Here is a 72089-nt window from a genome sequence, read left to right on the forward strand (position 1 = left end):
TTTCACTATTTCTCAAACTTCCTCAAAACTTGGAACACTTTTACTGGATCTTTCCTTAACCATCGCTGCTCCATTGAATATGGTTAGCATCCTTCCATCTATGAAAGATGATCAACATGCAGCAAACAATCTATTTCGGTGGGGTGTCTTCTCTTGGCGCACGTTTGCTGATGACTGTGAAGACCAATCTTTGAGAGGCAAGTTCTGTCACAAGTTCTGCACATGAAACTGCCAAGTGACACTGTGAGTTGTTGTTTTTGACTTTGCCGCTTGTTGCCAAGCTGCTGTAGCCACTGGTCATCATGGTAGTGCACACCAGTCCACAGGATGTGTTGCCATTTCCCTCTTTCATCAGCTAGTGACTGCCAGGTGTGATAGTCGACATTTAGGATCTTCATGTCAGGCGTGCAAGCATCCTTGAAACAGAGCTTTGGGTGCCCCATTGGTCATCTGGTCCCGGCTACCTCACTATACAAAAGGTCATGGGTATGCGGCCCTCTTACATTCTGTGGATGTGTTCGATCCACCCAAGCCGCCTCTGTTTGATTTGTGCCAATACACTTGGGAGCTCTGCCTTTGAGCTGACTGCCACATTTGTGATTTTGTCCTGTGAGGATATGCCCATAATACCCCACAGACAGTGAAGATGGAAATTGTTGAGCTTCTTTTCCTGGTAGCTATATGTTGCCCATATTTCACAGCTGTATAGCAAGGTGTTGAGAACACAGCCCTTATAAACCATCAGCTTGGTCCTCAGGGTCAGCTTGGTGTTATCCCATGCACGTTCGTAAGTCGGCCAAAGGTGGAAGCTGCTTTCCCTATGTATGCATCGAGCTCTGAATGAAGGGACAGATTGTCTGTCACCCAAGGAGCAAAATTTGCTAGCCACTTCCAGTGAGGTGTTATTTAACATTATCAGGGGCAGAGATACAACACCTTGTCCCATGACCACGGTTTTCTTGATGCTTGTGGTCAAGGAGAACAAGTTATTGGCACAGGAGAGGCAGTAACTTTGATCAGTTTCCATTGAATATAGCCCTCGCTTTTTATTTAGGAACATAGGAACATAGGAACAGGCGTAAGCCATTCAGCCCATCAAACCTGCCTTGCCATTCAATACAATCGTGGCTGATCATCCATGTTAGTGCCTTTTTCCCCCACACTATCTTCATTATGTTATTTGCATTTAGAAATCTGTTAATCTCTGCTTTAAACATATTCAATGACTGAGCTTCCACAGCCCTCTGGGGTAGAGAATTCCAAAGATTCACAATGCTCTGAGTAAAGACATTTCTCCTCATCTCTGTCCGAAGTGGCTTCCCCCTTATTTTGATATTGTATCCCCTGGTTCTAGACTCCCCAACCAGGGAAATATTTTAGCTGCATCTACCTTGTCTATCCACTATCCAAGGCCCCAAACACTCCTTTCAGGTGAAGCAGCAATTTACTTGTACTTATTTCAATTTAGTATACTGTATTCACTGCTCACAATGTGGTCTCCTCTGCATTGGAGAGACCAAACGCAGATTGGATGACCGCTTTGCGGAACACCTCTGCTCGGTCTGAGAGCATGAACCCGAGCTTCCGGTTGCTTGCCATTTCAACACACACCCCTGCTCTCATGCCCACATATCTGTCCTGGCCTTGCTGCAGTGTTCCAGTGAACATCAACGCAAGCTCGAGGAACAGCATCTCATTTACTGATTAGGCACTCTACAGCCTGCTAGACTGAACATTGAATTCAATAATTTCAGAGAGCATGACAGGCCTCCCTTTTTATTTTCAGTTATTTTTTCTTCTTATTTTATTTTAGTTTGTTTTATCATTCATTTTTCTTACCATGTGCCTGCCCACTGTTTTTTTCATGTTTGTGCTTTGGGCCAGGGCTGTTCATTTTTCTGTCCATTAACACCCTGTGTGCACTACAGCTTTGTCTTTCAACACACTATTAACATACCATTTGCCTTTGATTCATGACCTTCTGGTCAGCTATTCTCTGTGACCCTGTCCTATCAACAACTTGCCCCACCCCCCCCTGTATTTGCTTAAAACCTATTACATTTCTAACCTTTGTCAGTACCTTACCCCCAATCCCATGTGCTTTAATTTGCACGCTAATCTCTTATGTGGGACCTTATTGAAAGCCTTCTGAAAGTCCAAATAGACCACATCCACTAGTTCGCCCTTATCTATTCTACTGATTACATCCTCAAAAAATTCCAGTAGATTTGTCAAGGTCCCGCGTGGGAGGTTGGTTAAGAAGGTAAGAGCCCATGGGATCCAGGGCAATCTGGCAAATTGGATCCAAAATTGGCTTTATGGCAGGAGGCAGAGGGCGATGGTCAAGAGTTGTTTTTGCGATTGGAAGCCTGTGACCAGTGGTGTATCACAGGGATCGGTGCTGGGACCCTTACTGTTTGTTTAGTACATTAATGATTTAGACGTGAATATAGGAGGTATGATCAGTAAGTTCACAGATGACACGAAAATTGGTGGTGTCATAAATAGTGAGGTGGAAAGCCTTAAATTACAGCACGATACAGATGGGCTGGTAAGATGGGCAGAGCTGTAGCAAATGGAATTTAATCCTGAGAAGTGTGAGGTGATGCATTTTGGGAGGACTAACAAGGCAAGGGAATATACAATGGGTGGTAGGACCCTAGGAAGTACAGAGGGGCACAGGGACCTTGGTGTACTTGTCCATAGATCATTGAAGGCAACAGCACAGGTCGATAAGGTGATTAGGAAGGCATATGGGATACTTGCCTTTATTAGCCGACGCACAGAATATAAGAGCAGGGAGGTTATGATGGAGCTGTATAAAATGCTTGTTAGGCCACAGCTGGAGTATTGTGTACAGTTCTGGTCGCCACACAATAGGAAGGATGTGATTGCACTGGATGTTGCCTGGGCTGGAGCATTTCAGCTGTGAAGAGAGAATGGATAAGGTCAGGTTGTTTTCCTTAGAGCAGAGAAGGCTGAGGGGAGACCTGATAGAGGTATACAAAATTATGAAGGGCATTGATAGGGTAGATAGGAAGAAACTTTTCCCCAGTGGAGGGATCAATAACCAAGGGGCATAGATTTAAGGTAAGGGGCAGAAGATTTAGAGGGGATTTGAGGAAGCATTTTTTCACCCAGAGGGTGGTTGGAATCTGGAACACACTGCCTGAAGTGGTAGTAGAGGCAGGAACCCTCACAACATTTAAGAAGTATTTAGATGAGCACTTGAAATGCCATAGCATACAAAATTACGGGCCGTGTGCTGGAAAATGGGATTAGAATAGATAGGCTTCATAGCCAGTGCGGACACGGTGGGCCAAAGGGCCTGTTTCTGTCCCATATAACTCTATGACTCTAATATAGATTCATTATCATCTCAACACAAAAGCAAAATACTGCAGATGCTGGAAATCTGAAATAAAAACAGAACATGCTGGAAATACTGAGCAGGCCTGGCAGCATCTGGAGAGAGAAACAGAGTTGATCATCGGGCTGAATTTTTCCGGCCTATTGGGGTCAGGCTGGGAGGTGGGAGAAGTCGGATGATTCGGAAAGAGGTGTCAGGACGGAAGTCCAATATCTTCACGTCATAACTGGATATCCCGAAGGGCAGCCAGCATGGCAGGAGGACCTCACACTTAAGCAAAGCGAGCAAGTAATGAAGCCTATTAAACAGGCAATTAACTTCAATTTTACTGGGTTTCTCTGATTTTTTCAGAAGTGTACGGGTACCATGGGGCTTCAGAGCCTCACCATGTATGAGGAGGCAGTAAACTAGTGGGAGGTCAGTTCTGGCTGCAGATGGCAGCCATCTTGAAACCAAGCATGGCTCAGCAGGGAGGGTGGAACAGCCTGGACATTGGCACTGTCAGTTGAGAGAACAGGAAAAGTTTCCTGAACTGTGGGAGCATACCGCCAGCGTGCCATCTTACAGCTGGTACATGTACGGGTAAAGCAAAGGTAGTAGGAGGCCCTAGAAACTGATTAATCTCCATGGGACTCATTCACTCAGGTTTCAGTTCCTTCAGAGATGAGGAGCATCAGAGAGGGAGAGATCTGCAGCTACAGGCATCGGGGCAGCAGAAACCAGATGGGCAGCAGGAGCACAAGCCTCGGGGCGGGGGGCACTGAATGGAGGAGCAGGGTGCAGAGGGGCATGTACCCAGCCTCCTGTGTGAAGAAGAGCTTACCCACCACACAGGGTCTCCCATCCGAGGCTCAGCTACCTTCAACAGAGTAACAGTGTCGCTGAAGACTCTGCATCTCCAGGAAGGCTATTGCAGAGCTGTGTGTCATAATAGATGATGAGCTGAGCCCAATGGGAAGTGGTGGCCATCCAGTGCCAGTGGCATTGATAGTCACCATGGTGCTAAATTTCTACACCTCATGTTCATTCCAGGGATCCACAAGAGATCTGTGTGGGATCTCCCAATCTGTGGCTCATTGCTGCACCAAGATGGTCACCAATGCCACTTTCAAGAGGACCAACCAATACATGTGCTTTCGTACTGATGCGGACAGTTAGGCTGAGAAGGCTGTACGATTCAGGGCCATCGCTGGGCTCCCCCAGGTACAAGGTGTAATTAACTGCAAGCATGTGACCATCAAGGCTCCCACAGACCAGGCTGCAGTCTTCATCAACAGGAAGGTCTCCCACTCAATGGATAACTGGTCTGCACAAGCATTTCCTGACTGTGTGTGCAGAGTTCCCGGAAGCAGCCATGACACCTACATACATTGTCAGACTCAGGTGCCAGACATTTTCAGATCCCCCTCACAATTTCAAGGATGGATACTGGGTGATAATGGCTACCCACTGAAGACGTGGCTACTGATGCCTGTGAGGAACCCTAACACTGCTGCAGAGGGGAGGTACAACACCTGCCATGGCACAACTCGAGCGACCATCCAGCAGGTCATAGGGCATCTGAAGATACGGTTCAGATGGCTAGACTGATCCGGTGGCACCCTTCAGTATGCCCCAGGAAGGCTCTCGTGTATCGTCATAGTGTGCTGTACTCTGCACAACCTGGTGCTACAGAGGGAAGAGGAATTGAACATTTAGGATATCATGGAGCATGATGCCTCCTCCAACTATGAAACCTGCTCATTGAAACCTACAAAATACTTATAAGGATAGACAGGGTGGATGCAGGTAAGAGGTTTCCCCTGGTTGGAGAGTCTAGAACCAGGGGACACAATTTCAAAATAAGGGGTAGCCACTTTGGACAGAGGTGAGAGACATTTCTTTACTCAGAGCGTTGTGAATCTTTGGAATTCTCTACCCCAGAGGGCTGTGGAACCTCAGTCATTGAGTATGTTTGAAGCAGAGATTGACAGATTTCTAAATGCAAATGACATAAAGGGATAAGGGATAGTGTGGGAAAAAGGCATTGAAGTGGAAGATCAGCCATGATCATATTGAATGACGGTGCAGTCTCCATGGGCTGAACGGCCTACTCCTGCTCCTATGTTCCTATGTTCCTATGAAGAGATGGAGGAAGATGATGGCCAGGCACAGGATGTTGAAGAACCCCAGGGACCACAGGCAAAGCGCCATGAGATATGCACAAGGGAGGCTCGGGACATGTTCATACAGTCACTGTTTGCATAGTCCTTAGTGAGAAATCTACACAATTCAATAAAGCTTCAGCACTCTGCAGCCCTGTTGCCACCTCCTTCATTGACCTTGGCATTTCCCTGCACCCAGTAAGACATGACACTGCGGCATGGGGAATGCCTTGACCTCACGTGATGTGATCACACCCTTGGACAGAGTTAGGATGCTCTGAAGTCCCAGCGGCCCACAAGAAATGCAAGGAAACCTCTTGCCTTGCCACAACACACATTTATTGGTGAACAAAAAAAAAATTGCAACGCTGCATGCTTCAAAAAAACGATTAACCGGTGAGGACGAGTGCAGCGAGGTGCTCTTCTTAAATCTCTTATGTGAGCTCCTACATGGTGCAGCCTCTGCGCTGTCAACTGAGGTGGAGACAGGTTGCTGTCCTTGCTGCCCCATGGCTTGGAATGATCTTGGCCATCGTCTTCTGGCTGCCTGAGGCCTAGAGGCATATTGAAGTATTCTTGCACCGGTGCAGGAGGCTGCACTGTTGAAATGGCTAAATGAGGCACTGGTATCACTGAGAGAGGAGTCGAGGGGCCGCTGTTCATGACAGGAGTGCCAAGAGAGGAGGCCCCAGATGTATCAGGCAGCTGCTTCACTGCCCTTTCTAGGCACACCTGTATCTCCCTGCTCACCAGAGGAGTCCAAGGACCTGGCGGTAAGTCCAGGCGCCTCAGCCCATTCATGCCCAGCTGTTGCTGCACAGAGCTCATGGAGTTGGCGATGGCATGGAGGTCCGCACCAATCTCCTGCATCCACTAGGTGCTTTGCTGGATATGGCTCCCCGTGAGGGTTGCCAATCTCTCGATGGAGGAAGCCAAGAGCACATCCAACAGAGTCATGGCAGCACTGATGGCCTGGACAGACCCCTCCATCGGCTGTGCCAGGGTGCAGATTGCCTCTGGAAGCTGCACCAGATGATTCCGCACCACACGCTATAGCTCCAGCATCTACTGCCTTGCTGATGATTTTACAGGATTGCCATCAGCCTGAGGCTCTGCATTGCTGGGCACTCCCACAGTCCTCGAAGGGTCAGTGGCTTTGGCTGTCACAGCCTCCATCAGCTGCTCGAGTCTGTCCGTGCTGTGCTCGCCAGATTGTGATCCCAGATCTACTCGCAAACCAATACCCACTGACCTGAAAGTATCTGTGCTGGTGGAGGGTGCGGGGAAATGATGTAATGGTGCATCCTCTGAAACTCCCTCCTCCTCCCCAGAGGTGGTCCTCGGGTCTCTGGAGCTGTCTGCGAGAAGATTAATTTGAGGGTGACGCACATTCTATCACTCCCTTCAGACTACTCCTGGTGTGGAGCTCCATGTGACCAATGGTCGACACATGAGCACTGTGCCTCATGTTCACTAGAGGCTCATTTGTGCCCTCCCATGAGGCCACACACTCTTTTGTGTCTCCGCTCCTGTCTCACCATCAGCGATGCAGCGGCCCCATGCTGTCCTCCAAGCTCTAGTGCCTCCTCCTTTATGGGCATCAGGATTGCGAGGAATGGGATGCTACCTCTGGTCTTCACCCTTTCCTTCCCATTGTGGGCTGTCTCCTCCTGCAAGCACATAAATGTTCATTGATAGTTGCCTTACAAAGCCACATACAATGAAAATGTTAGTGACCACCTGACTGCCCATGATGGTGCTACTGGAATGCCTCCTGCATGTGACCGGAGCCATTCACCAAGAGCCTGCCATACCTATGACAGGCAATGCTACTGCCTGGCTCCATTGCCAGTGACTGGTATGACCATCCATTTCTAGCAAGAACACTCTCATGCATAGTCACTTGTCAGCCACTAAGGAAAGCAATGTATGGTGCACAACTTGGCAGATCACATGAGGTCAGTCACCTGCTTGTGACACTGCAGCCAGGTTATAGGGACGACCCCACGGCTGCCGAGCTCCTCTGCGATCTTGGTCCAGACTTGCTTGGTCTGGCAGGCAGGTGTCCTCCTCCCGTCCTGGGGAAAGAGAACCTCCCACCTTTGCCTGAACAGCCTGGCAGAGAACATGCAGGGAAGTATTGCTAAACCATGGGGTCACCCGGGATCTTGCCTCTGCCATTCTTTGACAGGCCTTCATTCACAGGTCTTCCATTCAGACTTCTTTATGGCTGGATCAATTTAAAAGGGTGCTGGCAGCCCTTAAAATACAGCGCCAGCACTTGCAGTGGAATGACCTCCTCCATCAGCTGTCAGTTAATTGGCCGGCTGGCACAGAATACCAGTCCACAGTCCACTCCCCCTGCCCAAGCGGTAGTGGCTCTTGCTTCCGGTCCCAGCAGCAGGACCTCAGGCTCTGCCAAAAAATTCAGCCTGATGTTTCAGGTCTGTAACCTTTCATCGGAACACAATTAGATAAGAAAAACCAACAAATATTTTTAGCATTGACACTGACCTTCCTAATGAAAGGTCACAGACCTGAAACATCAACTTGGTTTCTGTCTTCACAGATGCTGCCAGATCTGCTGAGTATTTCCAGCATTTTCTATTTTTTATTTGATCATCATCTCCTTGCTTGCATATTCAGTATTCCTAAATATAAAACTCAAAGTACCATTTGCCTTTTTCAAAGCCTTTTTTCACCCACAATGCTACTTTTAAAGAATTGGAGTTTTATATTCATTCTCAGGATATGGACATCACTGGCAAGGCCAGCATTTATTACCCATCTGCAGCTGCTCTGTGGATGCATTGTTGAGCCTTGTTTTCTTTGATGCCATGGAGCATGTTGCTAGACCACTTCAGAAGGCAGTTAAAACTCAATTACATAGGTGTGGGACCAGGGATACATACAGGCCAGAATGGCAGGTTTCATTCCCTTGAAGAATGTCAGTGAACTAGAAGTGTGTTTATGACAATCCGATAGCTTCATGAAAATTTCTTTATTTCCAGATTTTTAAAAAAACTGAGTTCAACTTAAAGACTCTCTACCTCTAATTCTCTCTTTCCCTTGTTCCATTGATAATTTTGCTAGTTTATATTTCCATTCTCTCATTTTTCCAAAATGTCTCTTCATCTTATTTTCATTGTCAGGATATGGATGTTGCTGACGAGGCAAGCATTAATTGCCCATCCCTATTTGCCCTTGAGAAGGTGGTGAGAATTCTTGAAGCACTGCGGTCCACATGGTCAAGGTACTCATACAATACTGTAAGGTAGGAAATTCCAGGATTTTGGCCCAGCTATGATGAATGAATGGAAATATACGTCAAGTCAAGATGATAAGTGACTTGGAGAGCAATTTGGAGGTGATGGTGTTCTCATGCATCTGCTGCCCTGTCCTTATAGTTGGTGAAGGCCACTGACCTAGGAGGGTGAATTTCATTTGTCGTATATATACCCACTCTCCTGACTTGTTTATTTCCACTTCCTTTTATCCAGGTCTCAGCCTGACATAATCATCAACATTTAAACGCCTCCGTATGCCCTGTTCCACCAGTAGGTTAGACAGTGGTATACAAGCAGATAATCATAAATCCTTAATATTGACTTTGGACCTTATGATGCTGCATGGCTTCAGGTCAAACAAGGTCAAGAAAACTTCCTGCTGACTATCATCTACCCCATATCTGGTGAATCAGTACTCTTCCATGTGGGACACCACTTTGAGAAAGCACTAAGAGAAGCATAAACAAAATGGGTGAGAGATTTCAATGTCCACCACCAAGAGTAGCTCAGTAATATCACCATTGACCAAGCTGATCACACTGAGGCATAAAGGTACTAGATTGGGTCTGCATCAGATGATAAAGGAAACAACATGAAGGAATAAACTACTCTATCTCATTGTCACCAACCTGCCTGTTGTAGGCATATCTGTCCATGATAGCATTAATATATGCTCCGTCGTGTAGTATGGTATCGTCCTGATATTAAATTAATGGATCTAGTCACCAACAGTTGGCATCAGGAAATACTGTAAGCCATCAGCAGCATAAGTGCATAACACAACAATTTGTCACCTCAGCATCCAGTGCATCCTTTACTGTTCTATCTCCATTAAGCCAGGAGACTAACGTTGGATGGAGAATGTAAAAGGGTGAACCTTCATTTTTTATGCTTCTGGTATTTCTCATGTATTTTCTCATATCCCTTATTATCTAGTCTTTCTTTTATGCATCCTTACTATGCACAGGTTGTCTGTTGTGTTTGCCTATATTACAACAGTGACTGCACTTCAACAATGATCTGTTGGTTATAAAATGTTTTTGGACAACCTGAAAGGATGAAAGGAGTTATAAATGCAAATTTTCTTTTTTGGACTTTGTATTCAATCTAATCTCCTTACTCATACATTGGATTGCAGCCTTTGCTACAACTTTCTCATTCCTGGTTTGAATGTTTTCAGTCTATGTACTATCCAACTCATAAGTAAATGTATGTCACTGCTGTCGTGCTATTTTATGTACCAACTTTGCTGTTCAGTTCTCCTGGGCTAGACCTCTTTGATTCTGCTATAATTCATTGTTTTTCATTTCTACACCCTATTTTATTTCAGACAGTGATAATGACCTTAGCAATCTGACCTGAATAATGGGAAACAAACAATTAAAGGGGAGCTTTTCATTCCTAGCCATTAGACCATTATGCATAGAAAATTATTTCTCAGTATGTGCTCCCAGTATATTCCAGGGACACCAAAGTATAAAATCTCACCTGAATATATATAAAATAAAATATTAAGAATATGTACAACATATTACATACCTATTTCACCTTAAATTGCATCCTCAAATCCCAGTTCTGTGAACTGATGGAAGATCACTTATTTTGCACACAATGAAAGATTGACTTTAACTCCCTCTGTCCGGTGTAATTGGGATGGTTGCATCCTGTAAATGCCATCAGGTCAATTACTGCCCCAATGGTGTTGCATCTGCCACCATCTCAGGAGGTTTCTAAGATGGGTGGCTGGAGTCCCCGCCTGTTTCACGTGACCGACAAAAAAAGCTTTGGGCCATTACTTGACACCTGCAACCGGGGCCTCTAAATAGCTCAGGCATCTCTGCATTAAGAATTGGTGAGCAGTGGGCATTTTCTTGTTCTCTGCCTGTGTTTGTAATTGGCCATAATACCTTTCATTAATCCATTCCTTTGCCTATCTTCAGAAGGCCTTCTATTCTCATAATATCAAACATTTTTGCACTGGCAAAGCTAGAAAATTTGTATGTTTACATGTTTATATTTTCTGTATTGACAAATTACTGTGTCTGTGAGTGACCTCTTCCAGTCTTAAGATTTGAACCTCAATAGACCATGGAAATGCATTAACATATCCCATTGCGCAATTTTCTATTTACATATTGAACAGGATCACACAAATATGCCGACTGGGTACTTAAGGTTTGTTAGCCAAATGATAGCTGATTGTAATCTTGAAATTCTTTGATTTGAATTCTTCCCTTTCTGCAACATCTTTTTCTTGCAATACAATTTCAAATACAGTTCGCACTTCATACAGCAGGCGTGTTTGTGCTAATGTGGTTTGCCTGCTATATGTGGTGGATGGTAAAATTGACTCGTCATTTGACAGCCTCAACCAGTTGTTGACACTGAAAAACTACGGGAGGCAGTCAGCAAGCGATGTCTTTGGGCAACTTCAAACAGCCAATTGAAGCTGTCTTCAGTCTCCACTTTCTGACTGCTTCCTGCAACTGATTACAGTGCAAATAGCTGATTGAAGGTGCCTGAATAACTGACTTTGCCTGAAGTCAGTGGAGTAAGTTCTGAACAACACAAAATTATTGGCTTGATATAGGTGGCTATCTATGGTAAGCATAGATGGTGCAAACAAAGACATGCTGGATATTACATCAGAGCTCCTCTCACTCAGGCCACTGTCACTGTGCTAGAATTGCAGTGGAAATCCTGTTTGCACGGGTAAATATGGTTCCTGACCCACCAAAGTTACATCTGTGGAGCAGGTGCACTGCTGAGGAAATTCCTGGGATTGTCTGTGCAGAAATGAACAGCAGGAATAAGACTGGTTCCATATTTAAGCGAGGCAGAATAGAAAGACGTGGTGAAAGGAGAGATTCTTTTATCCTGACTTTATTTCAACTAAATTTCAGTGCGCATATTTTATTATTTTTTACAAGAAAGGCACCCCTGATTTATTTGCAAAACTGTACAGAATAAATAGCTTACAGGAATCTTACATTTTTGTAACTGAAAAAATAGCTTGCAGACTTCTATATTGTATTTGAAACAAATCGTACTCTTCAACATTTTGGTCTTTGTGTGCTTTTTTCCCCTACATGTGTCAGCTTTTAAACATAGAGTGATTTGAAGATTTACAAATAAAAAGCACAACTTTTTTGTTTCAATTTTTCTTAAAATAAAAAGCAGTGAATGTAGTCCCAGGCTTAGAGGAACTGGGAATGCCTACCGATATAACTGACACAAGAGAAACGTCACAAAGAGAACATGAAACAGTCTAAATACAGTGTGCAGACACCTCTGTGTCTGCTTCTTATACAGTAGTTACTTCAGACTTGCAGATTTGCAAGTACAAACTATAGTCTATAATTTAAAACAAAATCCAGCAGCATCAGAAGATTGGATTGTCAGAAGTCATGTAACACACCCCCATATCAGACAATGAAATCACAACATAAGACTGTAAGAGAACGTATGTTAACTAAAATAAAAATGAACAAGGTCACTGGTTTACATTGACCGAATCAGTCAGATGTCTTTTTGTTACATGCAATTATTACTGTTGTTTTGGGGATCACGTTCCACGATTTCATGCATTTTTCCATGAAAACTGCAAACCAGTGGCCTTGAAAATAAGGCTCCCAGTAAATGTGCATACAAGCAGTAATCACACCTTCAGGTACCCCCTTTTAACCGCCATTGATTCACATGACAACATTTTTAGGTTATATTAATAGGATTGTCTTTATAACTACAAAATGATCGTCCTGACGCTTTATAAAGCTTTGTGCTTGACTACCGTACAGTCTGCATACATGAAACAAATGCTGTTGGGCAGATATTGTACTTGTATCTGCATTCTCAATGGCTGTTCCCAATGCTTTGTCAATTGATCCCTGAGTTTAATAAGGATTACTGCTGTATTGTATGTAGAAAAAGGGAATCATCTGTAAAGGCACTAATGTCTTAGTATAGCAAATGAGCTCATTTATCATAATGTAACTGCCAAGGTTAATACCCTTCAAAAAGTCATGGTTGGTTCAATGCTGTCTGTTGTTCGAGTACCTCTAGGTAGTCAGGTTCAGTTTGTAGCTTTGCTTTCAGCTCAAAATATTCATTTTTTGTCTCTTCCACCACAACTCTTTTAGGTCTTGAATACATGATCGCTTCCATCAGTTTCAGCTCTTCATGCCTTGATGGGTAGCGACCATCGAGTTCTGATTGTAGCGGCGGGATATTTTTCTTCAGGTATTCAGTGATCCCAATTTGCTGAAGCTCCCTTTCTTTTTCAAGAATATTTCTGTACATTGAACCAGGATCACGGAGGGGCATAAATTCTGGTGTCTGCTCTATTACGCTGAATTTGGAACCTGTGAGTAGGGCATCATTTTCTCTCATCAAGTGACTCCTGTAAATCATTTTTGGTTCATTTCCATCTTTGAGTTCATTGTCCAGCTCCACATCTCTAATGTTATAAGGACGGCTTCTGCACACTGGACCTAATGCGTTAATTGTGTGCTGCTCATATATATTTCCATCTGGTCGTTCTTCAGTATGGTGGGTCCTCTTATGTCCATATACGCTATACTGAACGTGCAATGGACTGCAGTCCTGTACTGGAGTTGTTTTATGCTTTTTCTTTGACCTCCTCCGACGATGCAGCACAAGGACCACTATCCCGGCTGCGCTAAATACAATCAATATGAATACCACCAACATGCTAAGGATCAAAACAGAAAGTGGCACTGTGTCCATGATAGAACTTAAGAGGGTGGAGGCTGTACCAGTGGCTACGGTGGCCAGGTTGCTTTCATTGGGTAATGTTGGTGGGGCCAGGATATTTATTAATCCAGGACATATCAATTCATTGTTTAACATTTTCAAATCTTTCTTGGCAAACTTTTCAGGAGATTCACACATAATCTCGCTCACAGTTACATTTTTATTGAGTTTTTCCATCCATTGCTTCAAGCTTACCAAGTCACAAGAGCAATCCCATGGATTGTCTTCTAGATCAATTTGAACTAGAAATTCAAGTCGATCTATTACATTGCTCACAGGGAGATGCATAAAATGGTTATGTTTAAGATTTAATCGTAAGAGTGGAACACCAGCAAATATATGTGGAGGCAAACTATGAAGGAGGTTATTGTTCAAATATAAGACCTTGAGCTGTGGTAGGACACTGAATGTCTCTGGTAATATCTCTTTGATTATATTGTGTTCCAGATACAAGTATTCGAGGCAACGGAGCCCGATGAACATTTCTTTTGTTAATCTTACAATACTATTCCCATTCAAATATATCTTGTGTAGATTGGTGAGGTTCGCAAAAGCACCATCCTCAATTACTGTTATCCGGTTGTTTCCTAAATGGAGTAAATCTAGGCTGCCATAATCCAGTAGATCAGATTTTGTCACAGACTGGATAATGTTGTCAGTCAAATAAAGTTTTATTGGATTTGGTGGACTGGGTACAAGATCTGATAAACTTTTAATGTTTCTTTCTTGACATTTCATTATTTGTCCTACATTTGGTTGTGTGCTGCAATGACATGTTGTTGTACAGGGCGACTGCGGATGACTCGCAGGCCTTGTCATAGGAACTTTACCGTCATCCTGTCCATCAGGTTGTGGAATATATGGATCCCTTTTAGGTTCTTTAAGAACTGATTTATTTGCACTATGAATGTTGATGTGAGTATTATCAGCAACTGGAGTTACCACCAAATGAATTGAATTTATAGGTTCTTCAAAGCCTGTACCAGATCCAGTAGGGCAAATCTCTGTAATTGGCGTTTTGGTTAAAACTTTACCTTTCAGTCTAAATGGGTGAACACAAACCACATTGCCGATATCAGATTGGGGAGGCATGTTCTCCAGCCAGGATCTGAGTGGTAATGAATCACAATCACATTTCCACAGGTTATCCTCCAGTTGAAGCTCCATTATTCTGCCAATATGCTCCAACAGACCAACATAAGGAAGCGAATCTAAATGATTTCCTCGAAGGTCCAGGTGTGTCAGGGGCACAAAGCGGAAGATGTTAGTGGGGAGAAAGGGGATTGCATTGTCGTTCAGGATGAGCACTTTTAGCCGATGAAGCTTGCTGAATGCGCCAGGTTCAATAACGTGGATTAAATTATTGTCTGCCTGGAGAAATTCCAAATTGTCCAGTCCCCGAAATGTGCCCTCTCGCAAAACTTCCAAATAGTTGCCATTTATATGTAAGCGTTTCAGAGAACTAAGGCCAGTGAAAATTCCAGCTTCCAAGTCTTGCAAATTATTTTTGCCCAGGTGTAGTGACAAAGCATTCTTGAAGTTGATAAAGCCATTGCGATATAATATGGTCACAAAGTTTTCTTGTAAGTTAAGGTTGTATGTACATTTCTGAGGTGGTTTTATTTGGGATATTTCAGTAATGTCCCTGTTTTGACAGTTTATGTGCAGCAAACCGTCTCTTTCCTCACAGGAGCAAAGACTCTCACACACTTCCTTATCTGAAGCATTTGAAGGATCTGCTTTCTGGGAATTGATTAGAACTAAGACTGCACTTAGAAGAAGGATCCAGGTCAACATTTTCTCAGAAGTAAAGTCCATCAAAATTTCACGGTGGTCAGATATCTGAAAAAAATCCACACAATTTTTGTTATATTATGAACACTGTATGTTTAGAGGAACAGAAAGTATGTTTCTGATTTAATTCTAAAAAAATAACTTAAATAGAGACATACTCTATTATAAATAGGATCATGTTTTAGGGTGCGTTTGCATTGCAAATTGAGTGGTTGTGCCAAGCAGTTCTGCTTCACACTGACACTCATATGCAGTGAAATTCTAGAGCCATTGGTCACCTGACGCAACACAGAGAAACTCTTGAGTTGCAGACTCACACCGGATATGCTTATCACCACACGGAGTGTAACTCTAGTACATTACTACTTATATGGACTTCCAGAAAGCATTCGATAAAGTCATCCATAAGACTAAAAACGAGTCGATCGGAGTACTTTCTATACAGTGAAAAGCTAGAAGCAGTGGTGGGGCAAAGAGACGTGGGAGTCCATGAACATAGTTCTTTAAAATGTCCTGCACAGGTACAGAAATTAATCAAAAAGACTAATGGAATGCTGAGCTTTATATCTAGAGGATTAGCATACAAACAGAAGCAGTTATGCTAGAGCTATACAATGCCCTAGCTAGACCACACCTGGGGTACTGTGTTCAGTTCTAGGCACCATACCATAAGAAGAATATATTAGCTTTGGAGATTGTGCAGCGTAAATTTACCAGAATGACACCTGGACTGCAAGGAGGAGATTACACATATGAAGGTTGTATTGTCTGGAATCTAGAAGGTTAAGAGATAATTTGATCAAGCTATCAAGATATTAAGGGGAACTGATAGGGTAGCTAGAGAGAAACTACTTCTACTGGTAGGAGTCGAGACTAGGGGACATAGCCTAAATTTAGAGCTAGCTCTTTCAGCGATGAAGTTAGGTAACACTTTCACACACAAAGAATTGTAGAAGTTTGAAACTCTCATCCACAAATGGCAGTTAATGCTCAGTCAATTATTATTTTAAATCTGAGATTGATAGTTTTTATTAACTCGAGGTACTAAGGGATATGAGGTAAAGGCGAGTATATGGAGTTAATTCACAGATCAGTCATCATCTCATTGAATGGTGGAAGGGGGTTGAGGGACAAAATGGTCTACTCTCATTCCTATGGTTCCTATATTTCTATGCTCCTATGCATTGTCAAGCTGGGTGTAAAATGTGCATGAATCTTCGGGTCTTTTTAAGCAGTTAACTTTAAAGGTTAGACAATTTGAATGCTGCAAATGCACCGCCTAAACATTCAAAATGTCACTGCCTGGAAAGCGGCTACATGCTTGCAAACACACAGACACAGGAACCTCTCCTTAACAGCAGAATTAATTTCAGTGAGCCAGTATAAATAGGGCACTGCCAGTCTCAGACATCAAGCAGCAATCTAAATGCACCCTTAACATCAAAACATGCACTAAGACAAACCTGTAAGCTCCAATATCCTTCATTTGAATTAAAATGTCTAAGGGCGAATTTTCATTTTGGACATTCCCAGTACAGAGCTTTGCACACTGGAAGCATATCTTGGGCATTCAAGTGTGATCCTAGGGCTTTCCAACCATTAACTTTTAATAGACTGAAAATCATGGCAGGGGCAAGTGGTTTAATTGCCTTATAGGGCTGAAACTGTTTAATGGATTGAAATTGCTTGCATTTGTAATATCCCTAGGTGAGCTCTATGAGAACGTGAAGCTCTGCACTGAGAAGCACTAATGATGAAAATTTACCCTTTTCTGCTTATCTTCAAGCTGCTTATTGTGGTGCCACCTTTTTGGTCAGATTACACACTTATATAGTAAAAAACCAGCAATTTATTTGCTGTGGTTTATCTTAGATATTTGTAGAACATCAAGTATAACAGTTCATAATGGCAAGGGGAGTACACACAAGCAATGCATTTTCATCATTTAATAAACTTAAACACAACAGATAAACACCAATATTGCATCAATACATCAGCACTTTACAACATCATACTTGCCATCCTAATTTTCTGTCTAACCTTCTCCACACAGTCTGTCTCACATTCTCCTCTTATTTGTTTCCAACTACTCCAGAAATTAATGCTATATCTAAATAGTATGAACAATTTAAGTTGTCTAAATATCACATCTTGCAAGATGTAGTGAGGCATAACCATTCCTGTTCTTCAATTAGAACATTTTAAAAGTGCATTGACTTTATATTAAAAATTCCTCTTTCCAAATTATCATGTGGAATTATCTTATATACATGACAGAACTCATTCTTAATATATATAATTATGAAGAAACATCAAGTGGGGACATCACACATAACTCAAAGGCTCTGACTACGTCATCATGTCTGTATTACTGCCAACAGATGCATGATCACAGCATGGTAAGTGGGGGTTACCAATCATATCAAAGTTAAGTGGTATAGTTCCAGTTTTTGCACAGTTGCCCACAGGTTGTGAACTCAAATCCAGCATGGCAATTGATGAAAGTGAATTTTAAAAGTTTAGTAATTTTTGGTGGTATAATAGGAAAAAAAACTGATCAGGCTCCCAGAAATCAGGCTATTTCACTAATTCTAAGAAGGGAACCTGATCTAGCCTACATGTGACTCTAGTCCACACTATGATTGACTTTTATGGCTTTCTGCAGTGGAATAGAAAGCCACTCAATTGCTTTGATATTCAGGGATAGAAACTAAATATTATCTTACCTAGAAACTAAATGCAGACTGACCAACATTGCCCACATTCCAAGAGCAGAAGTATGAAAACATATCTCTGCAGGAGACCAGCACAGTCCAATTTGACTGTATATAATTCCAATGCTGGTTTTTATAGGAGTCCAAGACTTTACAAGAAGAGAATTGTCCCACCTGCACACACGTGGACTGAATTTTATTCTCCCGCTGCCGGGAGCGGCGGCAGGTGAAAAAAATGATGGCATGCACACGCGGGCTACGCGCCGCCTTGCCGCTGCGACCTAGCCCGTGGCGGCTCATTTCCATGCTAAGGGCAGTTTTTCCCCCCCCCCACAAATCACGTGGTGGTGACGGGCTCTGCAACACCAGCAACGGTGTCAGCTGCCTCTGTGCAGGCGCTGGCACCATTTTTGAAGGGCTGCCAGACCTGCACAGTGAGTACAAAGTTTAACCCTGGAACCTCCCCCCACCACCCACTCCCCACTACACTGTAAGTGTGACCTCATCCCAATAATACACAGAAAATAAATGGTAGGCCCGTTTCAACAACCCCCTCCCCACTCCGCCCCGCCCCACCCCCGCAAAGCACTTAAATTGAATAGTTGACCTCTCCTCCTGCCAACTGCACAACATACTTCACAGATACTAACGTGAGGCCGGGAGACACTTTGGGCTCAAGTAAGCTGTCCAACATCATAGCAGTTTAGCTTGTTCATTAAACCAAAGGCTGCTCAATTCCCAGCAGGGAGCTGTGCCCGGAGGGAACACATTGTCGGCAGCACAGGATATTTCATTCATCAAAATTAATAAATGGAAAAATGACAGACTGTGAGCTACAATTTCCCATGGTGTGCACCCTGCAAGCACAGCTCCCGACTTGGAGCATAGCATTGGACCTCAAGTTCCATCACATAGCCCTTGTCAGTTGTTACTTGATTATTTTTAAATCTTCAGACCAGATTGTGGACAAACATTTTTAATATTATTCAAATTCAGTCTCTGGAAGTGATGCGTGTATTATCTATACATAGTATTTTATATTGTCATGAAGACCCCCACCTGGCAAGAATAAGACATATTAATTTTGTCATATGAACATTAATTTTAAACTGTTACTGTAATGAAGAGATAACTTGTTTAAAGAGATCAGCAGTGGCTGGAAAAAAATTGCATTCTAAGAGAAAGTTGCCTAGGAAAAGACAATGGGAACTGCTCACTGATACAATTAACAGAGAATGGTTTGGGCAATGGTGATCCACATCTTGTTAGTGTAAGAGACAGCACTACACCCACCCACCTCCCCCCCATCCCCCTGCCCAGCCCCACCCCTCCCCCCATCCCCCTCCCCCCCCCCCCCCCCCCCCCCACTGAGAGCTTTAGAATCCAAAAACACAGGAGTTTGTTATAGAAGCGAGTCACATGGCTAACCTGCTGGCCCAGGTCTGGTTTTGAACTACTCACATGACAGCTTGGGTCAGACTGCAGATTGCAACTGAACTTGGAAGAAGAGAGCCTGTCTCTCTCTCTCCCTCATTAATCTCCGAATCCACTGAAGTCACTTAAACCTCAAGAGAGAAAAGACTCCGACATCGAAACAAGTTTTAAAGTGTGCACTGGGCCCCAATGAAATGGCAAGACTTACCGGCAACGAAAGAACCTACATCGAACTCAAAGGACCGTAAATAGAAACCCAGCTATTAGCTCAAACTTTTCCCCTTTATTCTTTCTACTTTTTCTGTCTCTATCTGCATGTGTGTTTATCACATATGCATGCTAGTGTGGTTGAATCACGTATTCGTAGTCATTAACCGAATTAGAGTTTAAGATTAATAAACTTCCACCTTTCTTGTTTAAATCTAAGAAAACCTGTCTAATTGATTTCTTTGCCTTACAATTGGAAAGCAGTGAACAAGGATTCACTGAGGGGAAGCTAAAAACACGGTGTCTGAAAAAATTAAACCCTGTTACGGTTAAACCAGGCAAAGGCTGAGAGGGAACCCGTAGACCCTTGTCTCACCTGGTCGTAATAATATTCTTGGTGCAAATTAGCATGTGCCAGGAACTGAATCTTTTGTAATACATTCAGGGTCATGCATAACATAAATATATAATATACTTCTGTAGCAAATTTAGGCATTACAAAATATGTTGCATAAATACATGTGGAGCCAAGATGCTGTATGTTTGTCCTAATTATAAATAGCTATGATTTAGAAAGCATTGTGATACTGATGGTCTTTAGCATGGTGGAAGATTCTCACAATGCTCCACAAAGAGAAACAGCAGCTGCAAGAGTGGAGGTAGAGGCAGGAATATAAAGAGCAGCGACCTGTGGCCCCAGACCAAAGGCAGCAGTGGTGAATGCAGGTATATAAAGAGCTCTGCTAGGAACTGTCGGAGGGTGTTCGAAACAAGATTTCAAGAAAAAAATTAGTGTGGCATCGCAGGAATACAAGTAAGTAATTGGTTCATGAGTATTTCTCCTTTTTTTTGTTTTTTTCTCTAAATTAAGAGCTGCAAAATTAAAAATTTTCAGTTGGGGTAAGGAAAATCCTAAGTGATTCCCCCACCTTCTCCCCATAACCCTGCACATTCTTCCTTTTCACACAACTGTCTAATTCTCTTTTGAATGCTTCAGTTGAACCTGCCTTCACCACACTCTCAGCAAGCTCATTCCAGACTTTAACCACTCATTGCATGAAAAAGTGCTTCCTCATGTCACTTTTGCTTCTTTTACCCATTACTTTGAATCTGTGCCCTCTCGTTCTCAACCCTTTCACGAGTAGGGACAGTTTCTCTCTATCTACTGTGTCCGAACCCCTCAGGATTTTGAATACATCTATCAAATCTCCTCTCAGCCTTCTCTTCTCAAGGAAAACAGTCTAACTGTCTCCATTCGATCTTCATAATTGAAGTTCCTCATCCCCGGTACCATTCTTGTGAATCTTTTCTGTACTCTCTCCAATGCCCTCACATCTTTCCTAAAGTGCGGTGCCCAGAACTGGATGCAATACTCCAGCTGAGGCTGAACCGGTGTCTTATACAAGTTCAACATAACTTCCTTGCTCGTGTATTCTATGCCCCTATTAATAAAGCCCAGGATACTGTATGCTTTATTAACCATTCTCTCAACCTATCCTGCCACCTTCAATGACTTACGCACATGTACACCAAGGTCCCTCTGCTCCTGCACCCTCATTACAATTGTATCCTTTGTTTTATATTGTCTCATGTCTACTACTAAAATGAATCTCTTCACATTTCTCTGCATTGAACTTCATCTGTCACCTATCCGCCCATTCCACCAACTTGTCTATGTCCTTTTTCAGTGCTACACTAGCCTCCTCACAGTTCACAATGCTTCCAAGTTTCATATCAACCACATACATTGAAATTGTGCCTTGTACACCAAGGCCTAGGTCATTAATATATATCATGAAAAGCAAGGGTCCCAATACTGACCCTTGGGGAACTCCACTACAAACCTTCCTCCAGCCCGAAAAACATCCATGAACCACTACTCATTGTTTCCTGTCACTCAGTCAATTCTGTATCCTTAATACTAAGAATATTAGCACAGCTTAGATTAAGATCATGAAGGGCAGCTGAGACCTGTTGTTTGCAATTCCTGTGCCATGTGGGAACTTCAGGATTCTTCATGTGTCTTGGGGGAATATGTATATAGGAAGTATCTCCAGCTGCTTGAGCTCAAGCTCAGGATTTCTAAGCTTGAGGAGCAGCTGGAGTCACAGTGGAGCATCAGATTGAGGAGAGTTTCCTGGATTGTAATTTCCAGGAGGTGGTCTCCCTACAGGCAGAGAAAGTTCAGCTGACCATCCAAAAGAATAGGAAGAGGCAGGAAGTGCAGGAGTCTTTGGGGTGTGTGCCACTCTCAAACAGGGACTCAGCATTGGAGATTGATGGAAGTGATGACATCTTGAAGGAGTGCAGTCCAGAACTTGGCACCAATTGGAAAGGGACTGCACAGGAGGGAACAGTGAAGAGTAGAAATGCAGTCATTATAGGAGATGTCATAGTTATAGACAGACTTTTCTGTAACTGTCATCATGAATCCCACATGATGTGTTGCCTCCCTGCTGCCAGGGTAACGGACATAGGAACATAGGAACAGGAGTAGGCCATTCAGCCCATTGAGTTTGCTCCGCCGTTCAATACGATCATGGATGATCATCCACATTAATGCCTTTTTCCCACAATACCTTCATATCCCCTTATGCCATTTGTATTTAGAAATCTGTCAATCTCTGCTTTAAACATACTCAATGACTGAGCTTCCACAGTCTTCTGGGGTAGAGAATTCCAAAGATTCACAACCCTCTGAGTGAAGAGATTTCTCCTCATCCCTGTCCTAAGTGGCTTCCCCCTTATTTTGAAATTGTGTCCCCTGGTTCTAGACTCACCAACCAGGGGGAACATCTCAGCTGCATCTACCCTGTCTATCCCTTTAAGTATTTTGTAGGTTTCAATGAGATCATCTGTCATTCATTGAAACTCTAGAGAATATAGGGCCAGTTTCCCCACTCTCTCTTCATAGGACAGCCCTGCCATCCCAGGAACAAGTCTGATGAACCATCGTTGCACTCCCTCTTTGACAATAATATCCTACCTAAGGTAAGGGGACCAAAACTGGACACAGCACTCCAGGTGCGGTCTAACCAAGGTTCTATACAATTGAAGCAAGACTTCACTACTCCTGTACTCAAATCCTCTTGCGATAAAGGCTAACATATCATTAGCCTTCTTAATTGTTTGTTGCACCTGCACATTAGCTTCCAGTGACTTATTGACAAGAACACCAGGTCCCTTTGTACATCTACACTTTCCAATCTCTTACCATTTAAGAAATACTCTGCACATCTATTCCTCCTACCAAAGTGGATAGTCTCACATTTTTACACATTATATTCCATCTGCCACCTTCTTGCCCACTCACTAAGTCTTTCCTAATCCCTTTGAAGCCCCTTTGCATCTTCCTCACAACACATATTCCCACCTAGTTTTGAGTCATCCATGAATATGGAAATACTACATTTGGTCCCCACAGTCAACTCATTGATATATATTGTGAACAGCTGGGGCCCAAGCACTTATCCCTGCGGTATCCCACTAGTCACAGCCTGCCAACACGAGAATAGCCCATTTATTCCTACTTTCTGTTTTCTACCTGTTAACCAATCCTTAATGTATGCCAGTATATTACCTCCTGTCCCATGTGCTTTAATTTTGCTAACCAACCTACTGTGGGGGACTTTATCAAAAGCCTTCTGAAAATCCAAGTATACCACGTCCACCAACTCCCCTCTTTCAATTCTGTTAGTAACATCCTCAAAAAGTTCCAACAGGTTCGTCAAACATGATTTCCCATTCATAAATCCATGTTGACTATGCCCAATCAGATCATTATTATCCAAGTGTCCTTTTATCATATCCTTTGGAATAGATTCTAGCATTTTCCCAATAACTGATGTTTGGCTAAAAGGTCTGTAATTCCCTGTTTTCCCTCTCCCTCCCTTCTTAAATAGTGGGGTGACATTTGTGACCTTCCAATCTGCAGGAACCATTCCAAAATCTATAGAATTTTGGAAGATGATCACCAATGCATTCACTATCTCCATAGCTACCCCTTTCAACACTCTGGGATGTAGAAAACAGATCCTGGGGACTTAACAATCTTCAATCCCAATAATTTCTTCAATATAACCTTGTTACTAATTCTAAGACTATCCATTGCCTATGTACTGTCATACCTTTTAATGTATTTTCCCAATCCACCTCAGCCAGTTTGCCCCTCATACCTTCATAATTTCCTTCAAATTTAACACCCTGGCTTGAGATTGAACTACCTCACTTTCAAACATAATGTAAAATTCTATCATATTATGGTCACTCATCCCTAAAGGTTCTTTTACAACAAGATTACTAATTAGCCCTTTCTCATTACATAATATCAGATCTAAAATAACCTGTTCTCTAGGATTTGACAAAATATCACATAAAAGGCTGGTTAACAAATTTGATGCTCAGGGAATCGGAAGGTTAGTGTCAGCTTGGATAAAAAATTGGCTTAAGGATAGAATACAGCGCGTCATGATAAATGGTTATTTTTCAAACTGGAGAATGGTTGACAGTGGTGTTCCCATGCATCAATGCGAGAACCACTGATTTTATTGATATGTATGTACAATATATAAATGATTTGGATAGTGAAATACAGAGTAAAATTTCAAAATTTTTGCCAATGATGCTGAACGTGGAGGTGTGGCAGACAATGAAGATAATACAAATGGGCTGCAACAGGACAGAGATAGACTAATAGAATAGGAAGACAAGTGGTAGATGGAATTTAATACAGAGAAGTGTGAGGTGATGCATTTTGGCAGACGGGATAGGGGAGGCAATATAGACATAATGGCACAGGTTTAAAGATGTACAGGGACAGAGAGGCCTGGGTGTTCATGTGCATAGATGTTTGAAGGTAGCAGGACATAGTGGGCTGGATTTTATGTGGCCATCACCGAGTGCAGCGGCGGCCGTAAAAGATGGCGGCCCGCACGCGCAGCTTTCACTCCGCGGAGCCGCGGCACCTCAACTGGGCAGACCCCCCCCTCCCCCGATGACATGGAGGGGGTGGGCGAGCCATCTCCGGCAACAGTGTCCAGTGCCACTGTGCGGCTGCCGGCGCCATTTTTAAAGGGCTTAGAGCCCAAAATGACAATTTAAATTTTTAAAGGAACAGTGAATATAAAGTTATTAAAAATAATTTTAAAAATCTTTCCAGCCCCTCTCCCACCCCCCCAATAGCATTACGTCATTCCTGCCCTATCCCCCCACCCCCAAAATACTTACCTTGAATATATGACCTTCCCCCGCCTCCTCAAAGTTCACAACCTTTCACCTTTACCTTTTCCCATCACCCCCTAGACCAATCAAATAAGTATGACCCCATTTCTCCCCTCCCTGACTGATAATCGTCCCTCCGCCCCTCCTCCCCACAGATGGTGCGCCTCGTTTCCCTGGACTTACTGCGAATCGAAGGCGCGGCACTGCCGGCTGCTAGGATGAAGGTCGCAGTGGCACTTCAGGAGGTGACGGGAAAGCCTTTAACTCAGGTAAGTATTAATCTGAATATTTATTTGACGGTCAGCTGGGGGTGGGGGCCACCACGAGCCCTCACTGCCACCATCAAGATCGGGTTGGGCCCTGCTGGCATCGAGGTCAGTGGTGGGCCTCATCTGGGGCAATCTTCATGCACCCCCTGCCCCCCACCATCACGGATCCCGACGTCAGGGACCCTATAAAATCCAACCTATTGAGAGAGTAGTTAGCAAAGCATATGGGATTTTGGGCTTCATAAAGTGAAACATTGAGTACAAAAGTAGAGAAGCTATGCCTTTATAGAGCTCTGAGAATTCTCAAGAGAATTGCATGCAGTTCATGTCAACACAATTTACGAAGGATGTGAGGGTGCTTGAGAGGGTGCAGAGGAGATTCACCAGAATGGTTCCAAGGATGAGGGATTTTAGTTACAGGATTAAGTTGCAGAATCTGGGAATGCTCTCTAGAGAGTCGGCATGGACTCGATGGACCAAATGGCCTCCTACTTTGCCCTAATGATACTACTGCATCGATTTTATACGGGCGACAGGAGTCCCGGCGATGGGCTGGAACGTTTGGGTGGGGGGAAAGGTCGACAACACCTTGGCCCTCTATCGGACCCCCAGCCAAATCCAATGGCAGGCAAGCAATTAGCTGCCAACCATGGGGGATGTCATCCCTTTACGGGACAAAATCCTGCCTCCAAGAGCTGCCAGACAATTGGAGGCCCAGCAGCTCAGCTGTACCAGCAGCACCACCAGGTGCGGTGACCACTGCCAGGACTACAGTAGGCCCCGTGCAGTGCTGATAGAGGCGATCCCAAGACCAAAAAGTGGGATCGGATACACCAGGGTCAGTCAGGCAGGCCCTGGTGAGGGTGGGGATGGGTCTTGCCACAGGGGCATCCTCTGTGGGTCATCGATTGCCTCCAAGAGGAGTCCCCTCCCCCCCGAGCTCACTAGGAGCTGCCAGGTGAGGTCCACGATGTGGCAGGTCCCTTCGACATTGGCAAAGTGGCGGAAGAAGGCAGTCCTTAAGGGGCCACTTAACTGGCTTAATTGACCTCCCAGTGGACTTTCCATCCACACAGTGGCCACCTCAGAAAAAATGGCATGGGGCAGGACAACATCGGGTACACAGCCCGACGCCACCTCACACTATTTTGTGTTCCCACTCCCAACTCCAAGCACTGAATAAAATCTAGTCTTATGACTCTCTGATAGTACTTTGAATGAATTCTGGACCACACTGCAGCCTGATATAAAACAAAAAGTCAGCTCCAAAGGGATAATAAGATCTGAATTTATTCAAATTCAACCAATTTATTTTAACTTATAAAACACTGAAATCAGGGCATTTTGGCTCATTTTGCATTTGGACTGTTACAGATTTTTTTTGTATGTATGAGATTTCCCAATGGTAGTTTAGCTCCAGTCAAAAAAATGTGTTGAATGTGCGTGCAGTTGAATAAATCTGATGTATATAAATGGGTCTCAATTTTAACCCTCTCCAGGTACCCGTTCATAATGGGTGGGGTAGTTAAAATATCATGATTGGCTAACGCAATCCCACACCTGCACCTTTAAATTTTAAAATGCAATTATAAAGCCCTGGACAAGACTCTCACCAAAGGCAGGTGAGGGCCAAACTAACATACAAAGTCACGGCCCGATGATATCATTGGCCGCATGACTTTAATTTAACAGTAAGTGAGGGAGAAGTCTAAGCTCTGGGATTTCTGGCAGCTGATATGAGGTGGGAGCTGAAGGTCCCCTAAGGTAAGTGGCTCTTTTAGCACTCCTTGAGGACTCGGAGGAGCAGAAGTGTTCCCTTCAGGCCCCTCATGGAAGCCTTTGGCTTCCCAGCCCCGATCCTCAGCCTCCCCACCTTCCCAACCCTCCTGAACACAAACCTCCCACCAGCCCTCCCAATCACCGACCTCTCCTCAGCCCTCCCAATCGTAGCTTGGAGCTGATGCTCACTTCCCAGTGCTGCGAACCATTCCCATGGGTCACTGGTTGCAGCCTCCTGCCACTGGTTTTTCCTCCCACCCACCAGTCAGGCTGTCAATTTGGCCAGCTCCCAGGCGGGAAGCAGCCCTACAAAATGCTAATGAAGCCTTACCATTAAGATTGGCAGGGCAACCACATCCTTGGCTTTGTCTAGTTCTTTCATCCTCATCCTCCCTGGCTTCCCATTAATATCTGGGACATGGTTTCTGAATAATAACAAGCCCATGTATTCCAAGGGTCCCAAAATTTCTGCGACGGTTTGGCAACAAAAAGTCCTTTTCTTTCCTTCTGTGCAGCTAAAAAATAAAATCTGATCAGGGGGATTTTATTTATTGAAAGGAATAAAGAAGGCATTGGGTAGATTTTCTCTTTGGCAAAATAGCGCAAGTGCTATTTGCCTGAACACTGTGGTTTGTCAATCCCTTTTCAAGTGCAGCTTGTGTTTATGCCAGGTTTTGTATTGCCAGAAAGTCTTAATAGCAGTGCTGGAATGTATCAATGAATGCTTTAATTGGGGGAGGAGGGGACTGCGTTCACCATGTGAAATTTACACCTCACTTGTTCAACACAAATCTCTAACATTTATATTCCAATGTAATACAAAATTTGATGTAAACCTAAGTTGCAAAAGGAAAAAGGAATACCAAAGAAAAAATACAACTGAGTTTCATTATTGGTGTCTCTGTGTGGGGTATTTGCAAGCAAAACATATTTGTACGTGTGGGGGGAAGAGGAGAGGATAGTTATGTTTTTGGGGTGGAATGGCTATGGGGCAGGGGTGGGGGTGGTATTGATAATTGACTCAATTTATGAGTGTGTCAGTCCCTCATCAATCTGGTTCTTGTATTTAGGTTCAATTCTTATAAATGCATAACTAGGTTTTCAGAACACATTCTGCTTCAATTAAGATTATTCTTGTTGGAAATGTTGGTGTTTTGACAGTGAATGAAAATGGTACACTAGAATTCCCTAATTGATCCAGATATTATTCAGTTGCAACCACGTGTGTACGTGTGTGTGTGAGTGTATGACTGAATATTTTGTTGAGAGTGCATTTACACTTTTTTCCCCCATATCAGTGTATTTATCACCACAAGCACCAAATTTGTTCTCTCCCAGAAAATATCTGCTATTCTCAAATGTATACATTAACGAGTAAACTTTAGTGATCTTCTCATGACTTGTTCAAATGTCTTAGTATACTGACCACTCTCTCCACCATAGATCATTTTATTCCAGTTGTTGCTTTCTTTCGGTGTGTCATAGCCATTATGGGCGGCACAGCGGCGCAGTGGCGCAGTGGTTAGCACCGCAGCCTCACAGCTCCAGGGACCCGGGTTCAATTCTGGGTACTGCCTGTGCGGAGTTTGCAAGTTCTCCCTGTGACCGTGTGGGTTTTCGCCGGGTACTCCGGTTTCCTCCCACAGCCAAAGACTTGCAGGTGATAGGTAAATTGGCCATTGTAAATTACCCCTAGTGTAGGTAGGTGGTAGGGAATATGGGATTACTGTAGGGTTAGTATAAATGGGTGGTTCTTGGTCGGCACAGACTCGGTGGGCCGAAGGGCCTGTTTCAGTGCAGTATCTCTAAATAAAATAAATAAATAACACAGAAGGGGCCCATTGAATTCGTGCTGGCTCCTTGTAGAGCATGGAGGTCAGTCCCATTCCACCCCTCTATCCCTATAGCCCTGCAGCTTTACTTTCATCAAGTGCCTATCTAATTTCCATTTGTAATGATTGATTGTCTCTACTTCCACCACCCTCTAGGCAGCAAGTTCCAGGTCATTACCACTCACTGTGTAAAATAGCTTTTCTTCATATCCCTTTGCCCAATACCTTTAATCTGTGTCCCCTAGTCCTTACACCATCAGCTAACGGGAACAGCTGTTCTTCTTCTACCTTATCTAAAGCCGCCATAATCTTGCACAACACTATCAGATCTCTCCTTAACTTCCTTTGCTCCAAAGAGAACAATCCCAGCTTTTCCAACCTAATCTGGTAGCTAAATTCCCTCATCCTTGGAACTAGTCTGGCAAATCTTCTCTGCACCCTCTCAAGGATCTTCACATCCTTCTGAAAGAGCAATGACCAGAACTGGACCCAATACTCTAGTTGTGGCCTAACCAGAGCTTTATAAAATTTCAACATGACATCCCTTCTTTTGTATTCAATGCATCTATTTATGAAGCCCAAGAGTCCATATGCTGTTCTAACTATTTTCTCAATATATCCTGCCACCTTCAAAGATCTATGCAGATGAACCCCCAGGTCCCTCTGTCCCTCTACACTCTTTTGAACTATGCCATTAAGTCTATATTGCCTCACGCTAACCCTTAGGTCAAAATGCATCACCTCACACTTCTCAGTATTAAATTCCATCTGCCACTTGTCTGCCCATTCTGCTAGCCTATGTCCTTAGCATTCGATTGGTATCATCCTCACTGTTTGCCACACCTCCACGTTTGGTGTCATCAGCAAATTTTGAAATTTCCCTCTGTATTCTAGTATCCAAGTCATTTATATATATATCAATAAAATCAGTGGTTCTAGCACTGACCCATCGGGAACACCAATATCTACCATACTCCAGTCTGAAAAACAACCATTTACCATGACTCACTGTTTTCTGTCCTTAAGATAAATTTTTATCCAAGCTGACACTGACCCTCCTATTCCATAAAACTCTATTTGTTAACAAATCTTTTATGTGGTACTTTGCCAAACTCTTTCTTAAAATCTATATGGACAACTGGCACTGCATTTCCTTCATCAATCTTCACTGTTACTTCATCAGAAAAATCAACTAAATTAATGAAGAATGCTATAGAAATGTGAATTGCTTTACATCACACCCAAATGTTAATTTATGAAGGGCTCTATTATTTTACTCCAAATTACAAAATATGAAGTACCACCACATAGTCATGCTCTGCAGCAGCTGCTACTTCAGCAAGTTTTTATTCTTCCTAGTGCTGTTTCAGGTGTTTGTCAATTTTAACAGAATAAAAGTGTGAACAGATGTCTTATGCAATAACAGTGATATAGAGGATGTATTTGTTGCTCTCTAGGGTGCTAGACATCATCATTATGAAGATATAGGTGAGGAATGCAATGGATCACAGCTCTCCTTCATCATCATCACAACTGCAATGTCCTTGTTAGATAAAGGTGTCTGAACTATCAGTGTATGAGATCCTCTATATATATATATATATATAACAGGCTATTACACAATAGTATCAATTAACGATTAACCACATCCTTTATTGCAGCTCTTTTTATAAACGATAGTGAATGGCAACTTCCTGGTAACACAAACAATTTTTTTTGTAATGTGTCAGTTAATAGTGGTCAATGCAACATGAAGATCCCATGTGACACAAAACAGTATAGTGATACGGGAATGCTTTGAGAAGATAGGGAAGAAGTGATCCAAAAATACTCCAGTAACCTGTCACAGAAAAGTCTCCTCTCACTGTATTCCAGTTGTTGTATCCTCTCTGTGAGAAGCAGGATACAAATATGAAGCATTTTACGTCACACCGAATGTTAATTTATGAAAGACTTTTTACTATTTTACTCCAAATTAGAAAATATGATGTTCCACCATATAATCATGTTCTGTAGCAGATGCTACTGCAGGAAGTTTTAATTCTTCCGGGCACTGTTTCAGATGTTTGTCAGCTTTGACAGAATAAAAATGTGAACAGAAGTATTAATATAAGTTGTCGTCGTGCCAAAAGTATTATTGTGATATAGGAATCCTTTGGCAAGATGTGGAAGGTGGTGATCTGAAAACACTCCAATGACCTGTCACAGCAACGTCTCCTTTCAGTGTTTGATTAATAGTCATAACAATGTAAAGTTACAGAAAGGGGTTTAAAATTATGATTTTTTTGTTTTCTTTTTGAAAATAAGTGTTTTGAAAATTATGCTTAAACTAGCAGAGAGACTTTGACACAAACCACTGGAAAAGAGAAATAAAGAATAATGGCTTTCCTCAAGTACAAACTTCACCTGACCTCAGCCAGTGGTAAATGGTTAAAATAGCAAGGAACCCAAGCTACAAATTAGGGACTTGGAACAAGCAGGAATATCAGGTAGAAATGTTTCATAAAGTTGCAGAATAAAGTAATAGGAAAGGCCATTGAGGTGCACAGCATTTTTGTGGAAGGAATGAATTGAGAGACTTGGTGAAAAGGTGAGCAGGTGAGGCTGTTCTCTGAAGAAATAGCGAAGACTTGCTGGGCACGATAACCTGTTTCTAAAAACTTTTATGTTCCAACTGTCTGCTTACACCTGATTGCTGGCATATGCTCAAATATGTGAAGCAAACACTTCTTGCATTACTCTTACACAAGTGTATTATTCTAAATATATATATTGGGCACAATATTCAATATTTTAGTGGAATAAACAAATTCTGTTTTGTAACTGCAATAAGTCAAGATATCCTTTATTTGAGTATGTAACTATTTTCTGAAACCACAGCATGGTTCGATATGGCCATTCCAGAAACTGCAACAGCTATATTGAGTAAAAGAAAGAAAGAACCTGGGCTGAATTTTATCACCCCTTGATGCCGCAGTTCGCGACAGCTGGTAAAATTCTACGGGGAGAGGCCCGCCTCAACCTGCAACGTCGAGAAGGGCCCGCCGCTAATTACTGGCGGTGGGGGGACCTCAGGTGTGGCCCCGCCACCGCCTGGTGGCGAACCCTTCATCTCCATATGTAAATTAACATTTATGATATTCAAATTTACATACCTGCAGGCAGCAGCCATCCCACGCCGATTTTATGGCCTCCGTTCAGCCTTCGCGCGCCTTCGGAGCTCCGCACAGAGTTCCGAGGCGAGAACCTTGTGGGGAGGGGGGAAGAAAAATATTTTCAGGGTGGGATGTGTGGAGGAGCAAGGAAAACAATTTTGATTGGATGTGGGGATTGTGGGAAGGGGGAGAAGGGCAAAAGATTGAAAGTTGGGGGGGCGAAATTTGGATAATTGAAAAATCAATTGTTGGTAATTTCGGGCACTGAAATGATCATGGGGGGGTGGGGTGGGGGAGGTTGGAGAAGGGCCTCCATCACTTAATTTTATATTTAATAAAAATTACTACTAGTATCCCTTTAAAAATTTAATTTAATTGTAAGGGCTTAACGTCCTTTAACAATGGCGCCAGTGCCTGCGTGGTGGTGTCGGATGTCATTGCCGGGGATACGGTGGCCGTCCCTCTACGTCATCAGGGGTGGCCGCTCCACCCCTTTATTTAAATGAGACCCCTCGCGTCATATCGCAGGGACTCAGGGATGGCGCATCTGCATGGAATGCACGCCACCATTAGAGTACGCCGCCGCAAACTGCAGTGCACTCGTAAAATTCAGGCCCTTGTGTGTATAGAGCATTTTTCACAACTTCTGGACATCCCAAAGCACTTCACAGAAAATGAAGTACTTTTGAAATGTTGTCACTGCTGAAATGCAAGGAAATGGTGGCAGTCAATTTGCACACAGCAAGGTCCTACGAACAGGATTCAGATAAAGAGGTTGCTTTTGTGGGGTCAGTTGAAGGATAAGTATTGGCTAGCATACCGGGAAAATTCCTCTGCTCTTCTTTGAATAGTGCCATGAGATCTTCGATGTCCACCTGAGAGAGCAGACAGGGCTTTGGTTTACAGTCCCATTGTCAAGCTCACGCAATATGAACTTATGAACCATAAATATGAACTTATGAAGTATACCTGAAATGGACACTTTCCTGTAAAACAAAATGGAGTTGAGAGGTCAGGTGACCTTTACTTTCCTGCCAATACACATGAAACTGCAAGAACCCCGAGTTAATTTTTATGTCTGGACAAGGCTTGGCGTAGTCATTAAAATGCAAACGACCTTCCTGGACATATCTCTGAGAAGTTATTAAATGCAATGATCCTTCCTGTGCTTATGGCTGCATTTCTCCAACTAATTAGAAAAAACTAGGTTCACAATACTGTTGCAGACTCTTTGACTCCAAATTTGAAATCCAGAAAATGGGTGTGAAAAGCTCTATTTCAGCGAGATGGTATGTGGATGAGTGATACCTGGATTCCATCGTCTGACAATGGCCTAACCATCAGAAAATATTTCTGAGGACAATGGAGAGAGATACTCTGGTCACATGACAGAAACTAGGGGCGAGATTTTATTTTCCCACTGCCAAAAAAATGGCACCTACCGCCACGATCTAGCATGCAGCGGCTCATTATAATATGCAGGGTGGCCGCCCCCACCCCCGACCCCCAATCACGTGGTAGAGGTGGCCTCGACGATACCATCAATGCGTTGCCTATTTCTGCGCAGGCACTGGCGCCATTTTTAACGGCTGCCAGGCCTGCGCTGACAGATCAAAGTTGATTCCATTTCCCCCCGCAACTGCAACAAAAAATAAATGCTTGGCCACGGCGCCCCCCCACTTAAGTTAAAATGCTCTGATCCCATCTTCCTCACCTCGGATGGGAAAGTGAAGGCGCATGAGTGCCGCCCGTCACACTGAAGATCCAGAACCAATGGTTAGATCGCAGGGAATTGGATTTAAATGTATGCATAGAGTTTAGTTAAATATTGAAATCAGGGTCCCATCATCAAGTAGCTGGGGTGGGGAGGGGGCGGGGAGGCGCCACGGAGCCTCGCCGGCACTGGAAAGATTGGGCCCAGCAATCCCAGCATCAGGCTCCATGGTGGGCCACTGTTGCTGCGATCTTCCGCCCACCCCCGCCACGGAGCCCGCCATCTGGAGCTGAACAAAATCCAGCCTGAGGTTTCTAATAAGGGGTTTTAATAAGGCACATTCTGGGCAGACGGAGGCAGAAAATCATCTGTGCCAATGAAGAGAAAAGGCTCTGCCTAAGACCACCAGCTTTAAGCCACAAGTAGGCAGAGACCTGAGTTGGCCCTGAACTCTCCACCTGAGGAATCATACCAGGGCTTCGCCATTGAACCTTGTCTGGAATATAACAAGAGAAATCTGCTATTGCAAACATAAAACAACAGCTAAGCCCTCTTTCTAAACCTCCAGAGCTTTTCTTCAGTGGACAAAAAAAAGGTTTACAAGCTTGCATTGTTTTAAGTCTTCAACCCAGGGCAAAGCAATTGTAACAGATAACTCTTGAAATTATAATAACCTAGCACATACTACTTTAATGATCACAATCTTTTATTGAGTGTGTATGTATCTGTATGAGTATGGAAGTGGGCGTCGTTCCATATATTCGGATGTTGAACAATAAACATTTCTCTTTCTTTTCCAACTTAAGAGAAAACCTGTCATTTATCTGTTCCTGATATGCAAAGCACTCAGGAGCTAAAACACATTTTTTAAACATGCTGTCTTTGGTCAGTTGAGAGGTGAAAAGGGGAAGCCATCCCTATCATCTCTCACTTGTTCGTAACACCATTCAAAAGGCAGCACTAGAGTGCCAGCCGAGATTATGTTCACAAATTCTAGGGTGGGGCTTAAACCCAATACCTTTTGACTCAGAGAAAGAGAACTACCACTGAGCCACGGCTGATAACCACCATGTTGAAGACTTTGAATCAGCATATGAAATAGGGATTTGTAAAAACTGATTTATAAGAATCAAGATGAGACTGAAGACAGTGGAGCTGGTAGGGACATCGGGATAGAGGGGGAAAGCCCTCTGCAGGATTGGATGTGGCTGTGATTGCAGCTTTCATCCACACGTCCCCGTCATTGGGGCATGGAGCCTTCAGAATGATGGCACCCTGGTTTGCCTCAGGGAGGCCGCCACCAGGCAGGTCCACCATTGGAAAGGTCACAGCGGCGCCACCAATTTGGCCCCAAATGAGCACTTAATTGGCCTAATTAGCTACGTGTGGCTGCCACATGGGCAGCTGGTGCCGCTCAGAACCTGCCTTCAGCAAAATCACTCGGAAGCAGCATCACTTCGGAGAGCTGTCCCGACACAAGATTCTTCAATTTTGCTCCCAGTCCCGGCTCCAAAATGATCTCCATGCAACTTGGAAATTTCCGCCTATTGATTTAGCCATCATACAGTGTTGAATCCAATTGCCTCCTATTGTGTATCTGCAAATTTGGCATGAACACTGTTAGTGGCTGGATGCAGGTGCTGAAGTGATGGTCAGGATGATGAACAGCCAACATCTGCTTTGTCTGGTTGGTATGCCCCAGTCTGTTCTCGCTTTAACTTCTATGTTCCACTCAAAGTAAATTCCGATGGATAAGCTAGTGAAATGTGAAAAATCTCTCTGCCACCCAACTGCACAATTTAGACTCTAGTCTCTGGGCTCCCTTTGTCTGATATTTGACTTCTCTTGTGCTTTGTTATTGATGTCCAAGATAACAATCGCCTTAGGTTTGGCTTTGGCAGTCATGGATGAATGTAGGTCATCTGTTGAAACAAGAAAGCGATGATCCTTTTAATCTCTTTAGGCTATATATATATTAGAAATGTAGATAGACAACAATTGGGAAAATAAGTTAAGCAATGTAGCATAGGGACATGAGCACAAATCTATCAAGGAAAGTGAGGTTAAAAGTAGATTAAGAAAGAACCAATGAATGGTGCTTGTAAAATACATCCACCTGGGACAAGTGCAGGGGAGAAAATAGTCATACTTACCAGATAGTTATAATTTTGAGAAAGTGTTATCTCAGCAGAAGCTTTGTTTGAAGGTCGGTATGAGTGGCCAAATAAATCTAATATTTAGAGCTCCTTGACTTTTGTGTTTTAATGCACACCATTGTTCATTGTAAGCAAATTTCATTTTTTTCTACCCATTTTGGGTCACTGATATGCAATCCTGTGCCCATTGTGGAATTTTAGAAGCTTTGCTGACTTCATATGCAATCTTGTCCAAGTTTTCTTATGCCCTTTTCTATCTGGGAAAAAGAGCTTCTACCAAATAAGGCAGCTTCAAGTTCAAGAAATGGTTCAATCAGAATAAACTGTTCAGCTACAAAAAGTCCATTTGACCATTGACTTTCCACTTTGTATCGACCATTTATTGCCATTGGTATACATCACATTTATTCGCACATATCAAGTATCCCCTTGCCACCAGTTGATATTGTAAAGTTGGGTAATTTCAAATAATATCTCATTTTATGTCTTAACCTACTGTCAGTGGTAGACAATTGGCTATGTGAATTTGTAGTAGTTAAACACACGAACCACCTGCACAATTGTATAACGTGTCTTAGCACCCAACAGTTCAAATAAAACCTCCCTCAAGTTAATGTGATGTGGCTACATGTTTAATTCCATCAGCAGAAACAATTGTTTTCTTGTAAAGTCGCTATTTGCACCAATAAGAACAGGAAGAATACTACACACATCAGTTAACAATCAGCATAGCATTATATATTTAAAAAGCCATGTCGAATTCAAAGAAGCTTTTATCGTCCACTTCACAGAGATCCCAGACATTCTTTCATTCGTGTGTAAAGCCATGAATACTGATGTTAACATACATCATTCCAGATTTCTTTCTTTCTGATCCATCAAAGAACATCTGGAATTTATACTAATCTGTAGCGTATCTGCTCGGCAGAGCACTGCATAAAACAACAGTGCAAACAAAGGTGAAATCTTGGACAACTTTGAGTACAAAAAGGCTACAAGCTGCATTTTGTGTCAATCAGAAGTATTTTCTCATCAGATTTATAAAGCAAAATAACTATATTTGGAGAAGGAAACTGAAGGGAACAAAATACTCCTCCAATTTTCAAAAGGAAGCAATACTCTTTCAAGGGTACGAAAATTCATTGTTTTGCTTACCCAATGAAATAACATACATTTACCCTTCTAATATCATATAGAATGGCATAATCCTTCAGCAGTAATTTCCCCATCTACCCGTCATTAGAAATGTTTATAATCCGCTCATCATCCAGCAACACAACACATTTGTTCCAGGCAATCAATAGCATATCACCTTTAGAATGATTACAAAAAATTTATATATTAGTATATACATAAAGAGTATGAAAAGGGATAGAAACTTGGATTGGAGAAAAGCCTGTAACACAATTCTATGCACCAAATCATGTTTGTCATCCATATTAATTTTGTTCTTCTGTCTATAGCTACTATATGAATCCCTCAAGTCAGTCACATTGTTTGGAACTTTATTCAAGTGTGTGCATCACATTTATTGAAATAAATCATATCTATTTATCTTTAGGTTATTATAGAAACAACCTCAACGTAGCAATTGGCTATTCACTGCACTATTAAACCAGTCCACAGATTGAACACATTTCCACAGGAAACTTATGCCCATTAAATGTAGTAATGTGTTCCAAATTTTGAGAATCCTTGAGTAAATTATAAATTATTACATAGCAGTGAATACTATGAATACTTTAGCATGCAATTCCTTTATTCACTATTTTAACAGTAGTGTTAGTCTGTTGAAAACAAATGTATTAAGCATTCGCATGCTAAAATTTCAAGTCATTTCAAAGCATTTTACTCATAAAAGCATTTTAAACATGAGTTAATCCAATGAAGAGCTGAATTGTGCCATTCCTTTGTCGAAGACTGCCAATGATTGATATTGATCAGAGCAGACCACAGCACCTTTATAATGCTTGCATTATATAGCACCTTAATAGCCAGAATGCCACAAAACACTCCATGTTTTGAATTTACTATGTAGGCAAATACTGTGCTGCACATATTTATTCACCAGACGGCAACTAGATTCTAAGGAAGCACCTTAACATGAGCACAGTGGCTAAACACATTTGCATAGTGAGATATAGCACCATATAAACCAGATCCATTCCTCATCTGTAATAGGTTAACTGATCTTAATCAGGATTGTACTGCATCATACATGTAGGCTTAGCCTCTCCCCAAGTTACAGAAATTGATGATATTTCTGCTCTTGATCACTGTGCTGCAAAATGTATATAACTGGATTAAAAACAGAATATGCAGGAAATATGTAGCATGTCTGGCAACATCTGTGGAGAGAGAACCAAAGTTCACATAGACATGAAACGTTAACTCTATTTCTCTCTCCACAGATGCTGAATGTCTCCAGCAAGTTCTGTTTTTTTTTATTTCAGATTTCCAGTATCCGCAGTATTTTGCTCTTGTATATAACTGCATTCTGGGTGAGGACAGCTAAGCTTTCATCCATTGCAGCTAACAGCTTGAGAGCAGTATCTGCCAGCTGTTATGCAAAGTTAGCAAATATTTATTAAAACACATGCTGATTCTGAACAGCACCCAAGTGCAGTTCCAATGGAGACTTCCTGGAAATGATAATGTTTAATGTTACGAGAGTTGTGGGGAGTCCTAACTTAAAAACATTTCATTCAAAGTTCTGAAAGTTCACATGAGGTCCAATGAGCTGTCTGAGAAATTTTTTAAAATTAGCTTTGCACCAGTTAAATTTTGTGAGCCTTCTGTTTTGAAAACACGCATCTCACTTGGTTTAATGCAATTGGATATCACCCTGGAACATGACAACCAAAATATACTGCTACTTGTCACTGTGAAAGTGGCAGTATAGATCCACCCTGAGGCTTACAACTTAAGCATTTCACTTTTGAATATATCTCTTGTAATTAACTGCCCCTAAGTCAGTGACCAGTTCTTAAGTAATAGTTACTGTATTTTGTCTGTCATCAATTGTTGACAATTAAGCAGAAAAGCCGACACTTTCATTGAGTCTTTGAAAGCCCAAGTTCATCTACTTCAGTATTATCAATCTATGTATACATGAACAGGGGTCCTAAAGCAAAGTAGAAGATTCATTAAATGTTCTTATATTTTACATAGCACATAGCATAGATGCTATGGCAATTGTACTAACAGTGTATATTTTATTTTGTTAATGAGACTGCATTTTTAGAGAAATGGTCTTCTCTTTTCCATTCCTCTCTATTTTCTTAAACAGATTTCTTGCTATCAATAGTGAGCCATCTGCCAAATTATCTCAGATGGTGACCATGAGGAAATGCAAAAAAGTGCTCTGTGGATAACTCCCCATCAATTTTTCCTTCTTGTGAGAAGGTGACTGGCTTTCATTAAATAGCTACCCATAGTTACCCTCTGTAACGCAGTTGAGATTAGATGTCGATGTTAGGCCTGGGTAGTCCTGGCACAGTGCCTCACCTACCAGGAACATATATTAGGAACATAGGAGCAGGAACAAGGCATGCAATCCCAATCACAGGCAAGCTACCTACATTTTCCCAGGATCTCTGCAATGCTGAGGATAACAGCTGCACACATACTTCAAATCCAAAACTTCAGTCACATTGAAACTCAGTGCATTCACACCTCTTAAATATAAAATGTTAAACCAACATAACTAGACGTAAGGGAGAAATTTTCCAAGTCCTTACCTTACCGGTGCAATTTGCCAATTAGCTGCCTACTGCAGGAAAGGTTCAGCCTGTGCCTTGGAGTTTCAGAAAAAAGATGGCCCCTGTAACCAAAACTTGGGCACCTGATAATATTTATAAACTCCTTGATCTTTGTTTTCCTAGCTTATGCTATCTTCTGAATCCTTCTATTGGATTTGGGGCTTTTAACCTTATTCCTAGCATCTAATGCTGTTGCAATTATTTTCATAATCTATGTATCATTCTTTGGGTCTTTTTGGGAACTAGACCAATGCTGCAATTGGCCACAGCAATACAGTAAAATCTTCTGATATGCCCACTAAATCAGCCGCTATGCAAGCATTCTGCTCCTGTTTGAACATTGAAGGAAGCCTGCAATTTATACAATCTTACTGTCTAAACAAATAGCATGCTCAAAACTTTGAGTATATAGACCAAACACTTTAGGTACATTTTCCGTTTTGCCATATGGATGGTAATCTGGTGGAGCAGATTGATTGCCTGTTGTAGAATCCGCCTAATAGAGATATATATATATATATCTTATATACATAGATATATATATATCACAATAAAAGGGAGCTTCCACATTCACTTAAAAAGAACTGGTTCTTATTTATTTTCATTAAAAATGTATATGTTTAGTTTTAGTTTTAGAGATACAGCACTGAAACAGGCCCTTCGGCCCACCGAGTCTGTGCCGATCATCAACCACCCATTTATACTAATCCTACACTAATCCCATATTCCTACCACATCCCCACCTGTCCCTATATTTCCCTACCACCTACCTACACTAGGGGCAATTTATAATGGCCAATTTACCTGCCAACCTGCAAGTCTTTTGGCTTGTGGGAGGAAACCAGAGCACCAGGAGAAAACCCATGCAGACACAGGGAGAACTTGCAAACTCCACACAGGCAGTACCCAGAATTGAACCCGGGTCGCTGGAGCTGTGAGGCTACGGTGCTAACCACTGCTCCACTGTGGATCAAAATATTCTATTTATCCATCTTTAGCTCTCTGATTATTCCATCTTGGCTACTTCACTCTGTTGTTACCTCTTTGATTATATTTTTGGGGTTGCCACAGATAGTTATTGCCTTTTTCTCTGAAGAATATAAAAAGCAAAGGACATAAAAAGGTTATTCAGCCCACCAACATTCATCTCTCCACTCTAAAAGGATAATTTCATAAGCATGTGGCAGAGCTAGGATTGTAGCACTGTAGCCTGATTCTCTGACCTACACCTACCACTAGCAAGGCTCAGTTCCAGCAGTAGAATGTCCAGAAATTAGTTCTTAAATCTCATAGCTGAGCACAGTTTTTGGAACACCCTTAAAGTGTGTTTCCCTGCTACCCTGTCTGACAGATTATTCCTGATGATTATCCTTTGTGTAAAGAAATTCTATTTTCTCATGTTTCTTTTATGTATAGCTTCTGGTCCTACTAGTTTACTTTGAAGTAACAATCTGGATACAACTTATCTAAGCCATTTAATATTGTATATGCTTAACTGTCTTTTCTCCAGCCTGGAGAGATTGATCTTAATTAAACCTTTCTCATAACTCATTTTCATACACTTGGAATGATTGCTATTGCATCTCTCTGCACCTTTTACAGGGCTTGTACATGCCCTTGTATTGTGGCAGTTAGTACTGCACACAATGGGGTAAAAGAATAGTGTCTGGTCGTGTAGTCTCACTCGACTGCAGCATGAGCTGGAGAATTGGATGTAGCGGTCATTTATTTTAAAGAATAGGAAACTGAATGCATAATAAGTTGGGTATGCTAAATCCATATCCAATTCTATGGGGTAGATTGCCAACTTACTGCCCTGGCATTAAACTGGCAATGCAGATTGTGCATCCTTTATAGAAAGCAACCAATTTTGATTTCCATTGATTTCCCAAAGACTCACACATCTAATGAGCATAATTATGCTGGAAACCAAAGTCTCTGAAAATTTACATGTCTTCTGATCAGTGCATTGTATGGATACAACATAATCTTTGTCGAACTGTATTCTCCTGTTTAGGTAATGCTAGTCCTAATGCTTCAGTGATTTTCAAAAATTTCCTTTCCACACTATCCAGACATTGACTGTGATGTTACATTAATATCCCAAGATCCCTTTCTCGGCCTTCTTACATTAATTCTCTTCCATTCATGTTGTATTCGATTACACATTGTTTTGCCAAAATGTGCAATATTTACATTTGGCAGTATTACATTTCAGCCACTATGTCCAAATCTTTGAACTTCTTTTGCTCATAGTTGGTTTCTATTGCTCTCAGCCCCCAAAAAATCATAATGTTGCACATGCTGTTAGTATCCAAGTCAGTTTATTAATATGAATTGGCACAGACTGAACGTGACCCCTGTGGAACTTCATCCAACACATCACCCTAATCCAGTAATATATCTCTCTCCTGTTTTATGTTGCTGATCTTTGAAACAACTTAGCATTCAGTTCCATGCTCTGTTTTTCTAAGCTTTGTTCTATCTACTTTATATTCCATTTTCAAATTAAATATATAATTCTGTGTCTATCTTAGTGCACGTTTTTTTATCTTTCTTGTCTATGTGCTTGATTCTTGGAATGTTTTCTTTCTCTGATTCTCTGAACTGGTACTGCACTTTTTCTACCTGGGTTGTTATTTCTCCCCTCCCATGCTCTTCCTTTTCCATAATTACCACAGTCTGTGGACATTGCACATTTAAGCAAAACAATGAGTGACAGGAGACTATCTGGGCTATTTTTGAATAGACCAGAAGGAAACTGGTGGCATAGGTAATAGATAAACAGGGTTATTTGAGGTAAATCAAGCATACATAGAAATATTTGGACTTTGTTAGCTAATGAATTTGGTCATGTATGGTGAATACTACAACTGTAAGTAATGATAGACACAGAATTGATTTGAATATATGTCGAAGCCATACAGTGAACATAGCATGACATTCACAGGGTCTAAAAAACAGAAATATTATGATATATAATATGGCTAGGATTCAGTTCACTGGTAGCAGAATTAGAACAAATGGGTTAGAAGATCTTGTTGGCACAATCACATTCTATCTTTCCTCACAAGTACATGTGCCACATCTGAGAATAATAACAGTAGCGCTCTGCTGCTTATTAGCAGAGCGGTCATGACACAAGTTGATTTCTAATGGCGTTGAGTTCTAATAACTGGCATTGCATCTGCTGCCTGCACTGTTAGGCATGAACTATGCCTTTTTCATGCCTGCCTCTGAAATTGGTATTTTCACACTTTTGTGATGATTCATGTAAATGTGTAGGTGTGCAATGCAACACAAAGGAAAATTACAGATTAATGATGCAGATGGCAGACAACTGTATCATTTCACTAGCATTAGGGATTCTAAAAATTCCAAAGCATGCTACATATTCAACATAAGGGGATTTTTTGAAAAAATTCTCACGTCTGGCCAATTGACTGTTGAAAGTGATGATAATATCTGGAAAAACATTAAGCTTGGTTTGAAGTTTGGAATATGATTTTCCACAACGTGAACTTTCTTACTCTTGGTTAATCATAGGATATTACAGCACAGAAATAGACCAACAAGTCTGCATTTGTGTATTTCTGAAATGTGATGGCTGTGAGCTAGATGCAAGACTTTGATGTAGATACATTCACCCTAGAACGTGAAAATAAGCCTGACATTATATGGCAGCTACCAGTATCAAAACAACATCCATGGAGCACAATGCACAGTTAGTTGAACAAGGTTTCTTGCCAATGTGTATCACACTGCGGCCAGTAACAATGGAGCTCTGTACATGCAGACAGCTTCAGTTCCTGGAAGCTAATTTTTAATGTTAGTAGTGGACAGCAGCATTCACTTCAATATGTAGAAGATTTGAGGTGAAGCTGAATTATATGACATTAGCATAGTGTTAATGTGTTGATATATATTTACATTGTCATTTATTGTAATGAAGGTATTAATTTCTAAGAATGCCATTGTTAAAGTAATGGGCAAAAGAATCCCATACAAATTGCTGATGTGTTTATAAGATAATATCACACAGCACAATGTTGCCTCGTTGATGACTGAGTTTGTAAAATGCCCAAGAAATCCAATGGACTGTCTAAAGCAGCCTGGACCTATACTGCAACTTGAAACATGTGTGAGATGGACTCTGGAGAAGATGTCATACCTGCTTTCATGTCCTAAGGGTTAGATGGCAGCTGGCTCACACATTAGGGGCTGAATTTTACCAGCCCCTCGACACCGCGAGTCACGCGTGGGGGCCGGTAAAATGCTGCGGGAGGGGCCCACCTCTGCCCGCGATGCCGAGAAGGGCCCGCCGCATATTACCGGCAGCGGCAGGACCTTGGTGCAGCAACCCCCCCCTGCTCCCGCCGCCTGGCGACAGGCCCTTCATCAGCATATGTAAATAAAGATTTAACATATTTACATAAACTTACCTGCAGGCGGCGGCCATCCCACTCCGATATTACGGCTGCCATTCATGCTCTGCGTGTCTTCGGAACTCCGTACGGAGTTCTGGGCGAGAACCTGCTGGGGGGGGGGAGGTTGGTGGGTGTGGAGTAATAGAATTTTCAGGGTGGGAGGGGTGGTGGAGCGGGGAAATCGATCTTTATTGGATGTGGGGATGGTGGGAAGGGGTTGAAGGGCAAAACTTTGAATGTTGGGGGGGAAGTTTGGGTATGTGAACAATCAACTGATGGCCATTTCATTGCCTGGCTTGACCATTGGGGGGGGGTGGTGTTGGGCAAGGGCCTCCATCATTTATTTTTAAATGTATTAAAAATCATTTATACTTACCTTTAACAATTAAACTTATTTATAAGGGCTTAAAGCCCTTTAAAAATGCGCCTGCGCCTGTGCAGTAGCACCGGACGCCATTGCCGTGGATGGGGAGGCCACCCCCTCTACATCATCGGGGGCGGCCACTCCGCCCCTCTATTTAAATGAGTCCCCGTACGTAATATCGCGGGGGCTCAGGGATGGTGCCTCCGTATTGGATGCATGCCATTCCTAGGTGTCAGCCATGGCGAGGTGGTTGCACTCTCACTTCTGAGTCAGAAGGTTATGGGTTTAAATCCCACTCCAGGACTTGAGCACAGAAATCAAGGGTGGCACTTCAATGCATTACTGGGGGAGTGCGGCACTGGTGGAGATGCTGTCATTTGTACAAGATGTTAAACTAAGGCTCTGTCTGCCCTCTCAGAGCATGCGGGGAGTTATTCCCAGTGCCCTGTCCAATATTTATTCCTCAAGCAACATCACAAAAACAGATTACCTGATAATTATTATATTGCTGTTTGTGGGCACCTGCTGTTTGCAAAGTGGCTGCTGCTTTTCCTACATTATTAGTGACTAAACTTCAAAACTACTTCATTGGCTGAGGTGACTGGTGGTAGTGGGAGGTGCTAAATAAATGCCAATCTTTCTTTATACTGTTAGTTTTGTGGTAGTGAGCACCCATAACTTTTCTGGCAATGTGACTGTGACAACATAAACATCAATCAAAATCCTGATCAACAATAAGAAACATTTTACTTGTGTTCTCCTTATTCTCGTCTCATTTGTTCATCTTTTAAAAATGTTACCATTTATCTGTCTGATCCATCTCCCTTTACATTTTTTTCCTAAACGAAACTGTACATATCCATTATTTTTGTTCCTGGGCTACGTGTCCATTTTGAAGGTGAAAGCAATTGAAGGGTGTTTTCATTGTTTGAAATCTGGGATTACGGGGTGGTTTTCCGCCCAAAACAAGAAAGCACAATAGAAATAGTTGTTTGGTTGCTTCAAAGGCAGGAGGGACTCTTAATAGGAGCCGCAACTCCCAAAGACAATCGTCGTAACAGATGTAAGCTGTCAGCAATCACGACCTGTGCTCCGAGCGTTATACTGCATGGTATCACAAGCTGTTATACAATAGACTGGTTAACTGTTCACTTAATTGTTTGCTCTGACCTGTTGGACAGAATAGCGTTCTACTGTAAATGTAGGTTAGCGTGAACACAAACCCCAGGCGCTAATACAACCTGAGCCGGTTACCAAGTCGAACACAAAATTCCCACTGCAGCGGATTCAAATCCACGGAAATACGGCTCGGAAAGTTGATGATAAACATCTTTGATCTAATATTATTAGTTCAGACTCATTTCTGAGGCAAATAACCAACATGTTTCTACTGGACTTTTACTTCCTGAGCCCAAGGGCAGGAATTGAAATAATTCCCTCCTTCCTATTAAATACCCGCTCGATTTAAATTGCGACGGGACCAACGTATCTCGAACTGTTTCTGAAGCAAACGTTCGCAACGAGGAATTTCACACATAATCATTTCCCCTTTCCGAGAGTGTAGTGGGGAATAGGTAATGCACATCATCACCTACACTGTACTCAATCTTAGAAAGGTAACACTGCACTATAATCCAACACAATAACTCACTTTCCACAAAAAGTTAGCTGTATTAAATAGATAATTACACAATAAAACGGAGTTTACATGCTTGCAATCCGAATGTTTGACATCATTTCACTGTCATTGTTCATTACTCCAAAATAAAATGGCATTCTAGTTATTATTGTTTAAAGCTACAGAAACAGATCTTCTTGGTACCAACTGTGTATGATTATGTTGAAGGTGCTCGGATTCCCAAGCGGCAAAGTCTGTATAAGGAAACCCGCAAAACATTTCATTACATGGAGTTCATCTGGAGCAGCGCTCAAAGCCCTATAACTCCAGAAACACGTTTTAAACGAAACCTCCACATCATTAAATGGTTACAACTCGGGCATTTGTATTTATTGAAAACTTTGTGATTAAGCTGGGAAAACATGTTTTGCCTTTTCCTATAAATTGATGTTTATTGCATGTTGTTGGAAAGAAGCAGCACTAAGAGGCAGCTTTGGAGGTGGGTCGCTTACCTGCAGAGCAGTTGGACTGTCCCAGAAACAGATTCAGCCGGGGTAGATCTGCCAATTTTGAGGGGCAAGATGAAACAGAAACACATATTTCTTAAATTGCAAGTGGTGAATTAAAGTGCGTTTCCCAGTGGAGGATGTAAGATACACTTACCACAACAGCAGCGTGACGGGGATCAGAACTCCCAATAGGGCAGAAAACAGGGATTGTCAGTGACGTTTCCTTCACTTCGCTTTCTCCCTCTGAGAACAAAATAGTCTCATCTTGACCTCGACTGTCAGTTTTCCAACAGGTCCGGAATTGCACTAATGCTGTGTGGAGCCAAACAAACTTGCAGGTACTTGTTTAAAATTATTGGAAGTACCAGTCAAACGAGATAGGATGATTCCTCTGTGATGATCAAAGGCTGTGTTCACGCTCCCGGACTCAACTTGCTCCGGCTGCAGTTTCCTCCAGAGGCTGCTGTGTTTTAATAAAGGCGGCCGTTAAAATAAAGAGCAATATCAGCAAAAACAGAGAGGAGGAACAGTCCCAAATTCACACCGGAGCTGCAAGCTGGTCGTTCCTGGTGTTCTCTCAGTAATCTGATTGCCAGAGACTTGGAGACTTCTTGACTTCTGAATCAGCTCGGTAGTCCTGCCCCCTTTAGATCGCTTTAATCTGCTCTCGTCAGAAAGCTTGCGAGCTCCACCCTGGGACATTGCTATTTGCATAATACCTCGTCTCGTCCCCCCAGCGTCACAAAGTACCACCTAGATTGTCCGGAACTTCGTGTCGGTGCCTATATCTGCTCCCAATGCTTGGTGACTGCAACAACTCGACATTTTACATTGCAATGAGTTGGATTTCTTGCCGAATTGGTGCAGCGCACCCGCTCACCGATAGGAAATACAATTCAATCTGTGACAGATCGGAAACTATAGTGTCCTTCGTCGCTTATTAGTTGCTTATCAAGGCACATTTTCCTATCGGTTAGATTCTTTTTGAATCCGGTGACAATAAACGACTGGCAAAGGGAAGAGTGACGGTGAAAGACGAATAGAATTGTGGCTTTACCGAGAAACAACCTGAATGAAACTGTCAAATTATTAAAGAATTGGATATGTTACAAGTTTTTAAAAAAAAAATGATCACCATACACGAACGTGTTTAGACCCGCGATTTACTGCATGATTACTCTTTCAGCATGTAGAAAATCTCCTGCATTACTTGCATTCCTCGTAGTTTGATCGAGAAAGCGGCGATCTAATCCTGAATTTCTAAAAAAAAAACAGCTGGAGCCCCTGATCTTGAGTTTAACACATGAATAAGATTTATGCACCGCGCAAAAACATGCACATTTAGACTTTTGCATCGCCCTGCTTTTGCACGCCAAATAATTTGGTTTCATGCGCCCCATTCTTCGTTCTCATTGATTCTTACAGTAATCTCACTGTTGCTTATTTACTCTTGTAATAGTTGTTCACAAGTTTTACAAAAAAATCACGTAGCAATATATCATTTCATTCCAGAAACATAGGAACGTAGCTGATAGAAACAAAAACATTCATTATTGCGAACTATATTTGTGACCCTAAACGTGTCCGACAGACGACGAGCTCTCTAAAAAAACAAAACAGAACTGGAAGTAACCAAGGTATTCTTTGTAGTTGAAGAAAGGGCCCACGATGCATTCTGTTCGAAAGGTGAATCAGATAAAGTCATTAATGTTCCCGTTCAAGTGATTCTTATTACACGAGGAAACTTAACTCTCTGAAAGTACAATGGTTGGGATGAATGCCTGATTTCAAACGAAGATACTACAGAACTACTCAATATACTTTCCCTGATCAATGTAACACGGTCTTTCGGGTGTCAAATTTCTTTAATTTGCTTTGTCAGATGAATATCTTTCTAACATCGACGCGGAAATATTTAGCGGTCGAATCTGAGCAAATTCAGCGTAAGATATTTCTAAATTTACAGCATTGCAGCAGAAGGTAAGCGTTCATGTCTCACTGATACACATATAGTGGAATCTTTTGGGAGGACTTTCGTGAAATCATGAATTTAGCCACTTCCTTGTGGTCTGATTGCTTTGGAGGATCACGTTAATTACAACACGTCTGGTTAACAACCAAATGGATTAAGTGAGATCAACCGCGAAACAACATTTTCAACTGTAATTCAACATCGCCCCCTTCTGACCGCACACTTTAAAGAGAGAGTCGCACGATTTGAATTTCTTTGGCACTATTGTGACTGTTGTGGGTGCACGAAGGGGTACATAACATCAGCTGTATTTTCAGAGCAGTATAATCAGCGTTTCTACTTTACATCCAGTGAAGTTAGGATGACGGAAATCTGGGTATATGTATCCCGAAACACCGAGTGCAGTTCCTGTGCCCGTGTGGTTTTCCATAGCTGAAATTAATGGTAACAAAATAGCCAGTACCTTTCAAGCACGGAACTATGAATTGTGGTACATACAGAGCATCAATATTCGTTTAAATCTAGAAGGACAAGGGCAGCAGATGCCTGGGAACACCATCACCTGCAAGTTCTCCTCAAGGCCACACACCATCCTGACCTGGAACTATATGGCAGTCCTTCATTGTCACTGGGTTAAAATCCTGGAATTCCCTTCCTAACAGCACTGAGGGTGTACCTCACATGGACTGCAGCGGTTCAAGAAGGTGGCTCACCACCACCACCTCAAGGGCAATTAAGGATGCACAATAAATGCTGGCCTGGTCAGCGACACCCACATACCATGAACGAATAAAAAAAACCTACTTTAGGCAATTTCTTTTTGCAGCAGTTGCTAATATAATATACATCATTACTGGTGCAATCATATGTTCCTCATTTGTAAGGGCTGGAAGGCTAGGAACAGATGAAGCACTTGAGGAATATAAAGACAGTAGGAAGGAACTTAAGCAAGGAGTTAGGAGGGCTAAAAGATTAGATTAGATTAGAGATACAGCACTGAAACAGGCCCTTCGGCCCACCGAGTCTGTGCGACCATCAACCACCCATTTATACTAATCCTACACTAATCCCATATTCCTACCAAACATCCCCACCTGTCCCTATATTTCCCTACCACCTACCTATACTAGTGACAATTTATAATGGCCAATTTACCTATCAACCTGCAAGTCTTTTGGCTTGTGGGAGGAAACCGGAGCACCCGGAGAAAACCCACGCAGACACAGGGAGAACTTGCAAACTCCACACAGGCAGTACCCAGAATCGAACCCGGGTCCCTGGAGCTGTGAGGCTGCGGTGCTAACCACTGCGCCACTGTGCCGCCCAGGGTTCATGAAAAGTCATTGGCAAACAGGATTAAGGAAAATCCCAAGGCTTTTTATACATATATAAAGAGCAAGAGGGTAACCAGGGAAAGGGTTGGTCCACTCAAAGATAGAGATGGGAATCTCTATAGATTCTATAGATAGAATCTCGATAGATAGAGATGTGGAGCCAGAGGAAATGGGCGAAGTGCTAAATGAGTACTTTGCATCAGTATTCACCAAAGAGAAGGACTTGGTGGATGATGAGCCTAGGGAAGGGAGTGCAGATAGTCTCAGTCATCTCTATCAAAAAGGAGGAGCTGTTGGGTGTCTTGCAAAGCATTAAGGTAGATAAGTCCCCAGGGCCTGATGGGATCTACCCTAGAATACTGAGGGAGGCAAGGGAAGAAATTACTGGGGCCTTGACAGAAATCTTTGCATCCTCATTGGCAGCAGGTGAGGTCCCAGAGGACTGGAGAATAGCCAATGTTGTTCCTTTGTTTAAGAAGGATGGCAAAGATAATCCAGGAAATTATAGGCCAGTGAGCCTTACGTCAGTGGCAGGGAAACTATTAGAGAGGATTATTCGGGACAGGATTTACTCCCATTTGGAAACAAACAAACTTATTAGCGAGAGGCAGCATGGTTTTGTGAAGGGGAGGTCGTGTCTCACTTATTTGATTGAGTTTTTTGAGGAAGTGACAAAGATGATTGATGAAGGAAGGGCAGTGGATGTTATCTATATGGACTTTAGTTATCTTTATGGACTATATGGCAGACTGGTACAAAAGGTGAAGTCACACGGGATCAGAGGTGAGTTGGCAAGATGGATACAGAACTGGCTCGGTCATAGAAGACAGAGGGTATCAGTGGATGAGTGTTTTTCTGAATGGAAGGATGTGACTAGTGGTGTTCTGCAGGGATCAGTGCTGGGACCTTTGCTCTTTGTAGTATATATAAATGATTTGGAGGAAAATGTAGCTCGTCTGATTAGTAAGTTTGCGGACGACACAAAGGTTGGTGGAGTTGCGGATAATGATGAGGATTGTCAGAGGATACAGCAGGATATAGATCGGTTGGAGACTTGGGCGGAGAAATGGCAGATGGAGTTTAATCCGGACAAATGTGAGGTAATGCATTTTGGAAGGTCTAATGCAGGTGGGAGGTATACAGTAAATGGCAGAACCCTTAGGAGTATTGACAGGCAGAGAGATCTGGGCGTACAGGTCTACAGGTCACTGAAAGTGGCAACGCAGGTGGATAAGGTAGTCAAGAAGGCATATGGCATGCTTGCCTTCATCGGTCGGGGCATAGAGTATAAAAATTGGCAAGTCATGTTGCAGCTGTACAGAACCTTAGTTAGGCCACACTTAGAATATTGCATGCAATTCTGGTCGCCACACTACCAGAAGGACGTGGAGGCTTTGGAGAGGGTACAGAGGAGGTTTACCAGGATGTTGCCTGGTCTGGAGGGCATTAGCTATGAGGAGAGGTTGTAAAAACTCAGATTGTTTTCACTGGAACGACGGAGGTGGAGGGGCGACATGATAGAGGTTTACAAAGTTATGAGCGGCATGGACAGGGTGGATAGTCAGAAGCTTTTTCCCAGGATGGAAGAGTCAGTTACTAGGGGACATAGGTTTAAGGTGCGAGGAGCAAAGTTTAGAGCGGATGTGCGAGACAAGTTTTTTACACAGAGCGTGGTGAGTGCCTGGAACTTGCTGCCAGGGGAGGTGGTGGAAGCAGATACGATAGTGACATTTAAGAGACATCTTGACAAATACATGAATAGGAAGGGAATAGAGGGATATGGGCCCTGGAAGTGCAGAAGGTGTTAGTTTCGGCAGGCATCAAGATCGGCACAGACTTGGAGGGCCGAATGGCCTGTTCCTGTGCTGTACTGTTTTTGTTCTTTGTCCTGCAACTGTGTGTTTGCCCATTTTACCCTGAAGTTTTTGAAGTCAGACCAGTGCCTGAGAGAGAGAGAGAGAGAGAGAGACAGAGAGAGCAATAATACCAATGTTTAGTGCAAAAGCAGTTCTACATGGAAAATACAAATCGGAACCTGTAGTTTGAAGAAAATAAAACACCAAGCAATGCCAACATTTATGAATTATATTGGCTGTTAGAAAACGATTTAATTCTTTATAAACCACTGGGCCTGATGTATTCCATTTGTGCAACATAATTTATAACTGAAAACATTGTGGTACAGTTTCCGCTGGTTAGATTACAGTTCATGTTTCAAATGAAAATTATTTGCATAATCATAAATAATTATGAACAAACCAGTGCAATTGGCAATGTAATAGAACATAATTATTTTCCCCCTTGCATTAAGAAGTATTCATCGACATATTTAAGAGTGGTAGCCTAGTGCAGTTTCATTAATACAGCTGCAAGTGAATTTTAGCACAAAAAAATAAGTATTTTTGTAAGAGTATTCAGGCCTCCAACTTTGAGTAACCCTGATTGAGTATCAATGAAAACGACTTAAAGAAATATACTGAACCAGTGACTATTTTCATTGATGCACACTAGTCGATTTCTTAGTAAATATCTTTTGATATGTAAACACTTTAAACCGGTGTTTGCTGGTGTCAGTACACCTAAGAAAATTACTACAATTTGAAGAGCCTTCCGTAACCAGAGCAATCAGCGGAAACTTGCAATGTCGACCTGGGGGCAAGGTCTGCATCACAGAAATGCAAGCATGAATAGCTTTCACGCTATTTTAAAATTCTTTCATCTTTTGCTCTAGTTCGACCAATCCTGCCTCTGAATTGCGCTGACATCACTGGCATAAGGTAGTGGAAACCCTACCTCAATGCATTTAATTTTTCCATTGATTCAGACAGATTTCTTTGTGTTAATTTGATAATAGACAGTTGAGATGACGTGTAGTGATATAAAGTAAAATAGCTCAAAGCATAGAAGCACAGAGTTTGCTATTTTCCCCCAGATTTTACTGTTGTGACACTGGTTTAATATGTTTGGGATAGGGAAGAACAAACTTGTCACTTCCACAGGTTTTGCTCTTAATGTAATTCTGATGTGAAGAAGTCTGATACTCATGGGGTATTCTTGACAGCTGTTAAGAGCAGATATAGAACAAAGAGAAGCTCCTCTGATCTTTTAAAGTAGAAGGTAAGTCTGGAGGGAATGCTTTCAATTGAATTACTCCATTAACTAGATATTGCACAAAAATGAAGAGAAAAGCAATCACGTATCTGGAATAAGATAATCATTCTATTACTCTATAGTTCTCACTGCACCATTCCTTTGGGTCTCCCCTCTCTTGCAGAGATGAGTCAGCATGTGGCTTTATAAGTAATTCTATCGATCAGCATTTAGATTGGTCCTGGAAGGTTCAGAACTAGACACTGTACCTGGCTGATGCTAAATTTTCCTGCTTGGATGCTTCCCAGCTGTGTCCAGGATTGTTTTGGACATTGACCTATGGGATTGCAGAGGAGCTGCTCGTTAATGAAAGCATTTGCTCCTACACTAATATCTTAGATTCATTACTGGGGTGAGGTTTCATCAATGGCGAGTACCTTTTGGTACCTCATGTCACATGGTTGTTCTTCATGTGTGAGTCTATGCAGTTTCAGGAGTAATCACAACCAACCTGATCCATTCTCATCCGACATCTACAATTGCTGTCACACACAGTTAATCATTGTGAAGCGTTAGTCAAGTTATTTTGAGGTGCACTGGAGAAAATTTATGAAGAGCAAACATGGGGGCCAATTTTAACATTTGGTGCAAAACTGGCATTGGTGGGCCGAGTCCACCTGTCACTCACCCATTGTTGCTGCATGAGGCCTGATCCATTTTGTGGCATGGATCCGGAAAGCTGCATGCACAAAACTGCTGGTTCAATAGAACTTGACATTTGGGGAAAGTGGGATATCAACCAGGTCCTGTGTGGATCTGGCTGACAGTCCAGTGCTGGAGGTGATAGGCTTTCCTGGGGAAGTGGAGGGAGAGCAGGTTGGTTTACACAGGCTACAGTATTTGTATGCTCCTGGCCCCAAAATAATGAAAAGTGAAAATGGATTGTTCCATTTGTAAAGACTGCTGGTTAGGCCTCGCAATGCTCCATCCAGTTATACTTCAAAATTTCAAATTTCATCTGGGTCTTAGGTGTCATAGAACCCTGATTTACATACTAAAAGTGAGTTCCTGCGCAAAACCGGCTGGCAGTCCAGCCACCCATCTCAAGGCCCCGGATAAGATAGTGGTGGTTGGAGAGCAAGCGTAAATAGGATAATAAGTGGCCCAATGCCATGTCCACCCTGTTTACCTGGGCAGCCACAATACAAGGCAGTTCCACAATCTTTATGGAGCTATGTACTTTCAACTAACAGGTATATCAGCAGTCACTAATTTAAAGATTTAAATTAAGTATCATAAATAATGATGACAGTAAACAAACAAAAAGCCTAACTTAACAATTTGCACCAGGGAACAACTTGTTACTGAGATTATTGTACTCAAAAGATGCACTACAGTACATAGATGCATGGTATTTCATGATTTTGAACGCTTATCAGCATATTCTGCTTTATTCCCATTTGGCCAATGATGACATAATGATTTATAATTAATATTATATCTTCACCTGGTTTCAATTGAAATATAATTATAACACAAAAATACACATGCAAGGATATTTTTATTATGAGAAAATTACAGGATTGTTTATAGAAGCACTCAAATTTAGTAAAAGTGATATGAATATTTAGCACTCAATGCCTAGTGATAAAACTATTTAATTGAGAAGGGATCATTCTTTTAACTGACTAATTATCATTTTTTCCCTGTATAATGGTTGAGAGTTCTGACTAGATTGTTCTTATATTTGAGTAAAATATTATTCCCTATCGTCACTGTGCCAAACCTATCCCTTTCTCGAGCTGAGCATAACACAGCACAGCAAGGTCAGTTTTTTTTCTTTTTGTTTTTATAAATTGTTAAGTTCTCCAAAAATAACTTAAACAACAGAAATAAACGGCATTTCACCTCAGTAATTGTATTGCACTTAGCATGTTCTATGGACTTATCAAATGAAACTTAAAACAAAAATGAAACTTAAAACAAAAATGAAACAACGGAACAGAAACCTTTTGATTTTGGTGTCATAATTTGTGCAGGCACTGGTTCTCGATGTACCTTGAGAGTGTAATATTGAGCCAGCACTTGATTCACATCTGGTAGCATTTTAATGTGAGAAGAATTCTGACTGCAGTATGGACCGACCTCTCAATTTCAAAACATTGATCTTGAGTTTAGAAAGCTCCCCCTTTCAATCTACTACTCGGAATCTTTTGTACTTGGCTTGGCAAGGCTACCTGATGGTTTAATGTGATGGTCAAGTAAGCAACTCAGTAGGTAGACCAGGAAGCTCCCTGGTTTGATCTTTGGTCTGTGCTCAGTTACATGACCTCAGCTAGGGCAACAATATGGATGCGACAATTGGCTTCAGACTCCCTTGGTTGGGGGAACTCACTCCTGATTTTTCTGCCATGACCTGTACAGCAAGTGCATATCTGTGGAGTTAGGAGAAGACAGAACTGGGCTTAATTGCAATGCTTCCCCATGATTGACAAGCCTGTTAATAATCACTGTCAGGATTCATATGTCAGGATCAATCATGGCTATTTCAATGAGATACTGGAGAGTGACCAGTGGCTGTGCAACCAGCAAACAGTCAAATCCTTAAAAAGAGCAAGGAATGTGAGTAAGTTGACAAGCAAAAATCTTGGTTTGACATCAGGCTGTCATTATACAGTGGCTGGTACAAAGCCCAAAAAGAGTGAGACTGCTTCCTAGAGGTAACTTTTTTTGCCTTTAGTGCAGTTGTAAGTCAGATCACTGGCATGACTCCTGAATGTATGACAGTTTTTGCATTTTTGTGCATCTAAAATTGCTTCATATCAATGCAAAATTAGTGGCATAAGAGCACCATTGAGCAATTTTTTGAATTAATGAAAGCATTCCAGTAACAGCTAGTGTGTCTGGGATTTGGACAGTTTTCTTTCGAAATATATATATATCTGATAGGAATGATTCAGACTTCCTGGTTGAAATGGCATTGGAACTGTTGTCTTCCTATGAGATTCCATGCTACCAGATTGGGGAGTTTTGATTCAGTCAGGTCAGCTCATGATTATAATTTCAATATGCTTCCCATACATTTTTAAATGTGCCGGGAGCTCTCTGGTTGTCAGTCATCATTATTTCCAGAGGGCAGCAGCTATATAGAGCTGCCACTCCCGCTACAAAGTTGCTGTTTTTATGTTGATTGCAAATTTCTATCAGATCAGGAATGAGCAAGAGCATACAGATTAATCTGTTCATCATTCCCGCTTTTGACATAAACATAAGACATAGAAAGGAATGAAGAAAAAGTTCTTTGGTGAAAGAAGGTGCTGAATTAAATCTGGCTACAGCTTGCCAAATTAAATCAAATCTCTGACCATAGATTGCATGTCACGAGCACTGTGCTCCAAACATAATACAATGTAATTGCAGAATAACATAAAAGTTTTTCAATTGGTGTTTGAGGCACAAGTATTTCTGATAGTACGTCACCTTTTTTCCCTCCTCCTCTTTCTCCTTCTCTATCATGGGTTGGGATTAGGCATCCTGGTCCTCTTGATCTGTTACTTCTCTCTAGCTGTGAAATTGTGCAATATGCAATGTACAGGTGATGGTGGACATAGGGCTTACTTGTCCAAAGAATGGAATCTCCTTCTGCATGGAACTGGCATGTTCCACTAGAATATCAGGTGGAGGTATGAGCTTCATTGTACATGCAGTTTGCATCAGATTGTAAGTTTCTCAAAGGCATTTGTAGCTGTGATTGATGGGTTATCCTTGGTTCCTAGCAGCCATCTATCCAATCTGCCGACTTTTTCAAATAATGGTGGCATTATTTACAGAAAAATGAAGACATCATAGAAACCCTGACAGCTGGTAAAAGTACTTTGCTCACTCATATGGCTGCCAACATTCCATGAGAGGGTAGTGTTATCCTTCCAGTTAAATTTAATGCTGTGACTATTTCCTAACTATGAGAAGAGTTCGACTTATCATGGAACTTGTCTGGATGTCATGTTTGAAAGTGTAATATATCACAATGACAGCTTACCTTATGAGTTGCAGATAATAAAAGCAAGACTCTTGAGACATATGCAAGTAGAAGTGTCTAGGGTGAGAATGAGTTAGCAAAGGCCTTCCTTTCACACAAACTGCTATTCCTCTTCCAAATCTAGGACTATAGGAATGGCCAAAGGCATTTCCATGGTGGACAATCAATCTCGTAATGGAAAATAAAGTACGCAAAACAGCAATAGCTAGTTATGTACCATGAACAAAAGAAAGTCAACATTTCTGATGTAACAAGAAGCAGTTCAAACAAGTATGTAAGAAGGGAATTCTCTAACACCTGAGCAATGAAGCCTAGCATGGCCTCTTTTATATGCAGTAAAAAGGTTTTTTTTAAAACAAGTGGGAATAATCAATGCAAGATTGGCTTTAATTAAGAGGTGACTTTAATGAAAATAAAAATCAGGAGCGATGCAAAATGTCAATTCACTACCATCGATTTTACACTATTTCATAAAGTGAAAAATATCCTCACAGAATGCACTGTCAGTGAATTAGTGCTTGTGTACTTCTGAGGCAGATTGCCTGACAGAACTTAATTTACATTTATTGCATCAGTAGATTTTTAAGTAACATCAGTAAGTTGGCATGCTTTTTGAGGCTGTTCCATTAGGACTGCAGCAATATAATAAAAGCAAAATACTGCAGACTGCAGCAACACCAGTTTTGTATTTCTTTTCTGTGAAATAAGTAGTGGTATTTTATTTTGCTAAGGCCTCTAGCAGAAAGATAATGTTCAAAGTAGTTGTAATGCTGATGTTCTAGTTTGCTATGTTTGTTTTGGAACTATATTTGCTACTTTTGAGCTTTTCAAAATCAGTATTATGAATAATGTTGATTTTGATTATTCATTTCTCATTCTCCAAACTATCATAGCCAAGAGATAGTGCAAATAGAAAACAATGTCTTCTAGTTTAACTACTTCCCTGGATAGTTCTGAAAATGTTGAGTGCATTATAGTCAATAATTATTACAAATAAGTTATTTGAATAAATCCATTTATTCAATAAAAAGACAGTTTAAAAAGAAAACAAAAAACTAAAATTTCACAGTGGCAGAATATCCTCAACAGAGAGTTTAGCAAAGATTAGCTGCAAAATGGCCCTTTTCAAATTGAAGTGTCAGTATGTTCCAGAGAAAACAGATAGTCTATATAAAAGCGATGGATTTAATTTCCTCTTTGTCTCCTTAAATAGCAATGGTATTCATATCATAGCCTGGCAGATAGTTAATGTAAATGAATATCTGTATTACAAATAACTAATATTTAGAACGCTATAATCAAGCATGCACTGAAATAAAAGCTATAATTTCTTTTGAACAGCTATAATTTTTTTAGCAATTTTTCCTCCTAGTTCCATAACACATGCTGGGGTCACCCACTGAGGCACGGGGACAAAACCAACCTCACAGCCAGCAGAAGGTCTACAGTGTCAATGTTGAATAATGCATTTTAGATGTTAGTGTCCTTTTTTGAAGGCTTTGGCCTGGGATGTTACAGTCAGTGGTGAAGTGATGGCCCCAGACGCTGCCCTTGAAAAAAGCTGCCCACAAAGGTCTGTGGCGTAGATGTCACCTTTCCCAACATCGGACTAAATTTTATAACAGAGACGCTGGTCCCACCGTTGGGACCAGAACCGGGCACAAGGCACGTTGGGGACAGGGGTGGCCTGCTGAACACGATTCAACGGTGGCCGGCCAATTAAACAGAATGAGTCGTGAACTCCAAACAATTGCGTGGTTGGGGTCAGGCCCAGAGGCGATGAATACGGTGTTCGGTGACACCTCGGCAGGGGCTGGCACCATTTTTAAAGGGCTGCCAGCTCAGCATTGAACTCTGCATTCTGAAGGCCTGGAAGAGGAGGAGTACATTATGGATATTTAGAGATGGCTGAGAGGAGACCCCGGGCGGCCCCATGCTTCCCTGATGCCTCTCTCCAGGTGCTTTTACAGGCTGCAAGGGAGAGGAAGAACATCTTGTTCCCGAGGGATGGCAGGAAGAGACGTGGGCTCCAAATGAAGCAGGCATGGCTGCAGAAGGCAGAGGAGGTCGGCAGCCATGGGTCACGCCACATACATGGATACAGTGCCACAAATGACTCAACAACCTCATCGAGGCTGCGAAAGTGAATACTTTTTAATGCCCTCATCCACTTGGACCTTGCATCTGGCAAAGCAGGAAGATGCATTGGGAGGAGAAGGACCAAACCCACAGATGTGGCAAAGAATCAGGGGATGCAAGATGACTGAGATCGGCGTGGCAAGGTGGCCCTGAAAGGAGGTCCCCTGTCATAGTGCAATCTCGTGAGGTACCTGGAAAGGGGACGCATGCAGGAGGTGCCTGTGTGCCCCCGTCAGTGGCAGCTGGACTGCCAGCAGCCTATGTGTTGGGATTAATCTTGCTTGGGGAACAACATCTTCCTTTCTCTATCTGCAGGAACTGATAGTGCATAATCGGAGAGAATGAGCCAAGACTGGCGGTGGGCTGCCCATGCTGCATGTTCTAACACCAATGGAGGAGGAGGCCATGGAGCTGGCTGGACCTCAAGATGGCCAGAGCACCATGGACGGAGAGGCAGGAGCACTTTCCTAAGACAATGAGTAAGGTCGCCATGGGGCACAAGGTTGCATCTGCAGCGATGGGGCCCTGGTGCTCATTGGGCATCTGGTGCCCACAGGGGTCTGCATCGTAGGTACGTGTGCCATGGTGGGAGGGCTGGCCCTTGAGCCTTACATTTCTCTGTTCTCTCATGCAGATCATGTGGTGTCAAATCAGAGAGCCTGCAAATCCGCGACAGAGCCTGCCACCTCTGAGAGGGATGATAAAGGACTCTCAGCGGGTCCATTGGCACCATCCACCAACACAGATACTGGCCCCCTGGTGGGTTTGCGTGCAAGTTTAGATGTGGGCAAGCTGGTGAGCACAGCACACACGTGCCTGAGGCAGCTGCATGCTGAGCCTCAGGCTCATGATGTGCCTCTTGTGTTGGCAGCATCACGGAAAATGCTTCAGCTGCAATGTGAGGTGCAGCTACATCTAACAGAGGTGCCAAAGGCAATGTGTGCTCAAGCGTGGACAATGGAGAAGTCCATGCAGGCCTTGAGCTCGACATTTTCTCTGACTGGTGCATGAGTGGTTTCCTCCATTGAGAGATCGGTGGCTCTAATGGACAGCCACATGCAGCACTGTCTGCAGACCTCCATACCCTCGTCCAGACCATGGACACAAGGCAGCAGTGACAAGGCGAGAGGAGGACAGGGGTCCTCGAGTCACCACCAGGTCCTCTGTCCTCTCAGGTCAGCAGGGAGGCAGAAGTCCGCCTTGCCAGGCTGGAGGAGCGTCTGCCTCCCACAGCTGGGGGCTCCTCTCAGGGTGACCCCCGTGTGGGCAGCTGCTCCTCTGCCCCTGTGCCAGAGTTGCCTATTCCTCCATCATCCCTGCTGACAGAGGACAGTACTGCTTCTGTGCAGGAGCTCCTCAGCATGTCGGGGCCCTCCAGACCCAAGGCTTCCAGAGGATGACTGCCAAAGTCATCTATAGTCATGGGGCAGCAGGGTCAGCAGCCAGACTCCACCTTAGCTGACAGCACAGGGGCAGCAGTGCGTAGAAGTTCAGAAAAGAGAATTAGGATCTGCACGTAGAATCACGGGATTAACATAGGTGAGTGTGTGCTTCAGATGCAAATGGCAGTCTGTAGTGTGAATGTAAATAGATTTTTTTTGCTAAGCATGGACTCCTTTTGTTTCTATTCTGTCAAGGACTTGGCCCTCCACTGCATCCTAGACTCTATGAAGAGGCTGGATGCGATCGAAGATCCTGCAAGGGGTCAGCTCTGGAACCCCACCAGAACTGCTCTGCACAAATGTCCATTAAGCCAATGCATCCTTAAGGAAGGAAGGCAACAACATGGCTGCATAAAGATGGGTCTTTATTGGTGAAGGTACAAGGGGCAGTAAGGATCAAAGGAAATGAGAATGTATAAGGGCATTGCAAGCCTCCCTTGTGCGCCTCTCATTGTCACTCTCCTGTTGTCCCTGGGGCCCTTCGTCTAGCCTGGCTTGCTCATCTTCCAGCTCTGCATTGTCATCGTCCGAGGAGGCAGTCCACTCCTCACTTTCCCCATTGTTCATTGGCTCCCCCCTCTTCAGGGCCAAGTTGTGCAATGCATAGCAGAGCACCAAGATATGTGAGACCCTCACTGGGGCATACCGAAGGGCTCCACTGGACTGATCTCGGCACCTGAATCTCATCTTCACCGGACCAATGATAGCTTGTGTTGTCCCGTGGCAGGCGCTGTATCTTTCCTCTGCATCTGTGGGCTGAATTTTGTGATCCTGTTGCGGGTCCCGGCGGCAGACCCGGATGCGGGTGCCATCGCCACATATGGGGCTGGATATTGTGGTGACGGCAGGATCCCGGTGCCGGGGTGAAAAGTTGGGAGGAATCCCACCTTGGCCTCTTTGCACTCCCACATTCGACCTCAGCATGATCCTCTGTTGTTCCAGAGGCACAGTTTCCGGTGCTGGGGTCTCTGTCCCTTTAAAAACGGGATCCCGCGTCCAGGAGCGGCGGGCCAGTCACATGCCTGCAGCTCATCAGTATCAACAGCACCACCGGGAGTGATGGCCACTGCCGGTACTGCAAAGGCCTTGGATCCAGGCCCAGCGCTGGAGCCCTGAACCTCAGGTAAATAAATAAAGCAGCGGGTGGGGGTGTTGGCATGAGGTCTGGGGGAGGGGGATCCAGGGAGGTGGAGGTTTGCTGGTGGGGGTCCTCAGGGGGTCACAGATTGTCCACAGAGAAGAGCCTCAATTGGCCTCTGCCCAGGAAGGCCGGTTTTGGCCTATCCCGCTCCTGGCAAAATTGTTTGGCGACGAGTCGACAATGGCCCTCCACCCCTTACAACCCTTGGCAATTCTACGGGCTCCCCCACTTCCAACCCCTTCGCATGCAGACCATAAAGTCTAGCCCATGATGTGTGTGGCCCACCAACTGCAATCATACAGCGTACTGCCGCTTAACATAATGAAGTCACGGGGCCCATCCAATTACATGACAGGGGAGGGCTCCAAGGCGGTGATTGTGGCATCAGATGACCTGCATCCAATGCAGGTGCTGCCACCATATTTAAAGCAATGCCAGGCCTGCTTGTATGCTGCCTTTCAGTGAGGCAGTGAAGCTGGAGGGCTGCTTGACCCTGCTAAAGTGCTGTTGGAGCTCCTGGACATCCACACCCACTCCACCGCCCCTCCCCCACAAAATCCCTGCACAAGGACTAACAACTGTTGAGATGGAGTGGGAGCAACCTGGCTCCATGCCAGAGGCAAGACTCCAGATGGCCCCAAGGTTTAGCAATGCCTCCCTGGAAATTCTCCTCCAAGCTGCAAGGAAAAGGCAGGAGGTCTTCTTTCCAAGGATGTCAAGAAGAGATTCTCCTGCCTGACCAAGCAAGACTGGCTGGAGATCACAAAGGAGATCAGCAGCCGTGGGGTCATTACCCTGGAACTGGGTCCAGTGTTATGAGAGTCAATGACCTCCGTCGTTCCGCCAAGGTGAGTCCTCCATAGCTATTTCCTCTTTGGGGCTTACATGTGGCTGCGCAACAAGTGGAGGGTGTGACTACAAAGGCACTGGCGTAGGGGTTAAGTATCACCACACCTGGCAGATTCATGGCTGCTTCCTGGCGAGAGGCCTTCTTTCACAACTCACCCCCATTATGCCCCCTGGGAGTGGATGCGGGGAGAATTAATGCAGGAAAATCCAGCAGGGGATAAGGGGCAGCCACTAGCATAACTGTCCTGTTGCTCTTCCTGTGAAGGTTTACTATGTTCCTCTTTCCAGTTGCAGGACAAATGGACCTAAAACACAAGGGATACCTCGAGAACTGACAGAGGCATCCCAGATCTTTGGCCTCTGTCATTGGCTGAGGAGGAGGCACTGGAGCTAGCGGGGGTCCAGGGTGGCCCTTCCTGGTAAGACTGGTGAGTGAGGATTGTATTCATTTGTCCTCCACCACACTTCTGGAGATCCACATCACACATGGTTGGCATAGGTGATCTGCACAACCGAACCCACAAATGTATGTGTTCACTCATGCAGCTTGTCATCCACAGAAGGCGAGCACAGCACTACGACAGGGACAGCTTTCAACCTCTGAGGAGGAGGAGCAGTTAGAGGATGTACTATCATATCATTGTCCTGCACCTGCCACCAGTATCATCGCAGATACTTTCACCTTGGTGGGTCTGCCTTTGGGCTTAGAACCAGGGTCACAAGCTGGTGAGAGCACTATACATGCATCCGATGGAGCTTGTGATAGCTGAAGCCACTGTCAGTTGGAGGACTGTGGGTGGCCAGGCCCGCACTGAGCTCCAGACTGATGAGGATACTCTAGTGTCAACAGCACAGGGCATGCTGGAGTTGCAGAGAGAGGTAAGGCATCATCTGATGGAGTTGCCAGAGGCAATGCACAGCCATGAGTGGACATGGAGGAGTCCATCCATGCCATGAGTGCTGCCATGTCTCAGGGATGTGAGTGTATAGCTTCCTTCATTGAGAGGTTGACGACCTTCATGGAGAGCCAGATCCCATAGTTGCGCATAGACCTGCACACCATTGCCTTGGCCATGAGTTCAATGCCGCAGTGCCAAGGCAAGAGAAGAACAAGGCACCTGGAGTCTTCTCCAGGTCCCCGTCCTTCTCTGGGCAGCAGGGAGGTTCAAGTGAGTCTTGAAAAGGATTTGGAGAGGCTGACCTCCACATCTGGGAGCTCCCCTCTGGGTGCGCTGAGAGTGGACACTGGCTCCTCAGCCTCTATGCCAGTAGCCATGGGAACTACACCTGTGCAGGAACCTATCAGCCATCTGGGGCTCTCCAGGACTCAGGCACTCAAAGGACACCCACCAAAGTCATCCGAGGCCAAGGGGCAGCTTGATCAGCAGCCTGTCTCCATCCCAGCTGCTACTGCAGTGGTCACACCTTGCAGAAACACTCGTAAATGTATAAAAAAGAGTACATAGACACACTTTGGGATTCACAGGTGTTTTCTACTTGGCCTTTATATTGTTTACTGCACTTTTGTCATAAATAATGAACATTCATTGTTGTGAAATGCTCATTCTTTCATGCCTGAAATGTGAGATGCTGCCTTCACCCTTGCTCCCTCATTGGGCTGCCAGTTTAGGCACAGACCGCATTTGGTAAACGTCTCAGATGTGTCCGAGTACATGGTGAAGCTGGGCGCTAGGCATGGAATCGAGGGAGAAAGGATGCGATAGGCGGAATCCAGTGAGATGAGTCTTTATTGAGTTCACTTTGAGAGGCCATTATGGTGGCAGGAAGCGGTTATGTATGAGACTGTCTCTTGCCTCCCTTGTGCATCTCTCAATATACCTGGCCTCCGATCTAAGGGGTTAAATATCCAGTACTACCTGCTCAGTAGCCGCCTCCTCCCCCTTGTTGTTCAGCTTGATCTGCATGAGAAAACATAGACATTGAAAGATTAGTGTCTGCCCATCGTGACATTCCAACCCCCCCCCAACTGTGCAGCTCCATTGTCCTCCTCCTCCATCAGGGTGAGGACATGGAGATAAGGCCAGTCTTGACATGCTCCTTCCTATTGTGGGCTGTCTTCTCCTGCGGACACAATGATGAACCAGGTTAGTGTCCCAGCGGGGAAAATCCTCAGAGCTCCGATGGTGATATTCCAGTGGACGATGATGGGAGCACACATATACTTCCTGCATGTGGGCCCTCTCAAGGCAATGACTGACGTGCGCCCCTCACTGAGATGCAGTCCAGCCAGAGGCAGCATGTCCTAATGCTTTTCCCAGTGAATGTAACTGGGTGGTCGTTCCCTTAAAATAATAACTGTTCCCTCTCGCTAAGACACATTCAATGCCCAATGGGTTCAAGGTATTTGGAGTTCTCACCTTAGCAGCCCAGAAGAGGTCATTGACCCACTTCCTGCACTAGATCCATGTCCTGGGGGGATGACCTCACAGCTGCTGACCTCCTCTGCAATCTCTGTCCAGGCTTGCTTGTTCAGGCAGGCAGGTCTCCTCCTCCCGTTGCTGGGGAAGAAGACCTCCTACCTTGCCTTTGCAGTCTGGAGAAGAACCTGCAGTGACTCATCACTAAACTGTGGGCCACCTGGGTCATCCTTCAGCCTTGGTCAGTGCAGTCTTGTGATCAGCACCTTACCTAGTATGCAGTAAAGGCAGCAGACAAAGCCCAGGAGCTGTGAAGGCAGCAGAAAAAGCCCAGGGGCTGTGAAGGCAGCAGACAAGGTCCAGGGACTGTAAAGGCAGCAGCCAAAGTCCAATGGGAACAGAGGACACTCAGAAACTTTTGTTTCCAATCCAGGCAGGAGTGTATGCATGGCTGGTAGCTCTCTAAATATGGTGCCAGCACCTGCCATCACGTGAGATGATGGTTCCATCAGCGTCCCCTTCCCCTCCTCAAGTTCTTGGTTGCACAGACCCCACACCGTCCCTTGCTTAATTGGCCGGCCACAGCATGATTATGGTCGGCTAGTCGCATTTCCCTCGTACGGTGACAGCACCTGCTTCCGGTGCCGCCACCGAGACCTGCGCTCTTTGATCAACATTCAGCCCATTTTTATCTGAATCCCAATTTTACCCTCGCTAATCTAAGGGTACTGAGCCAAATATAGAGCCCCATAACTGCTCTCGCTGAGTTCATCAAATTCAGCAAAAAACAGACATCAAATTGTGATATTTATCTACCATTTAATTCACCTGTTCACTGAATTAACTTGCACAATCATTTTGTTCAAGAAGCAGACTTGTAAAAAGCATAAAATTATTGGTAGCAATATTAATGGATGAAGGCTTAATGCATTTGTATGTCATCTCTCTGCTATTTTATTCAAATAAATGCTTCAAATAAATGGGCTAACAGCTGTGCTAAAATGATAGCAGAGGAACATTGTGAAAGTATGTGCTGTGTCATGCAGCCCCCACCTGCCAAGAATGAGACACATTAGTTTTGCCACATGCCCATTGATTTTTTTTAAACTGTTACTGGGGTACAGAAAGAACTTGTTTTTTTAAAAAAAACATCAGACCCTTGACTGAAAAGACATTTTTGCATAGTAACAGACAGTACTTGGAAAGGGCAAAGGGGCCACTCCCTGCTCCAATTTAATCCACAATGGACTTTTGATTACCAGACGTTGCAGGTGGAGAGGCTAGCATTCCAGGTTAACTGCTAAGATGGCCGAATACACAAACAGACATGGTCAGACCAGTTTAGTCACATGACTAACTGGCTTTTAGAGTTTTTTGAATTTGAACTTGCCACAGAGAATTTGAACTCAGTAAGCTGTTTGCTCCTGGACTGGAAAAGACATCTCTCCTGTCTGCTCATCGCTTTCTCACCAGTTTTGGAATCCATTGAAAACACAGGAACCCCAAGAGAAAAGTCTCCTACAGTGAACAAGGTTTAAGAAGAATACTGGGCCCCAATGAAAAGCAAGAATTACCTACAAGCAAGAACTACCTACAAAAGGACGACAGTGAGCTTGAAGCATAGTAACAAGAAACTCTTCTGATATTGTCTCAAACCTCTCTACTTTATTTTTCCTTCTGCTCTTTTCTGTCTCTATTTGCATGTGCATATCACATATGCATGCTAGCGTAGGGCATGGCATGTATCCATACACGTTAACCGAATTAGAATTTAAGATTAAGTTTTAATAAATTTCACTTTTCTTCTTTAAACCTGAGAAAACCTAGTTGTGCTAATTTCTTTGCCTTATAATTGGTAAGTGGTGAACAAGGATTCACCAAGAGGGAGCTCAAAATACAGTGTGTTTAAAATTAAAATCCTATTACAATAAGACCAGGTGAAGGCTGAGAAAGACTCCTAGACATCTTGCTCACCTGGTCATAACAGCAGTATTTACTGATATTGCTAACAGAAATTTCTAAGTTCCTGCGTTGTAATATTTAAGTTCTAAATATTTGGCAAATAAGAGCTTAATGCGCCTTGTATTTTCTTTGTTAAGCTAAGTTATATTGGTAGTTACATAGTCAAGAAATGTTATTTATCTACTATTGAACACGACTTGTGAAACTATTATTAAATACCTCCTGACAAGTACATCATGGCAATTTAAAAGTTGATAAAGCAGAGCAAAAAAAAAGTTTGACTCTGCCTCCATCATCTGGTATCTTTAAATATTGCCCAACCTCGATTGTGACAATTACATATGGAACGTTAAGGAAGACTACAGGCCATTAGACCAACCAATACTCATTTTGGACTGGCATTTGGCAGGAACATCAATCGAGGGGTCCAGGTAGTGTCCCTGTTTTCTCTGTTTCTGAACTGTGTGGTGGGCTATGATGGACTGAGATAGTCTTTTCTGGCCCCACTACATTCCTGTTTCCAGACTTGTATTATCCTAATTCCCCCATTGTAACATCCAGCTGCATTTTGAATGCCTGTAATGCTTTTGCCTTTACTGTCCCCCCCAAATCTCATCCATCCATCCATCCAAATGTTTATCACACCTTGAGTTTCTCCCTCGTACTTGTTTTGTTTTTACCCCTTTCAAATGTACCATGTTGGTTTAGGTCCTGGTATGACCAAGCACCTTCAATGTTATCAGAATCACCTGACCATGCACAGCCCTAGAAATCTCCCTCAAATCCCATGAAAGCACAGCCAAGCTAGTTTCTCAAGAATGTGTATTCTTAATTTCTATGTGCTTTGACTACGCAAATCCAAATAGAAATGTAATCTGAAAGAGAAATCTCCATTGAATCCTATACAATACTAATTAGAAATCCATCTGTGAGTGAATTTATAGCATTTCCACGTGCACTCAGATTAATTAACAAACCGATTAATATTGAACATACCCCAAACCTCTGATCAGCATAAGTGCAACCTTGAGGGTTCAGGAGAATGGAAAAATGTAAGTTCTACTTTTAGTTATTGTGCCCATTTAAAAACAAAGTATTGTATCATATCCAGCATATCATTCAAACAATAAATAAGGCAGAATCTGCACATCGAATTTTGGCTTTCCCATTGTGATCACCTTGTTGTTTCCTCTTAACTGTAACCTCGGCATCTTATTTGAACCTGAGCTGATCTTCTGAACCCAAACTCTCTCCATCACCAAACCGCTTACTTCCACCTCCATAATATAGTCTGACTCTACTTCTGCCTCAGCTTATCTGCTGCTGAAACCCTCATCCATGCCTTTGGAACCTCTAGAATCAACTATTCCAATGCTCTCGAGGCTAGTCTCCCATCTTTCACCCTCTGTAAATGTGAGTTCATCCAGAACTCTGCTGCTCGTATCCTAACTTGCACCAGGTCCTGTTCATCCATCACCCCTGTGCTTGCTGACCTACTTTCAGGCATTAAAGGATATGAGGGTCCTTGAGAGGGTGCAGAGGAGTTTTACCAGAATGGTTCCAGGGATGAGTGATTTTAGCTACAAGGTTAGTTTGGAGAAGCATGGTTTGTTCTTCTTGGAGCATAGGTGATTGAGGGGAGATTTGCTGGAGGTGTGCAAGATTATGACAGGTTTATATAAAGTAGACAGAATAAAAGCTGTTCCAAGCACCTGTTCATACACGGACTAGGGGACACAGATTTAAGATTTTGGGCAAAAGTTGCAGAAGGGATTTGAGCAAGAACGTTTTTACGCAGTGAGTGGTAATGACCTGGAACTCGCTGCCTATGAGGATGGTAGAATCAGAGATGATCAATGATTTCAAAAGAAAATTTGATGAGCACTTGAGGGAAATAAATTTACAGAGCTACAGGGATATAGGTGGGGAATGGGACTGACTGGATTGCTCTACAGAGAGCTGGCATGGACTCAATGAGCTGAATGGCCTTCTTCTGTGCTGTAATTACCCTATGACTCGATGACATGGGCTTCCATTCTGGGAACACCTTGATTTTAAAATTCTTATCCTTGTTTTTAAATCCCTCCATGGCCATACCCCTACCTATCTCTATAACCTCCTTCAGACCTACTTCCTCTGAGGTACCTGTTCTCCAATTTTATCTTTCTGCGCATCCCTGAATTTCATTTCCCCACCATTGGTGACTGTGCTTTGAGCTGCATAAGCCCGAAGTTATAGCATTCTCTCCCCAAACCTCTGCACCTCTTTTTCCTTCTTTAAGACACCACTTAAAACTTACCTCTTTGACAAAGCTTTTGATCACCTGTCCTAATATCTGCTTATGTGGCTCAGTGTCAAATTTAAAAAAATAAAACTCCTGTGAAGTGTCATGGAACATTTTACTACTATATAAACGCACTATATAAATGCACATTTTTGTTGCTGTTGCAGCCCAACATTCTGTGCATTGAAGCACTGGCTGGTTATTGTGCTCACACAGTCTGTGCAGGTTAAGGCATTATAAAAACAGATAGTCTGAAGAAAAAGATAATTGTTGAAGCTGTGCCAGGAGAAATCCACCAGAAGCTGGTTTCTATCTTTGGCGCACTGCTGAATTGCTATGTCAGCTAGCAGTTGGTAGCAGGTTGGGTTGAAGATTAAAAAAGAAACAACTTGCCTTTAAGTAGCATCATTGACAGATCAAAACTTCCCAAACATCCAAGGACACAGCTCCACTGTGGAACTTGCTAACTTGAGTTCAATAAATGAGATCATTTTTGAGCTAGGTTGAGAAAAAGTTACCATGAAAGATGCTGGATTGTTCAACAAATCCAATTGGTTCAGTTATGTCCTTCAGGGAAGGGTTTCTGCCACCAGGCCTATATGTGACTCTAGTGCACATTGCGCAGCTGTCTCTTAATGCCCTCTGAAGCAATCTAGCAAGACATTGTCCACACAATCACTATATCACACCAGCATAAGGACTGCAGCAGTTCAAGTTGAAACCCAATACCACCTTCTCAAGATAACCTGGGAAGGGCAATAAATATCAGCAGTGCCACAATGTCTGGAAACAAATAAAAAAAAATCCATGCTTCTCCAAGAATTTGCTTTGTTTCGTGAAATTGAAGGTGAAAATCTAGACATGACAGTGATCATACAACAAAAGCGGAGGCACTAAAACAAAGAGTGCAAATTTAGCAAAGACAAAACAGCAAAGAGCAGCACAAAAATATAACTGAAGGAAAAATTCCAAAATTGAGTTTTGGAGTAAAACTTACACCCAATAAAATGGCTGGTCCGGCCACATGTCAAATTGGGAGATTTCCTGAGTGCCCTTGTGAACGGTTCCATACTACTGTATTGCCAGTGGCCTCTTTTTTTATAGAATCCCAAAGGATCCTGAGCCCTATCAAAAGAGACAGTCTCTCCCTTTGGCCTGGAATTTCCTAGAAATTTGTGGCAAAATAACGCTGTGGGTACATTGTACTACTGATTTTCACCATAAAAATAAAGTGTTCCAAATTAAGGACACCATACCAAGATGTTAGCTATCTCTATTCTAAAATTAATTATTGGCTTGATGCCTCATCCAGTTTCTGATTTATTCAGGGCAGAACATATCATATTTGGCTTTTCATGTATTGTCTCCATATTTGCAGGGATTGCAATTAATATAAATACTGACCTGCCTGCCGTCTTTGTAGCAAATCCTGACAAGATAAATGCCCAAGGAACTGCTAAGCTACAGCACTGAGGGCTGTATTGTAAGCAGAGACCTTTTGATTTTGAACATTTTTCCTGAGGGACTTGATTTTGGGTTGGAGGAAGCTTTGTAGGGATCAAGTTCGGAAGGAGCTGCTCAGATTCATTATCCCACTGTAGCTCTAATTCAGCTTCTTGCCCTAATGAGTTCCATAGTGGCATTCTTGAGCAATCAGGGACCTCAGCAACTCTCTTATCTCCATTTGTCAAAGCACTAATTTAAATAAACTGATAACATCAGTGACTCTGTGGAGAGAAAAATATATATAAAATGGAACTCAGGAAAAATGAATCACCAGTGAGTTGTGCATTGCTGTGACTTGATGAGTTACTTTTCAGTCAGCCGCCAAACCTTGTTCTTTACTCTCTATTTCTATCATTCATTTGGAGGTACAGATTATTAAATATATTTTCGTTTCTCACTGCAATAATTTATTCCAGTTACAGGACTGGGATTAGTTTCTTACATTCTACTGTTACAAATCCGCTTTAGCTAATACTCTGAATATTACAATAATCTGGATAACATTGTAATTCTATGATGCACTATTGTAAATACAAGTACCTTTTTTCACCATGGAAAGCTATATAACTCTTAGATTTATATAAATAACAAAAGTGGAGACTATGTCCTTGCTTCTGACAGTTACTGTCAGCATGGGTAAAATATATTCATACTCTTATAATATTGAGTGCTTAAAAAAACAGCTAAAAAACAAACTATCTCTGTGACAAACTATGGGCTGTAGCTGCACATCATTCCAAATTTTAACCACTGTCAACAGGGTTTTAAACTCGGTCAATTCTTTGGAGAAAGAGGAAAGTTGAAACAAATGGCTTTGCAGTTGCAAATATAATAGGCCACACTCTATCAAAATGTTTTATTGTAGCCAAACATCAGTAGATTATTGCGCAATACTGTATATCATATCCATTGTCTCTCGAGATAAGGAGGCCCAAAAGAAGAAGAAGAAAGAAATAGTAATGCGAAACTGGTAAACATAGAACTTATACCAGCACTGACTGGATCCTTCAGAACTCACTCATGGCAGTGCCATCAGTATTTCTTTACACTCATTTCTGAGTATTGTAATTAAGCAGTTCCTCTCCAGCACTTGTTAAATAGCCACAGCATTCAATTTAAGAAAATAAAATTGCAGGAAATAAAAGAGTTAATTTTACAAAGGTGAATCCCTACTGTGAACACATATTCACAAATGTTAAAACGAAGGCAATCATTTTCCGACTCCAAACAACTGGGAAAAACAGACCATCCCAGAATGGTACAGACATGTTTTATAGTGTTACAGCCACGTGGTGAGGGGTGTGGGTGGTTTCCACTGTTCAACTCCCGCCTGACCGCAACATGTTTTTTTTTATATTCGGATTTAACCCCTTTTTATTTTATTTGTCAAATAAACAGACATTAACAAGTTTTCTTGTAGGTTTAA

The 72089-nt window shown here is 42.8% G+C and overlaps 1 protein-coding gene across 2 annotated transcripts; it reads right to left on the minus strand.

Moving 5' to 3' along the window:
- Positions 1–11705: 11705 nt before the first annotated feature.
- On the minus strand, positions 11706–46769 carry slitrk6 (SLIT and NTRK-like family, member 6). Of its 2 annotated transcripts, XM_068034365.1 has the most exons (3): positions 46682–46769; positions 46531–46578; positions 11706–15416 (listed from the first exon to the last, which is right to left on the minus strand). In XM_068034365.1, exon 3 carries the CDS (start codon positions 15390–15392, stop codon positions 12822–12824), a length of 2571 nt encoding a protein of 856 aa, XP_067890466.1. In that variant the 5' UTR covers positions 15393–15416; positions 46531–46578; positions 46682–46769; the 3' UTR covers positions 11706–12821. The 2 variants fall into 2 exon arrangements, with proteins under 2 accessions (XP_067890466.1, XP_067890465.1); XM_068034364.1 differs by lacking the exon at positions 46531–46578 and having other exon boundaries at positions 46682–46766.
- Between the last annotated feature and the right edge of the window lie 25320 nt (positions 46770–72089).

This window comes from Heterodontus francisci, chromosome 6 (genome assembly GCF_036365525.1).
Source record: "Heterodontus francisci isolate sHetFra1 chromosome 6, sHetFra1.hap1, whole genome shotgun sequence".
NCBI lineage: Eukaryota > Metazoa > Chordata > Chondrichthyes > Heterodontiformes > Heterodontidae > Heterodontus > Heterodontus francisci.

Coding starts and splice junctions, on each gene's coding strand:
- slitrk6 (XM_068034365.1), bottom strand. CDS start 15,392: ATGGACTTTACTTCTGAGAAAATGTTGACCTGGATCCTTCTTCTAAGT.